The sequence below is a fragment of the Magnolia sinica genome, chromosome 19 (genome assembly GCF_029962835.1).
Source record: "Magnolia sinica isolate HGM2019 chromosome 19, MsV1, whole genome shotgun sequence".
NCBI classification, from domain to species: domain Eukaryota; kingdom Viridiplantae; phylum Streptophyta; class Magnoliopsida; order Magnoliales; family Magnoliaceae; genus Magnolia; species Magnolia sinica.
Genome location: NC_080591.1, coordinates 17,570,825 through 17,642,913, shown reverse-complemented (window position 1 = coordinate 17,642,913; position 72,089 = coordinate 17,570,825). Strand labels below are relative to the sequence as shown.

At 38.8% G+C, this 72,089-nt stretch overlaps 2 protein-coding genes across 2 annotated transcripts; one reads left to right on the top strand and one right to left on the bottom strand.

The window, feature by feature from the left end:
- Window positions 1–17,406: 17,406 nt before the first annotated feature.
- Window positions 17,407–20,624, bottom strand: LOC131234393 (patellin-3-like). Its single transcript, XM_058231232.1, has 4 exons — window positions 19,291–20,624; window positions 19,069–19,193; window positions 18,828–18,969; window positions 17,407–18,022 (listed from the first exon to the last, which is right to left on the bottom strand). Exons 1-4 carry the CDS (start codon window positions 20,551–20,553, stop codon window positions 17,762–17,764), a joined length of 1,791 nt encoding a protein of 596 aa, XP_058087215.1. The 5' UTR covers window positions 20,554–20,624; the 3' UTR covers window positions 17,407–17,761.
- An 11,065-nt stretch (window positions 20,625–31,689) lies between these two features.
- Window positions 31,690–63,982, top strand: LOC131234537 (uncharacterized). Its single transcript, XM_058231478.1, has 4 exons — window positions 31,690–31,738; window positions 33,360–33,575; window positions 34,273–34,463; window positions 63,725–63,982. Exons 1-4 carry the CDS (start codon window positions 31,690–31,692, stop codon window positions 63,980–63,982), a joined length of 714 nt encoding a protein of 237 aa, XP_058087461.1.
- The last annotated feature ends 8,107 nt before the right edge of the window (window positions 63,983–72,089 follow it).

The window sequence follows — 72,089 nt, the reverse complement described above, 5'->3', positions numbered from 1 at the left end:
GAATATAATAAGAACTGAAATAATAATAATAATAATAATAATAATAAATGCTTTCAAACTACATGCAATCGTATCTCTCTTTTGTACAATAATAATGTAATGAGAATGTTTTATGAATGTGTAATGGATAAATGGTAATAAATGAGATCCCTGGTGCAATATTTATTCAATATAAATACCCATCCAAAATCCAGATTAATAATACGTATGTATATATGTATGTATATGCTGGTGCAATATTTATTCAATATAAATACCCATCCAAAATATAGATTAATAATACATATGTATGTATGTATGTGTATGTATATGTAGGTATACGGACATACATGTGTGTGTAGAGAGAGAGAGAGAGAGAGAGAGAGAGAGAGAGATTCAAGTCCAACCCATTGGACATCAAACTACCATAATACTTTGCAATTAATTAATGTTAATCAATACTAGAAGAGAAAGAAAAGGGGTCGCCAGCTTGGGTAGAGTTTATTTAAAATCCACCCTGACAACTATGTGTGTCACCCCATCTAAAGCCCAAGACCCAAAAATCAGCCCCATCTGTGATTAAGGTGGACTGCACAATTAAAAATACTGTATAGTGCAAAGTTCACCCTCCAAACCATTTCCTTTGGTGTGACCCACCTAGCTAAATCACTAATGAGCTTAAATTTTGGGCCCTAAGACTAAGTTTTGGTGTAGTATCTAATAGTTGGAGTGGATTCAATATAATTATCATATGTACCCTGTAAAAGTCAAGGGCATATGCATCTCTCTGCCAACTGTTTTCATTTTTGTACCCTAAATCAATCACAAGAAAAATTGATTTTTTTTTCTATATTTGGGCCTAAAATGGAATCACACATCTAATGATCAGAGTGGATCTCACACACATCATGGTGGGCTCCGTAAAAATCAAGGGTGGGCATTCATCTCCCACATGTTCTTCTCTAACAACCATTCATTCTTAAATAAATAAATAAATAAAAGAGTTGGTAAGTCTACCCATTGGACCACAAGCTATGGTACACTGATATGATAACTTCCAAAATATTAAGTGTACGTGCATTCAGCCCTTCTAACAGGTTGGTCTCACCATGAGGATTGTTCACACCCCAAGTATAGGGTTGCGATGTAGTAATAATCTCAATAAGACCGAGGTCGAATCCACAAGGACTGAACCTTGTACGTAATCTGAAAGTAACCAGAACTAGAAGTAGATGAAGATGAAATCTTAATCAGGAAGAATTAAGGGAATAATTGTGAATTTAATTAACTAAAATTTATAAAATTCAAAGGTGGGAAACTAGAGATTCCAAGAATCCACTTGTAGAGATCATAGATATCTATGCTTGATTCATGAACACAACTCGAATCAAAGTCCTATCTTCATCTAATTGGAAGATATTTCATTAAAAACCAATCTGAACTTCCTTTTATCAAGTTTTCAAGAGATGAGAAGTATGAGAATTAGAATTGATTCCATTACAAAAATATGCCCATGAGACAAAGCAAACAACAGAATTAAATTAATCCACACCCAATTTGAAATATGCATGAATGTTAGAAAGGATTCCACTATCCAACCATGCCTAGGAGATGATGGTGAACAACAGGTGTTCCTAAGTTCATTACCACAATAATGAAAAGAACATGCTCAGAGCTATCGCAGATCCATTGTAATTTAAGCCACAATAAACTGTTAAAAACTAAAAGCATTCCTTATAATCAAACTAAAATCAAAGTTGGTTCAACGTATGAATCAAAACCATAGAAACTCACCCATCACGATACAAGTTTCACCTCTTAGCCCTAGCTAAGAGGTTTAATCGATTATAGACATGATTAACTAAAACCTCTTAAGGAAACTATAAAAAAAATAACTAAGAAGGGAAGTAAAGAAAAAACTCTAGACGCTGGCCCGTTCCACGCCTCCACTGCTGCTCACGTCCCCAGATATGATCCCCCCCTTCTCTTCTCTCCCTTTCTTCTCCTTTTATAAGAGTGGTGAGGTGGTGGAGAGCTTTCACGGGCAGGCAGCAGTGCGTGCTGAAGTCGGTAGAAGTATACGCAGCAACAAGCGGTTGCGCAGGCCCTGTTTACGCAGCCAAGAAAACAGCGCCGAAAACGCCCACTTTCCTTTCATTTTTTCCAAAGAAATAACATCCCATGGGGCGTTCTTGGACGGGATACACAATGGACGGTTTGGATCATCAATATGATCAAAGATAGTGGGCCACAAACGGCCGAAAAATTTGAATTTTCCGAACGTAAGGGCTGGTAAACAGAGTACGTTGTGATACTAGGTGGGCCCCACAGTGATGTTTTTAGAAGAATCCACCGAGTCCATTGGATTACTGAGGAAAAACCAGTTGGGAAGGGATAGTTTTAGTAGGTTCTGGCGTGGCCCACTGAATCAACTCAAGCTGCCGTTCATCTGAGTTTGACGGTGGAAATCGCGTGATCTCGTACATGGGCCAAAAATGAAAGCTTGGCCACCTTCCGGAGCATATGGACGGTTTAGATCATCAAACCAGATGATGAGTGGGACCCACAACTCAACTCAGCGTCCGCACTTTGCGGACGCTATGTGTACGCAAAAACCGGATCGGGTCAACGCCCGCTGGCTGATCTCAACTGTCTGGTGTGGCGCGGGAGTGCATCGGCTGTGCACTCTCATGCCCCCCGTGTGGGATCCACTGTGATGCTTATGAGAAATCCACTCTGTCCATCCCTTTCCTCATTTAAATTAAAAGTTAGAGACCAAAATTGAAGCATATCCAGGGATCACTCCAAATTGCTAATATGTGGTCTGATCCATCTGTTAGGGCACTTCCACAAGGATCAAATGGCTGAAATTTGACGTGTATGGTTAATTTATGGTTCTCAGGTCAGATATAAAGTTTTGAGCTGAATAGATGGTGGGAACCCTATGATCTTGTATTCTGGATGATTTTTAGGCCCGTTTAATATGAATGACTTGATTTTCTCGAATATCTGAACGTATAAATTCTTCGATATCAGTCCCCTAAGTTTCATCCCTCGCCTTGGTGACTTCAGATCATTAAATCTATAATTTTATTATCCTTTTCCAGTCTAGGCTCCTAATTTCACCTTGCAGCACAAACACGACTAAAATAGGGCATTAAGCGATACAGTGATCCTAAAATTAGGTAATAACTGGGATCTAATATGCAATATTTGACCCTAACAAGGATCCCCCAGTGCACGAGTCATATCTACACATCAAATGTGCCATATTGCATAAAATAATGTCTAGAGATTGGTAAATAGTGAAATACGAGTGTGGTCCATTTAATGAGTGGTTATTAAAGATGTGTTGAATTTCATTTACACATGAAAAGTTGGAAGTTAATTACCTCTGGTTGAACATTAACCATTAATATTCCAACCATTGGACCCCTCGCTTGATTCTACCCTGGGCCCATCATGATGTGTGAGATGATCTACTCTAACCATTAGATGTCTAATCCCATTTTAAGCCTAGATTGAAAAAATAGTGTCATGTGATTGAAGTGGGCCAAAAAAAAAAAAAAAACAATTAGGAGAGAGATGTCCACCCTTGATTTTTATAGGGTCCACCATGATTATTGCACTGAACCCACTATAGCCATTAAATCATGTTATGCTAAAACTTAGCCTTGGGGCTCAAAATTCAGGGCCATTAGTGATTTAGGTGGGCCACACCAAGGAAAACAGTTGGAAGGGATAGCTTTGCCACACTTTTGCTAATTGTGTGCTTCTTAATCGAGGATGAGGCTGCTTTTTATTTTATTTTATTTTCTGAGTCTTGAGCCTAACACGAGATGAACCACGTGGTGGTCAGGTGGATTTCACATAAACTCGACGGTGGAGTCCACCCTAGACGGCAACCCATTGTCCTTCTCTACCTCGTATTGATTAATATTAATCAATCATAATTTAATTTGGTGGTTTGAAGTTAATTTAATGGGTTGGCCTTGAGCGTTTCTCATGTATACGTATGTGTGATAAACAAAGGAAAAAAAAAAAAAAAAAAAGGGAAAATCGCCGTCTACCCACATAACAACGGCCTGCCCACATAAAAAGAAGAATCTTCGCTTGCTTTGGACTTACATTATCTGCATCTTTACACTCTGTGATATAATTTCGTTCCAAAAAAGATAAGGTGACATGGATTGATAAGATAGCCGGCTGCTTTTAAATGATACATGGGACAGCCAATCGATCTGAGTGTCTCTTCGTTCCATCCCACCATTGGCGACTCATGATGCAAAATTTGAAGGATTACGGAGGGTCGCTCAAAGATCACACCATTTAATGGTTAGATAACAAAGAAAAGGTTGGCTGGAAAATATTTTGGACGGCTAGAATCATCTAATCGGTGTAGGTTTAAGGATAATCCGGCACCAGAGGGCCCAACAACTTGGAAGGTGTAGATTGCAATACTTTTGTCAGCATGATCTATTTGATTCAACCCTCCTCTTCACTATTCTCCCTTTTTTTTTTAATTACTTGGATACCATTAGCATCTGTCTCAATCAATCCTCTTTCTCGTTCTTCTTTGGGAGTGGGACCCACACCCGCAAAGAAAAATGGGAAAGGAAGCTGTTCAAAACGGGCACTGATTCGGTGGATCCGTGACTGTGGGCCCACTTTGATGTATTTTCCTTACATCCACGCTGTCCATCCGTTTTGAAAGCTCATTTTAGTGTATGATTCAAATACTGAATCAGATAAAAATCTCAGGTGGGCCACACCATTGGAAACATTGGTGATTGACCATTAAAAACTTCTTGTGGGCCAGAAAAGTGTTGTATCAATATGATATTTTGGTGGTACCTTTATCCATATCTTTCTAACCTTATTAACAGGTTGGATGGAAAATAAATATTCCGATGAGCCCCCAAGAATATTTTAATGCTGGGTATTCAATCACCACTATTTCGTCTGGAATGGTCCACGTAAGATTTGGATCTGCTTGATTGTTGGAATCGTAGGATAAAATGATTTTCCAAAACTGCTGGACTGTGTGGATTTAAGTCATATACATCAAGGAGGGCCCCAGAGTCGGAGATACACCGACCTAGGTGGCCTGAGGGATCCACTGAAGCCGTGCCCGTTCAAAACGATGAAAACCATCGACCTTCCTAGCCATCCATGCAACTATTCGACGCATGTGAGAAGCTGGTAGGGCACATGTCCTTTGTCTCACACACACACACACAGAGCATGGACCCACCCAGCCATCCATATTTCATATATGAACGATCCTAATAAGCTGTCGGTAGAGAGAGAGAGCATGGACCCAGCCATCCATATTTCAGACAGAGAGAGAGAGAGAGCATGGACCCAGCCATCCATATTTCAGATATGAACGATCCTAATAAGCTGTGGACAGACCCACATGGCTAAGAGGCCTAGGGATGCATTGTATCATACATCATCTTTAATACCCTAGGTAACATCTGACTAGAAAATAGGGCATGCGATGGCCCTTTCAGCATTTGAATTCTTTCTAAAAGAAAGTATTAATGGAAGGCCCTGTCATGGCCCCACATGCACATGTAGATATCCCCGGACAGGCCCTTGCAATGATGCACATGGCCATATTAAGTCCCTCGCGTTCTTTTCCCTGACAAGGGCCCCATGAATGTTTGTGTGGACGTTTCGCTATAATGTCATTCTCACACGGGGTGAAAGTGCAATCCAACAAAAGCAGTCAGTTTATACTCAATGGAACTTGTCCTTCATCTGATTTTTGCCATTTAATATACTTAGCTTTGCTCAGTGCCCACGCCTGTCAATAAAGCTCATTTGCACGCCATGCATGTGCCAACATGGCAAGATAGGTCCAAGATCATATCCATCCATTAAAAGGTAATCACTATAACTGTTGCCCTAGCTGAAGAATGAAGTTGATCCACTGATCAGGTGGGACACAGTTTGTAAAACAGTAGCTTAGCACCATATCTAAGCCATCCACTTGTTTCCAACAATGGGGCTCTGAGTTGTTTTTTTGAGAACATGTAGAAAGTTGGACCATTGGATCTTGCACTTATGTGGCACGTGTGGGGGTGTACATGAGTTTTATTGCACAGACGTGTGTACTTATAAAAAATCATTTTAACCTTTTTTAACTTTTTCCTTTGAATTTGACAACTTAGAAGGTTTGATCCATTTGATAGTCATTAATTAGATTTTACAACTTGGATGTTTGGGATAGCTGTAGGTCACCAATGCCAGAAGTGAAGAAAGGACCAAGTCTAGTCCATATTACTAAATAAAGCCTAGCATGGAACTATAGCCCTACATTCCTCAACAAAAAGAGAATATTTTTTGAAGAGATTTTATGGTGCATGACCCTGCATCTTTGCATGTTATAAGAGGCTTTGGCGAGTGTGGCTGGTGGGGCTAGGTAATCCAAACCATCGGTTTGTAGAATTCCAATGTGGATGGGTGGTGTATCCCATTTTTTATCATCCATAAAAACAACTAATTAAGAAAGGACACGTGTCATTGCACAAGAAACATACAACACGTATAAGATTTATGAGGATACAGAGAGCACGTGTTGCAAAAATAATAGCTGGTGCTAGGTGGATAATACATGTTATCCGAAGACAGCGTGGTCAAGCAATAGAAGATGGAATGTGGTTGAGCAAAAAGTGGTGCTGAAGCGGTTACCAGTACAGGTGTCAAAGAAGAGTTTAAAAGGCCATAATGGTGCTTAAGTAGTTTTTGTAACCGAGGGAAGAAGCATTTAGATCATTATTTTAGAGAAGTCTATAAATAACAAAGGAGCTCAATGAAGCATGCAACCCTATGGCTTAGTGGTAGACTCATAAGAGTTTCAATACAAGAGATCATGGGTTCAAGCACCCATTATGTTATGAGTGCGCGAGCATATGCGGGGTGAGTTTGTGAGTGCGTGTTAAAAAAACGAGCTCAATGAAGCAAAGTATCTTATACCAAACCAATCAAACAAATCAAATCTATCAAATATCATTTATATTTCTTAACATAATCTATCTTTTACATTTCTTAGTTTAGCCAATAGCGTAATCCTTCATTAGGAGCAATAGTAATCTAGTAGATATAATCCTTAGTGGTAATCCATGTCTACGCTCATTCATTAGACAATTTTCATTGTAATACAAATAATTCTTCTGTCAAAAAGGTACTTTACAATTACTTCATGCAATTGATTTAAGTGTTCCCTTTTTGTTTGCTTTTGTATCTGAAAGTTCTTTTGTACAGAAGCTAAGGTGCAATCCATTTTCAGATGACAAACCCTACCCTACAATAATCACCTGATCATCTTAAAAAGCTTATGAGACTGAATAGGGGACCAATTTTATCATATTTTAGTCATATATAGTCAAGTCTAACGTATTTGCCTATCTTAGCACTTGGGTATTGAAAATTGGGGTCTTAATCTGTGCTGGAATGGGGGAGTTCAATTGATTGAACTCTAGTCTCAATCAATCAAGCAAATCCTGAATTTCTCAATTATCTCTTTGTATAGTTTTGGACATGTTCGGTCGATTGAACATGGAGGCTCGATCGATCGAGATAAATCTAAAATATCATGTTAGCTCTCTGGAAACTTTTGAGCATGTTCGATTGATCGAACATAGAGGCTCGACCGATTGAATGATCGTTAATCACTAGTTACATGGATGACATAAGCAGTTTTGCACAATTACATGATTTGTTTCCTAATTTGGGTGTAACTCTATATAAAAGTTTGTAACACGGGATTAGGTTATGAAGAACTTGTTCTAAGTGAGAGATATGATTTTGAGAAGGGTTTTCTATTGGGTTTTTACATTTGTAAGTTGATTTACTCTCTTGTAATTCGTGTTCATAAGGGATTACTTGTCGCTTTGTGCCATTGTTAGAGGTGTACACAAACCAAGCTAGCTCGGTTACCTCGCTCGACTCGACTCGAAAAAGCTCAATTCAACTCGGTTCGAAGCTGAGTTTAAGCCGAGTCAAGCTGATTTTTTAAGCTCGAAAATGAGTTCGAGCCAAGTTCAAGCTGGCCCCAGCTCAACTCGACTCAGATCGAACACAGATCGAATCGAACTCGGATCGAACCAGTTCGGTGACTTGGTTACTTTGATATTGATGTTGCTCACCAAGTGTTTGATGAAATGACTCAGTGAAGTGTGGCTGGTGGCAAGAAAGGTATGTATATGAAACCAATACCCTTTTTTTTCTTGATTTTTATGTTGCTTAGAAGTGTTTGATAAAATACCTGTAAACCCATTAATGTTGTCTCAAATACAGTGAGATTTTGAAGGTGCAGTCCAAGTGTTTGTGAAAATGTTGCATAGGCAAACTCAACTCAAACTCGGCTCGAACTGGCCCGAGCTGCTGACCAAACCGAGCCGAGTTGGCCAGTTTGAGCTGAGGTCAGCTAGTGGTTGAGCCGAGTCGAGCTGAGGCTAGCTCAACTCGGCTGGACTCGATGTACATCGCTAGCCATTGTTTTTTTCTCACAAGGATTTTTCCATGTAAAATCATGTCTTCTCTATGGTTGTTTTGTTTGCGTTTATTTATTGTTGTATGATTCGACTCTGAAGTTTGTTCCACGCCCCCCAACAAGTGGTATCAGAGCACATATTCGAGATTTAGTTCGAATATGAAACATGATGATTAAGGAATCGAACGTGAAGTATGAGACAGAGAAGTTCACCAAGAAGAATAACTTTGAAGCATGGAATGTGAAGATTAGAGGCCTTCTAGTTTAGCTAGGGCTACAGTACCCACTCCTTTAGAAAGCAAAGCATTCGAAATCTGTGAATGAAAAGGAATGAGAAAAACTTGATTAGATGGTGATTACCTTGATCCAATTATGTTTGGCGGATTATATCCTTTATAATGCTCTTGATCAGACGACCACCTCAGGAGTATGACCGAAGTTGGAGAGTTCATACATAACAAAATCTCTTTCAAATCTTTTATATCTAAAGAGGCAACTATATAATCTAAAGATGATGGAGGGGTCGGATCTCGATGAGTACATCAGCGGCTTCAACAAATTAATTTGGAAACTAACAAGTATGAAGGTGAATATTGATGAAGAATATAAAGTCGTTATCCAATTGATGTCCCTTCTGGATTCCTACGAGATTTTAGTGGATACTTTATGCCATGGTAGAGACACCTTGGACCTTGACACCTTTATCTCATTTCTTAAGTTAAAGAAATTGAGAAGAAATAACGATGGGAAAGGTACATCTAAGGGAGCACTAGTTACTTCGAGAAGAATATCTAAGAAAGAAAAAGGGAAATCGCGATCGAGGTCCAACAAGTCGAAAGGCAAATAGAAATTGAAGTGTTGGAATTGTGGTGACAGGGACATATGAAGAAGGATTGTTGGAATCCTAAAGTCCAAAAGGATAAGAATTTAGATAATTGTACAGAGAGGCAAATTCAACAGAATCCCGTGAAGGTTTGGATAGTTATGATGTATTATTGGTGTCCAAAATAGGTCATTTCTATTAGGAGTGGATTTTGGATTATGTACACTCTAACGTGTCGGGGTCGCCACTCGTGATTTCTAGAGGAGGATTGTCATTCTTTATAACATCCATTGACGATTTCTCTATAAATGTATGGACTTATTTTATGAAGAATGAATCCGACGTGTTTGCCACTTTCAAGTCTTGAAAGGTCATGGTTGAAAAGTAATTAAGGAAAAAATTAAGTGTTGAGAATTGAAAATGGTGGAGAATTTACTTCGAATGAATTCCATCAATTTTATAAGGACGATGGAATTATGAGGTACAATACAATCAGGCAAACACTAGATAAGAATGGTATTGCGGAACATATGAATCGGACTCTTTTAGAGAGGGCTTAAAGTATGTTGAGTAAGGGAGAACGTTGATCAAGCAACCCAAGAAGGTGCATCAATGGGGCTTAATCCGATAAGTAAGGTTGTTAATTTTCAAGTCCGTGTACACTCTCTCCTTGTGTAAGATTTGAATTGCTAAATTAGACTAGGTTCTTTTGTAGGACCTAAATCAAAATCCTTATGTAGGCCACTATACACGGGTATGTACGTGTTAGTCTCTAAGGGAGTATATATCAAGAGTAAACGTAGGTCATTGGATTAGGACCGATGTTCTTGGTTAGCCGATAGAAAACCAACTCAAGTATTTTGTGGGAGCCTCTAGCAAAAGTGTACGCTAGTGTCCTTATATAGGGCTCTAAAGGTTAGAGGTGAACTTACTTTAAAATCTTTGATGATGAAATCTGGTACAATTATGGGTTGAATGTGTCTATCAGGAGTAGAGTAGGGAAACCAAACCTACATGCTGATGTTTAGGATTGTAACACTTTTTTTGTTATTCTTATATGATGAATTGATGAATTATATGTATGCATAATTAGATGAATGTTAAAATTATATAGGAAGCACATCACACACACGATGAATGTTAAAATTATATAGGTAGCACACACACACACACATACATGTATACTATCATGTTCATAAATTAGTTGCTTGATTTCCAAATCTCTTCTATTTTATGTGATTAGACCCGCTAATGACTTGGAAGCCTTAGTGTAATTAGCACATTAGTTTAAGTTAAAAATTTGTATTTAAATAGGAATAAATTTTAATTGGTCCTAATCACCCCCTCCCCTTTAGGACATAGCCTTCATTGCTTAGCTCCGCCAAGCTTCCACACATAGTCGTGGTAAATTATTCCACACAATTTTAAACAGATGCTGAAATTGTGTGGATTGTCTACCACGGCACGCAGAATCTTAGCAAAGCTTAGACTTGTAGTTAAATCCTAAAAGGGGGTGAATATGACTACTTAAAAATTTATATTAATTAAAAATAATTAACACTTAGGCTTTCAAGCCAAGTGGATCTAATTGCATAGACTAAAAATGATGTAACAAGTTGAGCCACTAGTCTATGTGCGAGATAGATATCTAAAGTGTGCGTGTGCTAACAATCAAACACCTAGCATACAATCCATTCAAGCATTTAAATAATTCAACCAATTAAACTCATAAGCATGAACAAAAAGGTGCTTAAATCACAATCGCAAACAAAACTATATATAGTGGTTTAGCTACTTACCTACTCCACTCCCGTTGGATGCAGTCTCCTCGGGTGTGTGGGATTTCACCATTTCAGGAGTTTTCAATAGTTTCACCCCTAACCTTTACAAGTGTAAAATCTTGCTGAAGGCTCCCACAAAGACTTATATATATACACTTCCATCGAAGGCCTACACAAGGACTTAACAAACATATACTCCTGTTGGAGGCCTACACAATGACATAACATACGTAAACTCGTGTTAGAGGCCTACACAAGGACTTGTTCTAGTTTAGGTCACAAACTTTGTACTCAATCTTACAAAAGAAAATAGTATATGGACTCTAAATTGACAATCTTACTTGTCAAATTGAACCCCGTTCTGCAACTTACTTGAGATGTCTCTTCACTTCTTGAATCAGCTTCTCTTGTTCTCCCCTAAGATTTGAAGTCGATCTTCTTCCACTTCCTTAGATCGGCTACCAACAACTATCTTCTTATGAGATGCAATGTAATGGGAGTTAGGTTGAATCTCTTGTAACTAATGGTTTTAGTTAGTTCCTAGTAGGGATTCACCTATATGGATACTTTAGAGGTAAATGGACATTAGGATTTACCTATGGGATTAATGTCTACACTCTAGAGTAGGCTTTAGATCATGTTCTTCCTATAATGGAGCTTCGTAATGCTCATTGGAGTGAAGAATCACTAAGAAGATAATATAAATTTATTTGGAAAAGAGTCGAGGAGGTATGGTAGAGCTTGGGATACACTACAGTCTATAAAACACCAAAATACATCATCTTGTCAACCATATCTGGTTTCTAGATTTATAGAAAAAAGGCTCAAATGGATCTATAACGGCTAGCTTCAATTGATTGACTTCAATATACCAATCGATCGAGGTTTTTATAAAACAAGGCAGAAATATCACTAGATGAATTAGCGCACATTCGATCAATCAAGCGAAGGGCCTTCGATCGATTAAGACAAATCGAGAATTTACTCAATTGATTGAGGATCGATCAAACTTGTGTATATGATTTATCTTTCTTTTGCACATGATCTAGCCAACACATACCTAACGACTAGGGGTTTTTCTATATGGATCAAGTCATCTAGAGTACATTGTTTTGGACCTAAGAGGGTCTAGGGCTAGGAATACCAAGGTACCCCCATGATTTACCTATTGTCTTCACCCATAATACTTCAAGTCTTCGGTCTTCGATGTCTTCTTATAGAGGCTCAATCAACTCAAAATACCCTTACCTTATGTCATTGCTAAAACCGAGGCACTAACAGAGGTTACCCAGAGAATATAAGAGGAGATTGAACGACGGTTGAAGGTAGGATTCCTCAAGCCCATCAAATATGTTGAACACATCTCCAATGTGGTTTCAATCATTTTAAAAAAAAATAGTAAGCTTTGAGTATGTATCGATTTTAGAAATTCAAATCAAGTTACACTTAAAGATGAGTATCTAATACCAATGACCAATTAGTTGATCGACCGAGCAACTAGGCATCAAATGGTTTTCTTTATGGACAACCATTCAAGATATCACGAAATAAGCATAGCACTTGATGATGCGTTGAAAACGGCATTCAAATGCCCTAGCCCTTTAAGGACCTTTTGTTGGGCAATTATGCCATTTGGGCAGTTATGCCATTCAAAGGGCAATGAATGTTATCTTTCAAGACATGACTGGTCACTTCATCGAAGTATACATCGATGATGTGATAGTCAAATTGACCGTTATTTTAGAGTATTTTGTCCATTTCATTAAATCATTTGAGTGAATGAAGGTCCGCAAGCTGAAAATGAACCCCATTAAGTGTGCTTTTGGGGTCTCAAACGGTAATTTTCTTGGATTCCTTGTGCATTAACGAGGGATCAAGATAGATCAAAATAAGGCATGAGTGATTATAGATGCTCGGCCTTCGAGGAATAAAATGGACTTATAACATTTTCTCGATCGAGTTAACTTTATGTGCAGATTCATTTCTAATTGTGCATAAAAAACTAACTTCTTCTCTCTGTTGGTGACGTTGAAATAAGGAGATGAGTTCAAATAGGAAGCAGAACATCAATTGGCTTTTGATAAAATCAATAAATACCTTATGAAGCCACTGATGTTGATGCCATCAGTCAAAGGTCAACTGCTTAAGTTGTATGTCGCGACTTCTACAAAGTCAATCAAAGCCCTACTAGCACAAGATAGGGATGATCAGAATGTGTGTGCATTCTACTACCTCAGTCGGACACTACTAAATACTGAAAGAAAAATTAATACTTAAATGCTTGACAGTTTTGGAACTTCTCTAGCAATGGGTTCGATCAATTGACAATGCATGCGACTACGTAATTAAAAGTTGACTTGTGATTTTTTTAACCGGTGCGTAAAATTGCTTGCAAATCTTACACATAAGGGTTCATAAAACATGTTTAGGTATCAAATTAGGGTTTAAAAGGAAGAGATAGAATGATACAAGCTTTTTCAAGCGTCGTTCTTCTGTCGAAACCTCAGTTCTAGTTTGTTTTATGCATTCTCTTTTTCTTTTCCTTTTAAGATGTTAATTGTGCTTGGCTAATCTCTTAGTTAAGGCTAAGGGATGAAAATTTTGATAGATATTTGATATTTAATTTGTTTTCAATTAAAATTATTTGGTTTTTATGTTGAATTTTAAGATAGCATGATGCACTCGTACATGCTAGCTTGTCTCCATGTATCGCCATGTTAGTGAACTACACGATTGTACCATTTTGCCTACTCTTTAATTGATCTCAACCAAGATCGTGAAGCTTTCAAAGCACCTGTAGGATTTGGGAAATTAGATTGAAGTAATATTTTTTCATCTAGACAACCTAGGAAGAACTAATATACCATTGAATTTTCTTGATGAGTAATTTCAGGGTGGAAGGCCAGTCCAAGTGAAAGAAATATTCTATTCTTATCGACAGGGACATCAAAAATGATATCATTTCTGATCATAGGAGAAAGTGTGTCTCTCGTATGAGATCTTCTTAATGGAAGGTTGGAAGAGTAGAAGATGAAGAAGCAGTCATGGCGATGATAGATATTTTAGAGGAATAAGAGGGATAAGAAAGCAAGAGGCATAGAAAATCAAAACTGATTTGAAAATGGATGTATATTGGTTAGGAACGTACGCATTAATGAAATGATAATCATGGCTCCTCGTATGATTCAACCGTTCAAAGAGAATTGATACGCGTCACAATAATAGTGATGGGAAAAGCAAGACCATCATTCGAATTTTCATCTCTGCTGAGCAGAATCAATAGGGAGCTAATATGTGGAAGGAAAATCCGATCACATTTATTATATTTAACAACAAACCACTATCATTGATACCTTTTTTCCCAAAGGTGAAGCAACTTGGGGGGATAATGTTATACCATATTTTTTACCGTTCCTAGAAAAACCAATTAGTAAAGGACATGTGCCATTGTACGAGTAATATACAACACGCATAAGATTTACAAGGATATGCAAGCGTGTGTTATAGAAATAACAGTTGGCGCTAGTTGGATAATACATGTCATTCAAAGAAAAAGCGTGGTCGAGCAGTGAAAGACAAAATGTGGTCGAGCGAAAAGCAGTCCTAAAGTGGTTACTAGGACAGATGTCAAAGAAGAGTTTGGAATGTGGAAGTAGTGCTGAAGCGGTTGTTGTAACCAATTAAACGTGGGAAGAAGCATCTAAATAATTGTTTCAAAGAAGTCTATAAATAGAGTTCAATAAAGCAAAGTGTCTCATGCCAACCCAACCAAACAAATCAAATCTATCAATTATCAATTATGTTTCTTAGCATAATATCTTTTACGTTCCTTAGTGTAACCAGTAGCGTAATCCTACATTAGAAGTACCAGTAAACCAATAGTTATAATCCTTGATAGTAATCCAAGTTTACGCTCATACTTCGGACAATTTCCATTGTGATACAAGCAATTCTTTTGCCAAAAAGGTACTTTGGAATTACTCTGATGGTAGACTCTCGGAAGTTTCAACACCAGGTTGAGGGTTCGAGTACCCATAGGTGGTGAACTTCCACTAGCGTGAGTGTGTGGGGTGTGTGTGCGTGTTTGAAAAAAAAAAAAAAGAAGGTACTTTGGAATTACTATGGTCAACTGTAAGTGGATTTTATTTTATTTTTTTTTATAAGGTACTTTGGTAAAGAAGGCAAGGTGCAACTCATTTTTTAAGAACGAACTCTACCCTTCAATAATCATCTGATTATCTTAAGCAACATCTTCCGAGTGATTGAATAAGCAACCAATCTTCTTAGATTTCAGTTATATACAGTCAAGTATGATGAATCAGCCTATCTTGACACTTGGGGTCAAAGTTGTTAGGTTGGAAACCATCGGCACATAAGCACCCCCAACATATCACACGTGACCGAAAGGCAACATGAGGAACACCCCAAATCCTCCCAAATTAAAAGATCCCTGCAGCCAACATTAGGACATTTGTAGCTGGAATGTAAGCCATTGTTTGTATTCCACTTCAACGGCGCCGATTTGCAGCAGCACTCAGAGGAAAGGTTAAGATTGGGTTCAACCCATGACTTATGGTAGCCAAGAGTGTGTCAACATTAAAGTCATAGACTCTAGCACCCATGTGGTGAGTGTGAAAAAAGAAAAGAGGAGAAAAAAAGAGAAGTTGAGATTGGCTGTGACCGATGGTTTGAATTTTTCTCAAAGAGGCTGGTTCCCCGCAGTGTCTTCTAGGCCATCCAACCTGCCCAGTAATATTGGACAACCATGATGAGGAACAACACCTCAAAAATCAGGCTAATATAATCATCAGAATATCTGCGCCGTACAATAAATATTGGACAGCCGTCCTAAACAAATAAAAACAGCTCTACGGTTCTACAACCATATGAACAGGTTTTAGCTGTGTAATCGTGAAATCAACGAGCACTAGAATACATTGATGATTCATCTGGTACATCAATCAGTCTAGACCCCACGACATGCGGGGTCCACAGTGGATGTACCAAAACTCTGGAACTTAACCTCGTCACTGTCCATTAAATTCAGATTTTCAGCCACTATTCTTAATCTTCCATTGTATAGCTAAAAATTGGACGGTTAGGATCATTGGAGCAGTGTAATTTTCAGTCGCAAATGAGGCCCACAAATCTTGAATAATTCAAAATGGGCACATGCATAAAATCTCCGCCCTCCTTTGGCATGACGCTGTGGCACAGAGAAAGTAGCTACCCTCCCTTTTCTTAGAGAAGGAAAGTGATGTGGTGGCTATGAATTGTAACACAGCTATATGCCCCTCCCTTGTCTTAGAGAAGGAAAGTGATGTGGTGGCTATGAATTGTAACACAGCTATATGCGAGCATACGCCTTAAATCTGAATCGCCCAAATAATGGGACCCACTTCACATGGATTTTACCCCAAAATCCAGCCAATTGGTAGATAAGGTCCACTCAATTACATGCCAACGCATTGCCAGAGATACTTCTTGAGTTTAGCCGTTGGATTTGGGTCTTCCGTATTTGATAGGTCTCCTTGGAATGGTCCAAAAACAATCCAGGATTGGATATTTTACCCCTTTGATTTGGCAAAGGTTATAGTCATCGTTCATTTATAAAGCAAAAGAGCCAAATTATCAAAGGTTTAAAGTTATCCAATTGAGACCTTTACTTGTTGACCACCTTCCAGCATACGTCAGATAAACGGCTTGGATCATTGGAAAATGACCCAAATTCAAAAGCTAAAGTTCCAGCGCATCTTACTGCAATTGGGTACGATGCATTTGAGCAAATCTCTGATGTGACTTTTTTCTCTAACTCAACTTGCTTCTTTAACTCCCGAGATTAAAATTGAGTGCATGTACATTCCCAAAATGGAAAACGAGTGGGGATGCAAATCAAACACTCAACTCCCAAGTTGAAAAATGAGTGCAATGTAAACCAAACAGGTTAGAGGTAGATAATAATTCCCAACATGTGTGAAATAGTATCACGCACCACATTCGCAAGCAGAGGCTTCCATCCTTTCATTTGAGATGAAAATACAGGAGAATGAGGAGAATGAAAGCCCCCGGTCAAAATCCCAAACACCAATTTCCTTGCTTAAGATATAAAGGTGGTGGACTGAATGATTAGAAAACCAAGGATCTTTTCAACTCCCGGCAAGCACTCAAATTAAAGATGTAAAGAAACCCACCTAAAAAGAAGAAGCGGTGTGTAATCATAGGATTGAAGATGCTTTGCTTTACTGTCATGACATGTAAAAAGAAGCAAATATGGAAAGAAATACAAACACCCCAATGTCACAAATTTCAAATCAATCATAGACAGAGACAATCAAATAATAACTTATAATAATATCTCAAAAGACCCAATTCAATCCATGTACACATGAAATTTACAGGACAAAGCAGAGCTCTTGCCCCTTTCTTTCTCAAAGTCCATCTATTCCTCGATGAAAGTCCCACAAACCAACAACACCAATTCACTTAAAATAAGGAAAAACAACCCCAATAAAAAAAGAAAAATAATTAAATAACATTAAATTAAAAAAGAAAGAACTATAGAAGAACAAAAAACCAACTCAATTCCCCCCCATCTTGGCAGCAGTAGCAGTTCATGCAGATAGCAGATAGAGCTTCTAATTTCCATTAGCTTTTATTTCATTTCTCTCTTGCAACTCATATGCACTCAGAGGAGCTTTTGGTTTTGGATCTGTAGAGGAGTTTCTTCTTCTTAGAGGTGGTGTTGTCGATGGTGAGCACCACCTTGCCCGACTCGCCAATCTTGAAGCTGTTCTTCACGAACGGCTCATCAGTTGCAGTCACCTTCCTCGTCTTCTGCACGATCACCGTGTAACCATCTTCGGCGCTCGGCACAAATTCTGCGCCGTAGCTCACATCCCACCCTAGGACACGAAGCTCCCAAACAAGAAGGCAAGTCTGTAGAAAAACCACACAAATCCATGCAAAATCACTACATTGAAGTATTTGGATACAGTATAGGAAAGAATATTTGATCTAGACACAAATAATCGGTGGTCAATCATGTTAAGAGAAAAACTACTGTAAATTTATATGACCAGCAGATGACTGAATCATTGAAATTAATAGGGGAAAAGACCCACAGCAAATTCATATCCATCGAAGAATTCAGTAATGATGTAAAGAAAGAAGATTTTCGAGCCATTCAATAAGGGTAAGAAGAAATTTCTGTAATAAGGAGATGATTCAATATGACAATGGAGAGAAGACTCACTCCAAAATCATACAGAATTAGGCCATTAAAGTAGTGTACAAGGGAAAAAAAAAAAAAAAAGCCAGAATCTTATATCCAGACATTTAAAATCACCACTTGATCAAGTTAACAAGAAACTATGTAAATTTCTACAATAAATAGATGAGTGAAATTAAAAAGTTACAGAAGATACAGATCAAAACAGTGCAATACAAAACAAAATCATTGATCCAGACACAACTGATCACCACCTGATTGAGCTACAACTAGAAAACCTGTAACATTTCTATGATCAGGAGGTAATCGAATATTTAACAGAGAATAAAGACCCACCAATAATTCATTCAATCAAAATCATGCCATTGAGGTATTAGACAGCATGAAAAGAACAGAATCTTTCATTGAGACAAAGCAATCACAGTTCAAACAGGTTAATAACAAAAATACTGTAACTTTCAATGATCAAAATACCAACGGATAATTGAAAGAAAGAAGGTGGCAAAGACCCACCTCAGAAACTGGAATTTCGACTGTGTGTTTGGACGCTGGCTTAATTGTAATCTCAGTAACAGCATCAGTAGTGCTGAAATCTGTGTCATTGTCCTTGCTCAGGCCTCCAAATTGAACAGGGACTTGCTCAGGAGCTATGTATCTATGCAAAACAAACCCAACAAATTAAAAGAGAGAGAGAGAGAGAGAGAAACATCCATGACCAAAAAAAACCCAAGCAAGATGAGAAATATCTACTAACTTGAAAAGGGTCTCTGTCGATTTCGACGGCCCTGCAAAAACGAACTTGCTCTTGGTCCTTTGAGTCAGGAAAGGGCTGATCATCCGATTGAAAGCCAGATACCACCATGGAACATTGATCATTATCTGAAAAAATCCAATCCAATTCAATCAAATTCAGCACTGTCAATAACAAAAATCTAAAATATAGGAATTTTTGCCAACATCAATTACTAAAACGCACCTGTTTTGCAGCGAACTCAGGGTAATTATCTTGAAGCAATGAAACTGCCTGGTTCGTTGCCTGCCTCAGCCCTCTCTTACCAGGCCCTGGCGAATTCTTTAAATCGGTGACCTGAACGAGAGTACAGATGCCGGTCGGGCTGAAATCAAGCTGCCGGACTCCCTTCTCCAAGAACTGGATCCGCCACCGCAGGAATTTCTGCCTTTTCTCCTCGTCCGACAGAGTCTTCTGATACAACTCCTTATTCTGGAATTCCCCGTATACATTATAACAGACGGCGTGCCCTTCCTTATCGAACCCGTGCATGAAAACCACCTTCTCCAAATCATTTCCAAGATCTTCTTCAAGGAGGCCGTCGATCCCAAACTCCTTCCGCCAGCGGACTGTGTTCTTGATCATGGCAAAGGCCTCCTTTACCTTGAAATCCCTGGCCCGAAGGAATTTCAGCAGGACGACATCGCTCCGTTCATCGTCGCTCAGAAGCTGAATTCCCCAAATGGAGACCTCCTCTGGCGGCAGCTCAGGAGCTGCTACTTCCGCTGGAGCAGGCTCCGCCGCAGCAGGCTCTGCTTCTTTGGTAGGCGCGTCACATTCCGGCGGCGGTGCATGAGCGGTGACGGCGACCACGGTCTCTTCGATTGCTTCAACCGTCTTGGCACCGTCATCATCAACGGCAGGGGTAGCAGCAACGGCGGCAGCGACGATGGTTTCTTCCACCACCTCTGTTATGACGGCTTCCGGCTCTGCAACTGCCGCCGGTGGCTTTTCTTCTTCAGCCGCGGCAGGGACGGTTTCAGATTCCGGCTTCGGCGGCTCCTCAGCCGTCGTTGCCGGCTCCGGCTCGACCGCAACAGGCTCTTCCGTAGCAGGTTTTGCTTCTTCGGGTGCCGGAGGATCGGACTTCTCCTCTTTGGGAGGCGGTGGCACGTATGTAAATTCGTGCTTTTTCAGGGCCTCTTGGATAAGCTGCTTGAGCTCTTCGAGGGCTTTCCTTTCCGGGTCTGGGAGATCCGATACCCGATTGCTTTCTTCTTTGAAAGAGACGGATTGTGGGATCGCCTCTTCTTCGATCGCCGCGGGTTTCGTGTCGGCCTCTTCTGAAACAGGCGCGGTTTCGGATGTGGGTTTCGGGTCTTCAGGTTCTGGGGTTGGAGCGGGCGGCGGGTCCTTGTCTGTTGGTTTCTCAGGGGCTGGATCTGCCGCCACCACGACCTCCGTGGACGGTGGTGATGGCTGGGCGGCCGGTTGAGCTTCCTCTGCCATTGAAGAGAGAGAGAGAGAGAGAGAGAGAGAGAGAGAGATTTGAGGGGTTTAGGAAGAGTGGAGGGATGGTAGCGTGGTTGGAGCGAGGAGTTATATAATCCTCCACCCGAGGATGAGCTTACAGTCCTCGAGTCCTATGTTTGTACAAGTGGGTCCCTTTTGGTTGAGAGATCCAGACCATTTTTTTACAGCCTCGCAACGAGTGGACTGGGTCTGGGATATGTGCTTGACGAGACAATCCTATTCCTGATTTGGGTGGCAGGTGAATAGACGGTCAAGATTAGAACGGAGCAAAAGTTCCACAATCGATTGAAAGTTACTAGGGTTGAAAAGGCTAGGATCTTGCGTCCCATCATATCAACGGTCTGGATCAAATATTTATGGGCCAACTTGCATGAGCTCAGAGCCAGAGGAGAGTGCCCATGTCCTGAGGCGGAGGATGGGAAAGACCCCAGTCTGTCAAGTCAGGTAAGCCAGCTCTCCTGCTGCGGTGTGTGGTGGGGCCACCATTGCTATCTAAAGCCACGCCATTCTGGAGATTGGGCATCTTCGGTGTGGCCGTCGCCGGCCGGCACCGATGGTTAGTAATCGGTCTTGTGGTGGGGCCCACTTGCTTCTGGTGTCATTCCCATGGAAACGGATTGGCTACTCCCCCTGGCACCAGCCAATGGCCGGTGCTATGTGGACCCCACTATGATGTATGTGTTTCATCCATTCCGTCCATCTATTTTTACAGATCATTTTACGGTATGAGACCAAAAACGAGGTATATTCCAATCTCAAAGGGACCACATTGCAGGAAACAGTGTTGAATAAGCGTCGACCATCAAAAACATTTTGGGGCCATAAAAGTTTTGGATCATGCTGATTTTTGTTTTTTACCTTCATCCGGGCCTGTATGACCTAATCCACTGATTGGATGTCAAATAAACAGTACAGTAGGCCTTAGGAATATTTTAATGGTGGATATCCAATCTCTATTGTTTTCATGTGGTGTGGTCAACCTGCGATTTATATCCATCTAATTTTTGGTATCAACCATTAAAATGATCTATAAAAATGTATGAACTGAATGGATGAAATAGATACATCATGGTGGGGCCCACGGAGCACCGACCACCAGCCACGGGGCTGGTGTCAGGGGGAGTAGCCAATCCGTTTCCCATTCCCATGCGCCCACACAGCCACCGCATCTTATTTCCTTCTCCTTCATTTTGATTGTTATAAAAATGACGATTGCTTCGCTCGGTTACGTTGTCCGGACCGTGTGCTTAGAAAATGACAACCTATGCCCGCAAGGATAAAGAAAGGATCAGAATCGTCTACAAGGCCAGTTTTACTCAGCTCCACCACCTTGGGGCCCACCATTTTGTATTTATAAAATCCACTCCGTCCATCATGTTCTATTCTTAATTTTAGTGTTTAACACAAAAAATCAGCGGGATTCACCACTCAGATGGGCAGTACTACCCGGGAACAATGGAGATAGATGCCAACCACAGGTTTCTGTGAGGGGCCACATGGTGTTTATCATTCATCAATACCGTTAATCAGGTGTAACTAACCAAAATGAATTGAAAATACGAAAATCTTCGGGTCACAACTTGTGAGATTAGATGTTTTAGTAGCAGTTTTATATTGTTACCATTGGTGTGGCCCAGAGTCTTTGATCCGGTTCATCTTTTGCATTTACCGTTCAAGTAATGATTCAAACCTGATGGACGGAGCTGATTTACATCTAAAAATTGATTTTTATATACCGAGCTCGGTGTTTTATGGAAAGTAAGTGCTGTAGTTGATTATGATCCTAGGTGGAAAATGACTCCGTCCAATGCCAGCTCTTTTCTACAAGGGGTTTTATTTTTCATTTGTTTTTTTCATTGGAGAAGGGGATATACTATATATTGCGTTTGTCACATTCAATGCATACATGGTCCACGTGTACAAAAATCCTGACCGTTCAAACGATGGGCCTTTTGGTGGATGGGGCGCAGGCCTAATGAAATGCGCGCTCATCAAATTGATCGTTCTATAGGAAATGGTCCGTGTACCGGATTAAACTTGAGCAATCGGACGGTTGGGATCGTGGGATTATTTTGGTTTTTGAACGAGGTTGTATCCACAACGTTGCCCATGATTTGGACAGGTTGGATTGATATACATGAATGCCATGTGTACAGTGGAGGAGTTGCAACAATTTAGAAAGTTGCGGCGAATGCGAACTGTAGACAGTTTGAAATTGGAAAATTACATGATATCGGGCAGCAGATGTCGCTTGATACACATGCACTTAGAAATTATACACGTGGCAATAATTAACTAGATTAAACCGACTAAATTGTGAAACTCACTATTGGTGAGTCATAGTCTTAAAATCAGATCATTTGTAGGATCTTATCCTCTGATTCATAGACACTTGTTTGTTGAAATACGACCGCTGGATATTTTTAATCATAACTGTCCAACAAATATCGACCAATCTGGAAGAAAGATGAAGGCGAAATCTTTTGCGGATGATACATCTAAACTGCGTCATGGGTTGGAAAATTCAATAAATTGCTTGTATGAACGTATGCGACTTTTTACTAATTTTAAAGTGACTATCGTATCAACCATCACACTCCACCAGATTATCAAAGCTTTTTCTCTTTGAAATTTGAATATGTAAAGAGGGAACCAGCCAGCGAGTGCCACCAGAATTTGTGGCTCCACCACGCATATGGTTTTAGTCACGGTGATTGCGGGAAATGATTCCGTGGAGCCGACTCGACCAATGTTCAATTCAACGGACTAGATTTCGGTAGTAACCCTTCCACCACCAATGTCGGTGCAGGTCGTGATATGGGTCCACCATGATGCATGTGTTTTATCCTTGCCGTCCATTCATCTTGCCAGCTCATGTCAGGGCATTAGTCCAAAAATGATTCAGATCCAAATCATAGGTAGACCACATCAAGGGAGACAGTAGCGATTGAACGCCCATCCTTAAAAACTTACTAGGGCCACAAAAGTTTTGGATCAAGATTATTTTAGTGTTTTCTCTTCATCCAGTTCTGTATGACCTTAACATCATGTTAGATAGTAGATAAACATCATAGCAGGCCCGAGGAAATTTTTTTATGGTGGCCATTCAATCACCGTTGTTTCCTGTAGTGTGGCCAACCTGAGATTTGGATCTGCCTCATTTTTATGATTGTGCCCTAAAATAAATTCCAAAAATGGATGGACGGCATAGATAAAGCACATACATTATGGTTGGGGCCATAACACCGACCAGTGCTGAGATCTCGGTATTAGAGGGGTCACACTTCCGAAATGGAGTCCCCATGTAACCTACGTCCCCAATCCAGCTGGCTTGGTGGCCCACTAATCAAAAATCACATCAATCCAAGCAATGGATGAGTACTGTTATCCATTTATCCCCACTGAATGTAGACCGTCAACCATCTTTACTTTGACCAATCACTTCAAGTACAAGACAGCAGCTGTTCATCATGTAGAGAAAATTTTGAGTCCGACCAGCACGAGGCTAGTCCAGACTTTTGTGGACGGGCATAGTATGAAACACCAGTTTTGTACGGTCCTCGAAACCTCCAGGTTATACTGGAGCAAAAAATCATATGCCCTCAACATTATGACTCGGTTAAGAGACGTTAAAGAGAAAAATGGTTCAATAACTTACCAGATATCTCAGCAAAGACGGTTTTTCTGCGGATAAATGACTACCTACTAAAAATCGAATATCAAACACTACGATGGCAAAGTTCATGAGGTAAAATTGTGTTTGGTTCGTTGTCGTCAGTAACGTTTCATTATAATATGATTTTTACAATGCCATCCACCTTTCAAGCAATGCTTACTCAACCAAACACAATGTTTGGGGACGTAAGATTATAATCCATCATCTTCTTCTAGTTCTCATTCTCCAACACTTTCGAGGATAAGGATGCCATTGATGACGATTCGTTATCATCGAGCGAATGTCATTTATTTATTTGTTTCAAGTCTTGCAGTCTCCCCCTAAGAGAGAGTATCAAATTCTGGCATGAGCCCTATTACCCTAGTAAGTTCAGGTGTTAGTTTTGTTACGATCAGACCATACCAAAGAATTGTTGCGTCGTTACCTGATTGATGAGGAGCTTCGGTGCCAGTCCTTACAATTGGGAGTTCATCTAGAAACAGCTCATAATAGTGCATATAAGGTCTCGCTTCATTTTGTTAGGATATAATCACTTGGTTCAATTTTCGTATTGTTGGATGCGCTAGTGGGCTCACCGGTTCCATTTGGTTCATCATTATCATTTAGTAAACTACTCAGTTTGAATAGCCCCATTAAAGCTAATGAACTATAGACCTGAGTATGGGATTAATTATATGGTAGAAAAAGATCATGCTCATGCCCTCGGTTCACAAGTTTGTTTGAAGATTTCTCTGGAGGAACTTATTCGTCAAGTCAAACCTGCTAATACTTTGAAAGGTTGAATAGTTTATGGGATTCCTCAAGAAAAATTAAGAATATCGGGAGAGCAACATGCTGCCGCGACGACCCCTAGTCTGCAAGAAAAGGTTAATGATCCAACCCTGTAGGCACCAGCAACTGCACTCTACACCCCCACCAGAGAAACTCCGGTTAATACTAAGAGTAGGCCCGAGCCTTCAGCTACATCTCCGATGATGAGATATAAAAGACAGTTTTTATCTCCTGTTATCCATTCTCAAACGCAAGCTTATTCTCCTCCTATCGAACATAACAAACAAAATATCTACCCAACTCCTACAGAATTAAGAACATATGTAAGCAAGGCTATTTCATCTTCAAGGGTAAACAAGTTATGACTGAAGATGTAACACCCCCGTTCCCAAAACCCGAGTACACTACTCGTTTTCCAAAAGCTCGAGTGTTAAACTGTAATGATCCGAAAAATTTCGTGCTAAGACCCGAGTACTACCTCAAATTCTTTAGAAGTTAATTGTGGGTTAATTAACGCTAAACTCGATTACTTGTGAAATTAGCATCAATCACTTTAAATTTGATCTGCAGGACTCAAAACCTGTAGAATCGTTAGCGCTATGTTACTCTGAAATCTGGGATTCAATGCAAAATTCAGTTGCTCTCGGGAATATTTGGAATCTTTGGATCGAACCTGGACCGCGTGTCGAAAGTCCGATAGCGATGATCTTAGGCAGTTATGGTCACCTTATTGGACTTGATCATTACCTCAGAAATCAAGTCCAGATGATGTCCTGGGTCGATTTATTTGAGTCCGGAGTAAAGAGTGTGAGAACGGTGAGAAATTAAATATGATTTTATGAAATCTGAGTCGTGTCGCTTGCGTGACGATTTTAAGCAATCTGACCGTTGGATTCTGACCCAATTTCACCCTCGGATCAGGGAAGATGGCCCAGGCATGTCGTAGTGCTTGTGGACCTGATCGAGTTTCGGTGACCGTTGAATTGAGATTGGTCCGCCACGGCTGATCTATAAATCCGATCGGTATGAAAACTCAGTCTGACCTAGATCCATGGTCAGTGAGCTTAAGTTCGACCGCACGTGGAAAAAGGACCACCGGAAGTACTCCATTGTATCGAGAGAGGCCTGATTTGGTTATAACCTAAGTATACCTTGGCCCTGGGGCTATCTTCATCAATGTTAGGCCTATATAAAGACCTTAAAACCCTCACTCTCTATTCCATACGAATTTCCTAAACCTTAGTTAAGAGAGAGAGAAGAAAAGAGAGAGAAAGTGAGAGAGAAGTTGGTGAATCATTTGAGATTCTTTCTTATTACTCTGCATCCTTAAACCGTCACTTCTGAATCGTTATTCCGGCGATTCTAAGTCCATTCTTAGGTAAGTCAATCAAACCCTAATCTGTTTTAGAGCTTAAAATAGTCTATATATTGATGTAGCTCATTTCTATTCATGTCTTAGGTTATCTAGTCGCCGTTGATGAAGACTTATCGTCTGAATCAGATCGGTGCGCTTTTTCTGGTTTAAGGTGCGGCCTATATTCGTATAGGTTATGGTTTTCAAGGCTTTCAATGTCAGATAATGGTTTATTATTGTTGTGGGTGTAATTTCACATACCAAATGCGATGTTTATATTGCGTTCCTGATATATATGAGTTATGTTGAGATTTGTGTATTCTATGTGTATGTAGAAAGTATCGTATAAGTACGAAATACGAACATGTGTTTGTCATGATTAATTGTCGTATACTTGTGCTAGTTGTATGTGTGTCAACTCTTTGGCAAAAAGAATTGTCCAAATGCGTGTTGTCACCAACATATGTCGTATATGTTGGAATATGTAGTCTAAGTGTTTGTAGAAATATTTGAATGGTCTAATGTGTAATATATTATCCTATTTACGGGTGTTGAGAAGAGATTCTCAACTCTCCTATTGGTGTGTATAATTTCCTACATTCTCTGTTATTTAAGTTCAAGCACTACTTATGTTGAAATCCATGTTAAGTTGATATTCTTCAAATGCCCAAATACTGTATGATTTGAATTGTTGTTCCATTCCTGTTCTAAATTGTTGATATGAATATTTGTTATAATTGAATATGTTTGGGACTATGAAATAGTTCAGGAAATCGGTAACAGACCTTCAGGTCGTGGCCGAGATTGTTTTCACCATGTAAGACGTGTTTTGACAAACCCGAGTCGTATTAGGGTTGTCGGCAGTGGTTTAGCCACATGGAGTGTTTACGCACTCTATGTCGTTCAACTCAACGTGCGCTCATGCTAGTCGAGTTCGTCAAGTAACCCGATTGTCCCGGTGTATGTTCACCATGTATGGACGCTATTGTTTGAATCTAGGGTACCAAACTTACCGATGAAATTTCGTTAACCGTTGTACCTTGATCCGCTAAGACTCATGAGCCGGGCATGGTGGTATGGGACACCGTGGTCGAGCTGTCGGCCTACGCTAGGGTGACGAGCCTCCCCGTAGTGACCAGTGAGCATACCAGACTCGTGAGCCGATTATGGTGATATGGGACACTATATTCGTGCTGTTGGCCTACATTCATTGGTGACGAGCCCTTTGTAGTGACCTCGAGCATACCTTGATACTACATTAAGGCGACGAGCCTTAGAGTAGTAACTAAGGTATGATAAGCGTGCATTGATTGGTGACGAGCCCTTTGTAGCGACCTAGAACCATATGATCGTATAAGATTGCCTAGGACTGACGACCCTAGAATGGATCACTGTGTGGAAGTTGATATGAGGAAGGTACCTTAGCTTCCCAATCTTACTGTATGAAAAGGACTAATAACAAGTTGGTAATCATGTTCATGCACCGCATTGCATGTGCGTGGGAGTCGTTGGCATTGCGGGAGGTTGTCATGCGTACCATAAGATAAAGACGCTGAGGGAGTGCAGGCGAGGGCATGCATCATTTATACATACATTCTTGCATTAATAAGAGTACTTTAGACGTGTTTGATTGTATTGCCTTATCATTACTGCTTGATTGATTTGATATCATATTAACTTTTACTGTATAGTTCCACTGAGTTGATCACTCACTCCCACATTCTGGGATGGTGTTTCAACACCAACCAGACTCTGTCTTAGATGCATATGATGACGCGACTACTAAGGCAGAGCAGGAGTACGAGGATGATGAGGACGCGTTTTCTATTATGCAGTTCTCAGGTGGGTTCATGTGAGCCGTGTCCTGATCGACGGGGATTCTGGGTTTTCTTTTGGAATAAATGAATTTTATTTTGATACTTGTATTTTGAAGAAAAAACACTTGTAATTATGACCTGACAGAGCATACATATCACAGGGACTTGCACATGTACACATATATTTCTTTAAGTCTTCCGCTTGCGTTTTTCACTTATCCCTGGATTATGTTGCAATTTAGCTTAATCTATTCCATGTTTTATGCACTCATACAGACAACATAAATCCATCATTACATATGTTGCATAAGTGATGTTTTGGAACTCGGGAGCTGAGTTATGCTCGACCCCCAAATTTCAGGGCGTTACATAAACTTTAAGATATTCTAAATTTCATATGTGTGTGTGTATCAGAGTTAGTAATTTAGTGGAATAAAAACAAATCAAGTATAAGAGGGAGTCCAAACAAATATTCGAGTGGTTGCCCATAAACTTATACAAACCAATGTCTAAACTTTTTACAAAACATGACAGTACAAAGGAATAGAGAGTCACAAGATCATCTGGCTCCTCCTATTCCACATGAACACTAGCACGCACATCATTTACGGCTTCTGCACACTGAATACGGTTTGATAGCGTCAATGGCTATCCTACTGAGGTATAACCCCCAAGATTTATCGTATCATCAAATAATTAAGCATAGTTATCAGAAACAATCCATAATGAATATTTCATGCTGATCATTATAGAAATAAGATAAAGTTTACCAGATACGAATATATTGAATAAATTCCACAAACATATTCATGTTTAAATGCATGAATGCATGCACATGCTCACAGACCTAGGCATGCACATCCAGCTGGCAAAAAGGTCGCCCAAGGAGAACTAGCCATCCGGAAAAGTACTCAAAGGTACACCGAAGGAGAACTAGCCACCTAGAAGAAAACAATGCAATGAGGACACCTAAGGTAAGCTATCTTCCTAGAAGAGTATTCTATGATACGTCCAAGGAAAATTAGACGCCCGAAAAAGTCTATGCAAAAAAGACAGCCCATGGTAGTCGAATGCACGAAATGAAAACTTATAATCACGTGGTAAAATACTTTACGATACAGGCCGTAGTGACCTAAGAAAACTACGCGTCTTGTATCGACCACCTGATAAAGTTCGTATGCCATGAAGATGCATGATTAGCCCAACCATTATTATTCTAATTTCAAACAACCATTTTAAGGAAGCTCAAAGGTCACTATGGGGGGTTTGTCACCCAGCATAAGCCGACAGCTCAGGCATAGTGTCACATTGCACCATCCATGTCTCATGAGACTAATAAAGAGGATATTTAAAGGTAACTTACTCAACTAGTGGCTAATTATAGTTATACAATTGGAACTTACCATCGCAAGGTTATATGAAAACGGTTCATTAAAGCCACATAAGGCAAATATTACATCAAGCCGCATAGGGCAAACAATTCATCCTAAGGATGTGATAAAAAGAGATTATCCCAAAAGTCACTTAGGCAACAAACAATTCATAAGATGACAAGTCCACTTCAAATGTTCCATTTAATTTATTGGACAAAGTGACCATTAGTTCTAGGACCTTCAATCATTCCATTAAGTGATCATGATTGACAAATTAAATCATGTATAATATCGATATAGCACATGCATATCTAAAGCATTCATTTCAAATCAGAATAAAGGTATTCAGATCTTACTACATATTCAAATACTGAATTTAAATCTAATTTATCAATCATCATAAAGAGTCAAAATCAATAAGAGTAATAAACTACATTAAGCAATCAATAAAGTAAATGAACAAATATGAATGAGCAAGCTAATTATCAAGATATATAAAAGCTTAAAGGGTGATCCTCAGCTTTAATTTAAGTGATTGCCACATGAACACTCCAATGCACGAAAACAACTCGAACGGGTTAGATCTATGTTCCACACACCATCTACGGTTAAGATCTTTAACCTTGGGCTTTGGTCTCCAATCTACTTTTAAGGTTAGCCGTTTTTGAATTTCTAAAATCTAAGTTGCGCAACAGATGGAAATTTGTAGCAGAGGTTATAATCGATGATGATAGTAACACTAGTTAGTATAACTCTTGAATATAAATTTATAACATCAATTATAATTTTGGACAATAGTAATAAATGATACTAACCACTAACTTCAATGATATTAATAATAAAGATAATTTATGATGAATTTGATTTGTGAAAAGAATGAAAAACAACTCACCTCGTTAACTCGATTGAGTCAACACGAATCACCATCACATATTCTTTCTAGCTTCTCCCTTCTTCTTTTCTTCTCATCTTCTCCTTTCTCTTTCCTTCTTTTCTTCTTTTCTCTTCCTTCTTCTTATTTCTTTTTCTCTCTGACTGGTCCAACAGTGGATGTCATACCTGACCTGACTCAACTCAGTTTGACTCGGCAAATTTCAGTTGAGTCAACTTGGCAGTGCTCCCCCCTTTTTCTCTCTTTCTTCTTCTTCTTCTTCTTCTTCTCTCTCTCTCTCTCTCTCTCTCTCTCTCTCTACTGAAAATTTTCCTTCTTCAAAACTGAAAAACCGAACCCAAACCCTGTCTAGACAAGCCTGAATAAGCTTTACTCAACCTGGATGACTCAGTTGTCCGGGTGACTCGCTCATAGACATGGTCCGAGCCGAAATGCTGAGTCAAGTCACTAGATGTACTACACTCCCTACCGCTATCCTTCTTTTATTTCCTCTCTCTTTCCCTCTTGCTTCTTCCTATTTTCTCCTTCTCCCTTGGCTTCTTCCTTTTTGTCTTTCTTCACCTTGTGGCCATACGTGGCATTGGATTAAGCCCAATTAAACAAGCCAGTAAGTCTAACTCAATCAAAAGGGTTCACAAAACCGAACTAGTGGGCACCACTAGTTCCACGACAACAAACTCAAACACATCCTTCAATGCTCTCCTTGTCTCCACTGGAATTTTGACATCACTCAGACCAAAACCAAACCTAGACCCGACCCACGATTCGACTGTAATTCGGATCAGTGAGTTGCGAACTCGGCTCAGTGTGGCTTCGAGTGGTGGACTCACCCCCCCTCTCTCTCTCTACCCAAACCCTCTTTTCTTCTCCTTTCCTTCTTTCCTTCTTCTTCTGCTTCTCCTCTTCTTTCTTTCTTTCTGTTAGAAGAACCTAAGGCACGGGACTCGACCCAATCCTGCAGCGACTTAGACCGAGTCAGCTCAACTCAGTGCAGTGGCGTCTCTCTCTCTCTCTCTCTCTCTCTCTCTCTCTCTCTCTCTCTCTTATGCTTTCTATTTTTAGAAAGGGTTGCCCTAAAAGGCAGCCTTAAATAGGCTTTATTAATCTTTTTCTGAAAAATTCAGACGCTAACTAATCCAGGATTAGTTATTGGGTTTAATCGTTCTATCGAGTGTATTTAAGTTGGTTGAGTAACATTCTATTCACATGAAAATATTTTGACATTATACATGGGTTCTAGGCACTATGGGTCACTGAATGGACATCTCAGATCAGGAGGTAAGGTCCATTTAAGGTGATGGGTTTCTTAAGCTAAGCGGAGAAGATAATCTAGCTGTTAATGGAGGATTTCAATTTGATGGTTATTCTTTCATTCTGATTTGCATGGATGGTGTGGATAGGTCCTATGTCATGGTGAGGCCCATCATTGGGATAGTCGAGATGAAAATCTCGATGGTTAATGAGATTTCGAGTTGCGGCAGCTTTCTCACGATATCGAGTTCTCTCATGAGAACTTGTGATCACCACTCACGAGGCTATAAGAAGCCCTAAAATCGACGCTTGTGATGGACTGGAAAGGTTCTAGGAGCTAGGGAGCGGTTGGGATAGTGCCAGCACCAGAAAAACAGAAAAGATTCCTTTCGTATCCCTCCTTTGGCTGCGGAAAGGAAACCCTACAATAGAGGGTTAGGATCGTTCTAAGATACACGGGTGACTAGGATTGACAGACAAATCGAATGCCAAATTGCCAACTCAACCATAAAGATATTTTCTACTTTCAAAAGTTACACGAGTGCAGGTTGGTTTTGCGCCTGATCTCGTGCACACTCAAGCGAGATAGACCGTGTGAATCTCTGGGATTTTAATCAAGTTTGGACGCCCTACCAGATAGACAGATTAGATCTTGTTGAGGAGTCATGAGGGTGGACCACGTCAACTTGAAACAAATGGCGTCCATTTAAACGGAAGCCTGGTGGGAAACGTGGGAGAAAAGAGAGAGTTTTCTCTTTTTCGAGAGTCATTGGGTCAGCCCTTGTTGACTGAGCTCCCAGGTCCGGTGCACAGCGAGTGTACATAGAATTTGTGAACACACTAATCTAAAGTGGGGTCCATTGATATTCTTAGTGAAATCCGTTCCAACCATTTGTCTTGAATAGGATTTTCGGGCCATCCCACCAAAGATGAGGTGGATCCAACGTTCAGGTGGGCCATACTTCCAAAGTTTTAGCTCCAATTGTAGATTTCTACTAGTCTGATGGTCGGATCATTCCGAAATTGAACATCAACGGTACAAATGACCACTTTAACTAGAAATCAATGGATGAATTTTGGATCGAATGGCCTAATATACATTTATGATATTAAATACTATTTTTACAATATTTATTATTATTATTATTATTATTATTATTATTATTATTATTATTTATTTTATTTTTTTCTCTAAGTTGTTTAGTGGGTTGCATCCCGATCCGCGCCATTTATTCATTCACTCAGCCCCGTATAGGGCTTGTATCAAAAAGATTAGATTATCTTAATTTGTAAGTGTGCCATGATACATGATTATCGATATATTTAAATTAACTGTTGGATATGAAATTTTGATATCTATTGAAATTTAGTGGTGGTTTGTGACTTACCAAAGGATGGTGGATAACGTAGGTTATTTGTATCATCACACAAACATGTTAATTTATATTATAATAGTAACACTCGAGTACTAAAAAGTACAGAGTGTTACAATCTACCCCCCTTAAAGGGAATTTCGTCCCTAAAATTCAACGCTTCTACCATAAATGGGAAACGAGGAAATCCATTTTATAACATTTCTAGTCATTCATTACTTTCCCTGTGAGGCATATTTGTGTGCACTAATTATCAAAATTTGGGGTTGTTATAGAAGAACTTGCCCAAGAGGAGTCTTCTGAAGAAAGAGAAGACGAAAAATCAATTGCGAGTAGTAGCTCCTCGGAGGATGATAAAACAGAAGATGAGGGTGAGGTCAATATTGATGAAGATGATATTGTAGCTGAAGATGTTAGAGTTGCCCAAGAAAACTCACAAGACGTAGCAACTCCAATTGGTGCAGCTAGCAAACACTCCTGTGGAAGAATAGGTATTGGATTATGGGGAATTTAACTACTCGTCGGTGGCCAACATTACCATGATTTTCAGCGTTAATTATTCCTCGTTGCCAACATTATGGGGAATAATTGCCATGATTTTGAGCGCCAATTATTCCTCGTTGCCTCATGAAAAACCAACTATTTCGTTGATTAATATTCTTCTCATTGACCCCAAATACTTCCAATGATTATGGAGGTTTCTTCGTCGTGGGAGGTAGAGCTTTCTGTACCGACATAGAATATAGCAAAGGCATTGATATCTCTAAATAAGCCTTTTTCAACTCTATAAAGCGTGGAGGTCGATTAAAACATAATGACCACTTGAGCAATTACGGAAGTAGGTAGAACTAATACTGAACATGCCCGAACAGATGATAACACAATTGCGTCTTCCAATATTATGTCCGTGATTGTCCATCCTGCTATCCTTATGTTGGAGCTCATTGTTATAACAACTCTAACAACTTTAGATTAAAGTATTGTGGCTAAGAAACCTACTTTCAACATTATTCTTACAGCAATCATTCCTGAATCATTAAATGCTCCTATTGTTGACCTTTAACTTCATCTACTCATTCATTCACAATTCTACCAACAAGTATATTTTTTAAAATTTAATATTCCTTCTTTTAGTAGAATTATTTTTCTCTTTCTCATTGTATGTTATGTTTTTTGCTCTTCTTATAGCTGCAGCAGTTCTGAGCTTTTCTGCAAGCTCAAATTCAATGACAATCACATCTGATGTACTTTCATTAGATAATGTTTTCCCTTACAAGTTCATCCTTGTCAAAAATGCGCTTTTGGCAATTGCTTGTATATTTAAAGATATAGAGCAGTGGCCCCTCCTTGGTAATGCCTTTATGATTTTAGATAATACTGTGAATCTTACCAAGATCATAGTTTTTAGCCTTAATAACTCCTTGTCTCAGTTATGTGACTCTCTTTAGCAATTAGAATCTTCTTAGAGCATTAAAATTACACCAGAGGCATTGAATCACTAAGAAGAATTGTCACTTAATGATGACATCTAGACGATCTTTACTTATATCTAGATACTAAAGAGAACGTGATTCCCTTTAAGAGCAAGCAAAAGCTTTTGAGCAAATATTGGCATCACTATCATCTTCTTCCCTTGAGATGTAAATTCCCCCCTTTTCCTTAGACTGAGTCGACTTGGAATGTGACACAGGGATGAACGTGATGAGGATAACTACTCCGAATCCACGGAGCTTCTCTGGACTCCTCACAGAGACTTCTCGAATCCACGAGGAAAGAAAGCAGAAAATAGAAATAAATTCTAATAAATTCGAAATTGATTAATTGATGAATAAAAACGAGTTCACAACCCTTTAAATAGGGGTACCAAGCAATGGGAAAGAAATCAAAATCAAACTACAACTCAAACTCTTAGAATCCGCAACTTACTATAAATAGTAAACTTACTAGACGGTCGTGATGTCTACTAGTGCACAAGGTTTTCAGCTAAAATAGTAAGTGTCCTATTTGGCTTTACCAAACCGTTTTTCGAATTATTCTAAGCTCTTTTCACATTGGGCACAACTCCTAAAGCCCAACGGATGAAGAGTTATAATCAAACTAAAACTTACTATTTATAGTAAAAACAAAATTAAAATAGGGAAACGACTGTCGATCCAGGGGTTTTTCACGATTTCGGGCTACGCAACCCTGCATGGCAGAGTTGGTTGGCTAAAGTAGCTCGTTCTACCCCAAAATCATATATTTTACGTCAGGCAACTCATTCCGAATTGTGAGATACATCCGATCTAAGGTCCGACGGTCCGAATCACTTCTGTCGCCGACCAGGCCTTTTCTGATCCATCTTAGCCATGAAACTGTCCGCGACCCACTCTACATCAGAATGGGTCGGATTGGCTGAAGTATACTAGGATTGCACATTTTCAACTAACATATCAAAATATTCTCATGTGTCATCCGAATCCTTATTCATGAACTCCCCATTGCACATCATCTTTACAAATTGACGCATGGGTGAAGTCAATCCATTTTAGAAAAATATTATGACTCACCAAATTTTATAGCAATGATGCGCAAGCACTTAGAAGATCTTTAAACATCTCCCAACATTAGAAGAATGTTTCTACCTCTTTTGTGAAAAGTTCATGATGGCCCTTCTAATAGTGTTAGTCTAATGAACCAAGAAGAACTTTTTAATGAACTCCTAGATCATCTTAACGCATGTCCCAATCGATCTCAACCTTAGAGTGAAGCTATGACTTGGCATTCTCCTTCAATGAAAAAAGGGAACAATTTTAGTCTTAGGGTGTCATTCGATAAATTGTTAAAGTGTAGGGTAGGTACAATCTCATCAAACTTCTTAATATGTAGATATGGACTTTCAAAATCAAGTCCATAGAATTTCAAAAGTAGTTGGATCACTCCCAGTTTAAAATCCATGTTTCTTTTATTATGTAGAAAAATCACGTAGGAATGGGTGCTTGTACTATCTAGTTAGAAATAATCATGTAAGGTTCGTGTTGGAGGACCATTATGCACGTCATTCTCATTTTGTAGTTCTTCGACACGTTGATGAGGTTGATTCTCAGCCATGTTATTGGCCAATTCAGACGATCTCAGGTGTTTTCTAATATGACGATGGATGAAAAGTCCTTCAACTAGTGCTCATTCACTTAAGAGATGAAAAGTATTGTCACGAACCCACTTGGGCATGAACCACTCAAAACCTAAATCTAAACATAAACCTACTTCTACAAAAATAGAAAATTCTGAAATAAACTAAAGTAATAGGGATCGAAGGATAATACTTGATTAATGATTCTAGGATAGATTCTAAGAAATAAACAAACAATGTTAGTAAATGAAATTCTAAGAAAACCCTAATATAAAAACGTAGAGAAAATTAATCTTAATGCTACATAAATTCTAACCCTATAGTATTTCAAAAAAGCGTCGCCAAAGTCCTCGGAATAATTAACACCAAAAAGTTTATTTATCCAAAAGGACGACAACCTCAAGTGCAGGGCTGTAATGTAGTTTTAACTCGGTGTGACCAATATTGAATCACCAAGGACTTATATTTGTGCGTTTCTTAAAACACTTTAGACTAATTAGAACTAAAACTAACTATGAAATTAGATTATAAGAAGTAATGATTGAAAATTGAATAATATAATGAGAAAATAAATAAAGCAAAACACCAGAGCACCAAGGTTCCACTTCTAGCTAATCTTAATGTTTAATTCATTTTATTCAATTATATAACTCAACTGGAATTGAAGTCATTTCCTATCCAATTGGATAATGGAGCAGTTAATTCATCATTCATAAATGAAAATAAATTATGAACTTCAATTAATCTGGTTCTCACATAAAGCACCAAAGTATTGATCGCATGGAATTCAAAACATATATCATTCCCTTAGTCTACAATAGATCAATGGATTTATAAATCAATCCCTTGCAAACTAGATAAGCCATCAATCTTAGCCTTCCTAAGCATACAAAGTGTTCAAAGTGGACAATATATTAGACTAAACTAAAACTAAAACTTTATTCAAACCAAACTAAAACAATTGTTCAATAGTCAAACTAATAACTTGAATAAAAGTAAACTAGAACGTTAAAAACCACTATAAACTTCACCTCTTAGCCCTAGCTAAGAGATTTAGCCAACTATCATCATGATTGAATTAACCACTAAGAAAAACATAAATTTAATAAATATAAATATATATATATATATATATAATAAATAACAACAACAACTTAGAATCGAAAGATTAGAGAGAAAGAACAACTTCGTAGATACTCCACAAGTCCTTGCTCTCTCCAAAACCCTAAATTGATACCTAAACATATTTTAGGAACTCTTATTTATAAGATTTACAAGTCATCTTATGCACTCCTCAAGAAAATCACAAATTAACATTAAATTTACGTAGTCGCTTACACTGTTGATGGGTCTTCGATGACATAGAAGATCTCCTTAAGGGATCGAGTAGGAATACAAAAAATGTCCAGCAATGGTTTTTCAAAATTCAGAATCTATCGATGGCATCGAGTAGAAACATAATTTTTTGTCCAGCAAGCTTCTAGAATTCCTCAATTTATGCTAGATAGCATCGACTTCCCATTGAAGTCCACTCGATGGCATTAACTCCCATCGATGGGATCAAGTGTCTTTGAACTTCTTCAACTTGCAACTTCACTTTAAATCTTCAATTTTCATCCTTCCTCACTTGGTTTCATTGGATCTTTGGCACTTGAATTCTTCAATATTGATCTCTATAGATCCAACCCTTCATTTGGTCATTCTTTGAGCATTAAATCACCGCTTTAATCGTCCTTTTCATCTTAGCTCTCCAAATCACCTCGCATAGCAAAACACATATAATTAGATCAATTAAGCACACCTATGCTTATAAAACCAATGCACAATAAGGGAGAAATGTGCAATATTTCACACTTAACAACGAGGTCATAGATCTTCTAACCTTTTCCTCCCTCCTAGCCCCACAGCTGCCTATTCCCTTTTCTTGTCTTCCTAATTCAGTTGCGCAATCGTGCAACACATCCCTATTATGTGAGTGTGAAGCTGATTTTGTATCTCAATATGATTCAAATACTAAGTGAGATGCACCATATAAAACAATGAGCATAATAGTACCCCACTGTTGGAACCTTTCTAGGGCCTACCATTATGTTTACTTGCCCTTTAATTGTTTTGGAACCACCAAATAGTGGGACCCATTGTGATGTTCTTATGTAATTAAACTCCACCATGAACCCCATTTAGGCACGTATGGGATCCAACTTAATGTATGTATTGTATCCATGTTGTGGAGCATTACGTTGATTTATGTGTTGCATCCAGCCACCCTATACAAGGCCTTCTTTGATGTATATGTTGTATCCATGCCACCCTACCTTGGGGGCCTATATTTGATGAATGTATTTTATTCCCTCCAATCCATTCCTTGGACTACAAGTGAGGCTTGTTATTCGAGTCCCACACCACACATGTTTGAGCTCATCTAGGTCCATCCTTGATTGTGGACCACCTTGTTGGGCCTTGCTTGGTGACATTTGTAGGACTCATTCGATGTCCTTTTAAGGCCTATCATGATCGCTTGTAGACCCTACTTATAATACCTCGTATATTTCACCATACTCGATCCCAACAAATACGTAGGTGTTATCATTAAAGAACAGTACAAAGTAGATTAGGTACACTTAAGAACCTAATGAATATGTCCGATCACCTAAATCTTGGGCCTAATCATGTGATCTATTAATTGAGGGCAAAGATCTAGGTTGCCCACTGTTAATTAATTAAAATAATCATAGTTTAATAAAGTTCAACTTAAAATCGAGATAACTAATGGATCAGATCTTGATTATCCTATACACAAACTAAATTGATCTCAATACTCCAATGGCCTCCATATCAAAGGTACAAATTAATCATAGTCAAATCACCATTTTCACTAATCTAATAAAGACCAAACAATAAAGTTAAACATCCAAATACATCATACATATAAAAAAAAAAAAAAACCCCTACATCTCAATTCACCATATAAACGGTCGGATTAACCAACAAGCATTAGATAATCCGTTGGTAGGCCATCGACCTCGAAGATATAGGAAAACATTTGTCTAAGCGGTATTGATAGCCCATATGGATTGGATTATTAAGACCATGTGTTGAATAGTTCAACTTGAAGCTACGAGTACTTAAAATTCGTGAAGAACCTCTAGTAGAAAAAGAAAGTTATCTGGATATTTTCTAAAATGGCATATAACATCATGGTGGGGCCCTCAACCGACCCCACAGTGACCCTTAAACTGATTCAATTACAAATAAGCATTCTAGTGGGGTCCAAAAGGGGCCCACTCGCTGATTAAAGGTGGGCCCACATGCTGGATAGAGTTCAGAAAAGTGCGGGCCACCTAGATTTGATCTGCTGTGATTAGGACCATCTAAAATGAGTTGTCCTAGCTGGATGGACGATGGATATAGAATGCATCGAACAAGGTGGGTCCATATTAGGCCCCACATGCTGGAGGATTGAGCAGCCCACACCACAACGGACCTTAAAAAGTTTTAACAGTGGACGTTCATTCCCCACTGATTCATATGACGTGGTCCACCTAAGATTAGGATCTGTTTCATTTAGGGCCCCATGCCCCAGTGGGTGGGTCTCACTGATGCGGTGGGGCCATCCCCAAATGAGCTAAAAGAATAGATGGACGGTGTGGAATTAAAGCATATACATCATGTTGGGTCTCACACCAGGGACAAGTTGTTGTCCCTTGGCATATATATTATTATTACTATTTTTTTTTTCAAATCAACATGGTGGGTCTACCCACTGTCCCAGGTGGTAGAACCGACCCCTTAAGGATTTAGCAAAATGGGTGGACGGCATTTATCTAACACAATGTGGGTTCCAAAGTGGGCCCCACAATCTGGACGATTTAGATGGAAAATAAATATTATAGTAGGACCTAGGAAGCTTTTTAATGGGAGGCATTCAATCACCATTGTTTCATGTGGTGGGGTCCACAAAAGACTTAAATCTACTTCAAATTTGGGCTCGTACCCTAAAATGACAAGGCAAGGTGGATGAACGGTATGTGTAAACAACATATGCATTCTGGGGGGAGAATGTTACCAATTACACCCTCATCCACTACGCCAAAACAATGAAAAAAGGACGGCTGAAAACTGTATCAAATCATAATAAAGGACAGTTTTGAACCGTCGCATGGGCCATCCTATTTTGCGGCGTCGTATTACTTAAAGGACAGTCATGAACCGTCGTATTACTTAAAGGACATTTAAAGGATGGTTATGGACCGTTTGTAAAGAAGGACGGTCATGGACCATCCTTAAAAAGGACTGTTATGAGCAGTCTCTAATGAACCTTAAAAGGATGGTCATGGACCGTCCTTAAAAAGGACTGTTATGAGCAGTCTCTAATGAACCTTAAAAGGACGATTATGGACCGTCTCAGATTTGAATATTTTAGAAAAATATGGATGACTTATAGCCATCAGAAAATTTCTTAAAAAAGAAAAAAATCAGCAACAATTTTCTTTTTGTGTCTTTCATCTAATAAAAAAATATTCAACCAAAAAAACATTATAATTCAGAATTATGAAAAATTACAGATTTTCCAAAAAAGTGGGCACACTTTTTTAAAATAAAACTGATCATTAAAATAAAACTAATGCAAAAAAGTGTTTCAATTCAAGTTAATAGAAACAACAATAAAAATTAAAGCTTTGTGAAAAAAGGGGGCATGTGTTAAAGGGATACATCCTTGATTCTCGTGCATGAGAGTCTAATGATGATGAGAACAAGAATCACAACACAAGGGCCCGTAAATACGGCAATGTTATCCTACAAAGGAATAGGATAGTATTAGATGTTAATGCACTTGATCAAATTGCACATAAAGTTTCGATTAAAGTTATAGTTTAGTAAAGGTTTACAGTGCCATGCATGGATGATAAGGAAGCTTAAAAGAACTCAAAAACTAAGCCCTTTTCTTTTCCTTTGCAACAGATTATGTACAATCTTATTGAAACTAAGCAATGAATTAAAAGAGGGTTTAAACAAATATAGAAACAACAATAAATTAAGGTTAGGTTTAGGTTATAGGTTATAAGTTTAGGTTATAGGTTATAGGTTAAAGGTTTAGGTTATAGGTTTTGGTTTAGGTTAAGGTTATAGGTTTAGGTTTAGGTTATAAGTTATAACTTTCGGGAATTAAGAATAGGTTAAGGTTTAGGTTTAGGAAATCAAGTTCGGGTTCGGGATCGGGTTTAGGTTTGGATTTTCAAGTTTAGGTTTAAGTTTAGGTTAAGGAGTTAAGATTAGGATTAGGTGTAGGTTTAGGTTTAGGGATTTGAGAATACATTTAGGTTTTAGATTTAGGTTTAGGTTTAGGTTATAGGTTTAGGTTGTAGGTTTAGGTTTAGGTTATAAGTGTAGGTTATAGGTTTAGGTTTATGTTAGTTTATAGGTTAAGGTTTAGGGAATTGAGTTTAGGTTATAGCTTATAGGTTTAGGTTATACGTTGTAGGTTTAGGTTTAGGTTTAGGTTTAGGGATTTGAGAATAGGTTTAGGTTAATGTTGTAGGTTATAGGTTTAGGTTATAAGTTTATGTTAATGTTGTAGGTTATCAGTTTAGGTTATAGGTTTAGGTTTAAGTTTAGGGATTTGAGAATACATTTAGGTTTTAGGTTTATATTTAGGTTTTACGTTTAGGTTTTAGGTTTAGGTTTAGGTTATAAGTGTAGGTTATAGGTTTAGGTTTAGGTTAGGTTATAGGTTAAGGTTTAGGGAATTGAGAACAGATTAAGGTTTAGGTTTAGGAAATCAGATTCCGGTTCGGGGTTAGGTTTGGGTTTTCAAGTTTAGGTTTAGGTTAAGGAGTTGTGATTAGGATTAGGTGTAGGTTTAGGTTTAAGGATTTGAGAATACATTTAGGTTTTAGGTTTAGGTTTTAGGTTTAGGTTAAGATTATAGGTTTAGGTTTAGGTTTAAGTTATAAGTTATAGCTTTAGGGAATTGAGAATAGTTTTAGGTTTAGGTTTAGGAAATTGGGTTCAGGTTTAGGATCGGGTTTAAGTTTGGGTTTAGGTTTTAGGTTTTAGGTTTTAAGTTTAGGTTATAGGTTTAGGTTTAGGTTTAGGTTTAGGTTAAGGTTATAGGTTTAGGTTTGGGTTTAGGTTATAGGTTATAGGTTTAGGTTATAGGTTAAAGGTTTAGGTTTAGGTTATAGGTTTAGGGATTTGAGAATAGGTTTAGGTTTAGGTTATAGGTTTAGGGATTTGAGAATAGGTTTAGGTTATAGGTTTAGGTTTAGGTTTAGGTTTAGGTTTAGGTTAGGTTATAGGTTATAGGTTTAGTTTAAGGTTATAGGTTATAGGTTTAGGTTTAGGTTTAGGAATTCAGGTTCAGGTTCGGGTTCGGGTTATATGTTTGGGTTAGGTGTAGGTTTAAGTTAAGTGAATTAAGTTTAGGTTATAGGTTTAGGTTTAGGCTACGGGTTTAGGGCTTCAGATTCGGGTTCGGAATCAGGTTTAGGTTTGGGTTTTCAAGTTTAGGTTTAGGTTTAGGTTAAGGAGTTGAGATTAGGATTAGGTGTAAGTTTAGGTTTAGGGATTTGAGATTAGGATTAAGTGTAGGTTTAGATTTAGGGATTTGAAAATATGTTTAGGTTTTAGGTTTAGGTTTAGGTTTTAGGTTTTAGGTTTTAGGTTATAAGTTTAGGTTTTAGGTTTAGGTTAAGGTTTAGGTTTAGGTTTGGGTTTAGGTTATAGGTTAAAGGTTTAGGTTTAGGTTATAGATTTAGGGATTTGAGAATAGGTTTAGGTTATAGGTTATAGGTTTAGGTTTAGGTTTAAGTTATAGGTTTAGGGATTTGAGAATATGTTTATGTTATAGGTTTAGGTTTAGGTTTAGGTTAAGTTGTAGGTTATAGATTTAGGTTAAGGTTATAGCTTAAGGTTAAGGTTATAGGTTTAGGTTTAGGTTAGGTTATAAGTGATAGGTTTAGGTTTAGGTTTAGGAATTCAGGTTCAGGTTCAGGTTCGGGTTCGGGTTATATGTTTGGGTTAAGGTGTAGGTTTAAGTTAAGTGAATTAAGTTTAGGTTATAGGTTATAGGTTTAGGTTTAAGTTTAGGCTAAGGGTTTAGGGATTCAGATTTGGGTTTGGGATTGGGTTTAGGTTTGGGTTTTCAAGTTTAGGTTTAGGTTAAGGAGTTGAGATTAGGATTAGGTGTAGGTTTAGGTTTAAGGATTTGAGAATACGTTTAGGTTTAGGTTTTAGGTTATAAGTTATAGGTTAAAGTTTAGGTTTAGGTTTAAGTTATAGGTTTATGTTTAGGTTTAAGTTATAGGTTATAGGTTTATGTTATATGTTAAAGGTTATAGGTTTGACCAGAATATAGGTTTGAGTTATATGTTTGGATTTAGGTGTAAGTTTAAGTTAAGTGAATTAAGTTTAAGTTATAGGTTTAGGTTTAGATTTAGGTTATAGGTTTAGGTTTAGGCTAAGGGTTTAGGGATTCAGATTCGGGTTCGGGTTCGGGATCGGGTTTAGGTTTGGGTTTTCAAGTTTAGGTTTAGATTAGGGAGTTAAGATTAGGATTAGGTGTACCAGGTTTAGGTTTAGGGATTTGAGAATACATTTAGGTTTTAGGTTTATGTTTTAGATTTAGGTTAAGGTTATAGGTTTAGGTTATAGGTTAAGATTTAGGTTTAGGTTATAGGTTCAGGTTTAGGTTTAGGTTTAGGTTATAGATTTAGGGAATTTAGAATAGGTTAAGGTTTAGGTTTAGGAAATCGGGTTCGGGTTTGGGATTGGGTTTAGGTTTAGATTTTCAAGTTTAGGTTTAGGATAAGGAGTTGAGATTAGGATTAGGTGTAGGTTTAGGTTTAAGGATTTGAGAATACATTTAGATTATACGTTTAGGTTAAGGTTATAGGTTTAGGTTAGGTTTAGGTTATAGGTTATAGGTTATAGGTTATAGCTTTAGGGAATTGAAAATAGGTTAAGGTTTAGGTTTAAGAAATCGGGCTTAGGTTTGGGATTGGGTTTAGGTTTGGGTTTTCAAGTTTAGGTTTAGGTTTAGATTATGGAGTTGAGATTAGGATTAGGTGTAGGTTTAGGTTTAGGGATTTGAGAATACGTTTAGGTTTAGGTTTAGGAAATCGGGTTAAGTTTTGGGATCAGGTTTACGTTTGGGTTTTAGGCTTAGGTTTTAGTTTTAGATTATAATTAGGTTATAAGTGTAGGTTATAGGTTTAAGTTTAGGTTAGGTTATGGGTTAAGGTTTAGGGAATTGAGTTTAGGTTATAGGTTATAGGTTATAGGTTATAGGTTAAAGTTTAGGGAATTGAGTTTAGATTATAGGTTATAGGTTTAGGTTATAGGTTATAGGTTATAGGTTAAGGTTTAGGGAATTGAGTTTAGGTTATAGGTTATAGGTTATAGGTTTGGGTTATAGGTTATAGGTTATAGGTTATGGTTTAGGGAATTGAGTTTAGGTTATAGGTATAGGTTATCGGTTATAGGTTAGGTTATAGGTTAAGTTTTAAGTTTAGGTTATAGGTTTTGGGATTTGAGAATAGGTTTAGGTTTAGGTTAAGGTTAGAAGTTTAAGTTAAGGTTATAAGTATAAGTTTAGGTTATAGGTTAAGGTTTAGGTTTAGGTTATAAGTATAGGTTTTGGGATTTGAGAATAGGTTTAGGTTAAGGTTATAAGTATAGGTTTAGGTTATAGGTTAAGGTTTAGGTTTAGGTTATAAGTATAGGTTTTGGGATTTAATAATAGGTTTAGGTTAAGGTTATAAGTTTAGGTTATAGGTTAAGGTTTAGGTTTAGGTTTAGGTTACAGGTTATAAGTTAAGGTTTATGTTAGGTTTTAAGTTTAGGTTAATGTTATAGGTTTAGGTTATAAGTGTAGGTTATAGGTTTAGGTTTAGGTTAGGTTAAAGGTTAAGGTTTAGGGATTTGAGAATAGGTGTAGGTATAGGTTTAGGAAATTGGGTTCGGGTTTAGGTTATAGGTTTTGGGATTTGAGAATAGGTTTAGGTTATAAGTATAGGTTTAGGTTGGGGTGTAGGTTAAGGTTTAGGGAATTGAGTTTAGGTTATAGGTTTAGGTTATAAGTTATAGGTTTAGGTTAAGGTTTAGGTTGTAGTTATAGGTTTTGGGATTTGAGAATAGGTTTAGGTTATAAGTATAGGTTTAGGTTTAAGAATTTGGGTTCAGGTTCGGGTTTATGTTCGGGTTTAGGTTATACGTTTCATTTTAGGTTATAGCTTAGAGGTTTAGGTTAAGGTTTAGGTTGTAGTGATAGGTTTTGAGATTTGAGAATAGGTTTAGATTATAAGTATAGGTTTAGGTTAGGTTGTAGGTTAGAGTTTAGGGAATTGAGTTTAGGTTATAGGTTATAGGTTTAGGTTAAGGTTTAGGAAGTAGTTATAGGTTTTGGGATTTGAGAATAGGTTTAGGTTATAAGTATAGGTTTAGGTTAGGTTGTAGGTTAGAGTTTAGGGAATTGAGTTTAGGTTATAGGTTTAGGTTATAGGCTATAGGTTTAGGTTAAGGTTTAGGTTGTAGTTATAGGTTTTGGAATTTGAGAATAGATTTAGGTTATAAGTATAGGTTTAGGTTGGGGTGTAGGTTAAGGTTTAGGGAATTGAGTTTAGGTTATAGGTTTAGGTTATAGGTTATAGGTTTAGGTTAAGGTTTAGGTTGTAGTTATAGGTTTTGGGGTTTGAGAATAGGTTTAGGTTATAAGTATAGGTTTAGGTTTAGGAATTCAGGTTCGGATTCAGGTATATGTTCGGGTTTATGTACAATCGTGTCCTAATATGTTCGGGTTTATGTACAATCGTGTCCTAATATCCACAGCATCCATTTGGTGAGCCCCATTATAAATAGGCCATGCCTCGAAAATCTCCTCCATTACAATCAAATGGCCGAAAATCTCATCCATTACAACAGGCCATTTGGTGGATTTTTCTTTTACCAGCTAGCCAATTGTAGACCACTAATCAGATGGGGGAGAAGTTTGCCAATCCCAATCCCAAATGAAAAACCCTAATTCCAATCCCAATCCCAAAAGAAATACCCTAATTCCAATCCAAATCCCAATCATAAACGAAAAACCAAATTCCAATCCCAAAAGGAAAAACCCTAATTCTAATCCCAAATCAAAAACACTAATTCCAATCCCCACTACAAGCATATAAACAAGATGAAGAAAAAAAAATTACCTTCCAGGGTAGAAACCCTATTCGTTAGATACTGAGGTATGGTCGGATCTCCATCACGATGCGGCTGATGCGCCGCTGGGTTGTGGTAGAACGCCGCTGGCCGATGTAAGGAGGGGAAGAGGGAGAGAGATCGATCTGAGAGAGAAGGGGAGAGTCGATCAAGAGAAAGAGGGTTTGGGGGTTTTCGGATTAGGTGATGACCCCAACACCACCCAGCTAGCTAGTGGAAAAGGGGAGTTCAGACGCAAGAGGGAGAGCAAGCAAATAGGGAGAGGGTGAGGTAGAGAGAGAGAGAGGGCAGACGTCGGAAGGAAGGCGACGCACGGCCTCCGGGCTAGGGGTGTCTGGGACTGGGAGAGAGAGAGAGAGAGAGAGAGAGAGAGAGAGAGAGAGAGGAGGGCAGGGGTGAGAGAGAGAGAGAGGGCAGAGGGAGGGCGGTGAGTGAGAGAATGGGGGGAGATTGGGCACAGCTCTATTTTGAGCACGCGCCCAATTTTGGGCAAGACCATGGACGGTGCTCTGTGGGCCCTACCATGATGTATGTGTTTCATCCATTCCGTTCATCCATTTTTTAAAGATCATTTTAGGGCTTTATGCCAAAAATTAGAGGGATATAAATCTCAGGTGGTCCACACCACATGAGAACAATAGTGATTGGATATCCACCATTAAAATCCTCTTAAGGCCCACTGTACTGTTTATTTGACATCCAATCTGTTGATTTGGTCATAAAGGACCAGATGAAGGGAAAAAACAAAAATCAGCTTGATCCAAAACTTTTATGGCTACCAAAATGTTTTTAATGGTGGACGCTCACTCAACACTGTTTCCTGTAATGTGGTCCACTTGAGATTTGGATATATCTCATTTTTTGTCTCATTTTGTAAAATTATCTGTAAAAATATATGGACGGCATGGATGAAACACATACATCATGGTGGGGGCGACAAAGCACCAACCACCAGCCATTGGTTGGGGTCAGGAGGAGTAACCAATACGTTCCCAAGCGTACTGAGTAAATCCTGTGGGGTCCACCATGATTTATTCATTTTATCCACTCCATCCATCCATTTTAACATATAATTTTATTACATAAGCTCAAAAATGAAGCCTATAAAAATTTGAACTGGACCACATCATATGAAATAGTATAAACTAAACGTCTACTATTGAAAAAAATTTGGAGGCCACTGAAGTTTTGGATTAAGTTGATATTTTAGTTTTCCCTTCATCCATGTATTTGTGATCTATTGAACAGGTTGGATGACAAATAAAAATCACTATAGGCCATAGGAAGATTTCAACGGTGGAAATCATTATTCCCACTGTTTCCTGTGGTATGGTCCACTTGAGCTTTGGATATGCTTTAATTATGGGCTCAACCACTAAAATGATCTGGAAAAATGGATTGACAGTGTGGATAAACCAAATACACTCACTGTGTCATTACTAACTGGATATGGCAGGGAGGATGCGATGTGCGTTGAAACCCTTTCGGGGTCATAAAAGTTTCGAATCAATATGAAATTTGTTTTTCCTATTCATCCAAGTATTTGGACCACACCAGATGAAATGGTGTTGATTGAACATCCAACATTAAAAACTTCTTGTGATTGAGCCAAAGTATGAGGCAGATTCAAAGTTCGAGTGGACCCCATCACAAAAAACAGTGGCGATTGAATGCCTACCATTAAAACCTTACTTTGGGCCGTAGAAGTTTTCAACCAATCTAATATATATGTTTTCCCTTATTCCATGTCTATATTAACTTATAAACAGGTTGGATCTCAAATAAACATTGCGGCAGGCCCTAAGAAGGTTTCAATAGTGGGTGTCACTATCCCACTCTTTTCTATGGTGGGTCCACTTGAACTTTAGATCTGCCCCGTCAGTCAGATGCACCATTCCATGGTGGGCCACGACCTTAAAAATAAAGTCAATCCACGACTTGGGTGGGCCACACCACATACTATAGTTGAGAGGGTTACCCTCCCATTAAAACATTCATAATCATTTATTGGGCCCACCTAGATGTGGTTCATAGATCCAGCTCATTCATTGTGTGTCCCACTTGGATGAGGAGTCAGACTAAGTTTCATACACATCCAAAACTCATGTGGGCCCTACCAAATGCTTTTATATGTTTTAGGGATGTCTTCACATAGTTTTAGATGCTTTGGCCCACCTGAGTTTCGTATATGACTGATTTTTGGACTTAAAGGGGACACATCAAATGCATGGTGTTAATGTTCTACACACATCATGGTGGGGCCCACACAGATTAACCTCATGGGAATTAGTTCCCATGAGGTGACCTTATAGTAAATTTCACTATTTAGGTAACTCCTTCATGGGTGTTACTCTAATTGTGTAGGGTCCACCTTGATATATTTTATGTATATTGACACCATCCATATATTTTTCCATCATATTTTAGGATGTGATTTCAAATCATAAGAACTCAATAATCTCAGGTGGGCCATACCAATCAAAACAATGATGAATAACCATTAAAAACCTTTTGAAGGCCACAAAAGTTTTGGATCAATTTGATCTTTGTAGTTTACCTTCATCTAGATCTTCTTTACATTATTAACAAGTTGGATTGCAAATAAACATTACTAAAACCTTACGATGGGCTTTTTATAATTTTTAATGGTGAGGTACTATATTATCATCCTTTCCAGTGGTGTGGTCCACTTAAGATTTAAATCTACACAATTTGTTATACCCGGCCCAAAAATGGGTTGGAGAAAGATATGGGCGGTAAGGATACACAACACATCATCAAAATCTCACTTTTGTTATCTTACTTTTCAATTTTTCTTGTCAAAATACAAAATCTAGTTTTCTTTTTTAAAATATATTTTTTTTTTCAAATTTGTCAATTTTTTCAAAATTTTGTTTAATTTTTTAAATTTTCTTTTTCAAAATATCATTTTTTTTATCAAAATCTTTTTTTTTTCAAAATTATCAACATTATTCAAAGTTCTTAATTTATTTTTTTCAAAATCTAGATTTTTATAAAATCATAGTTTTTTTTTTTTCAAAATCTAAATTTTTCTTAAACATTGTTAATTATTTTTCTAAGCTTCTCAACTATTTTTTTTTTCGAAATTCATAATTTTTTTGAACTTCACAATTTTTGACCTGGATACATAATACATACATGAAGGTGGCCTCCACAGTAACCCCACATTAAAGCATGCTCCAATGTGTGATGGTAATGGAAGGGTAAGACAGTTTAGGACCGTCTCTAATGTAAATGGTCTTTGACAGTCTCAAATGATTGCTATGAGACAGCTAAGGACTGTCTCTAATGTAGACAGTCTTTGAAAGTCTCAAAAGACTGCTATAAGACAGGTAAGGACCGTCTCTAACGCAGACAGTCTTTGACAGTCTCAGATTACCAGTAAAAGACAGCCAATGACCGTCTCTAAGGCAGACGGTCTTTGACTGTCTTGGATGACTGCCTATAAGACAACTAAGGACCGTCTCTAATATAGACAGTCATTGACAGTCTCAAATAACCGCTATAAGACTGCTAATGACCGTCTTAGATTAGTGCATACAATACAGTTAAAGACCATCTTTTATTCCAGACGGTCGATAGCCGTCTTTTCTCTGCAGTTAACGACGGATTCTGATCGTCTTAACTGAAAAGACAATTTTCCTTCATATTAAGGATGGTCAAGAGCTGTCTGAAATTTTAGAGATGGTTTACGGCCATCTCTAAACCATCTTTAAACCAAGAAATTTTGCAGATGGTCCACAACCGTCTCAAAATTCGTCCTTTTTTTTTTTCCACTTTTCACGTAGTGATCTACATAAGAGGGCCTACTATGATACTGATTAGATAGAATTTTTAAGTGATCATCACTCAAGTTTCATCAGTCAACTTTAGAAATTTGATCCTTCATTGGTATAAGAGCTTTTCAAATAAGAGCTATTATAATAAGCTCTTTTTTTAAATAATCTCGTTTGGTAAAGTAAGGTTTTCAAAAAAAAAAAAAAAATCTTATACAAAATAAATACTTTTAGTAAAACATTCAAATAAAAACTTTTTCTAAGGATTATTGATGTCATTTTTAAAGATCATAATAACTATATTATAAGAGCAATCCAGAATGTTGTTTTGGTGGATCTCATCATAGATTAACCATGTTCCGAATGGAAAAAGAATGGATGGCTACGACCTTCATTTTTTAAGACATTTGGGTCGTCCATTATATCAAACGTTGGATGTGGATCCTCCATCATATGGAGCTCATGTTTAACATGGATCATCCATGGTCTGAGCCAAACCTTCAAAATGGGTCATCCATCACAGAGGCTTGTCTTGGATGTAGACGATTCATCATTAAGGGTTGACCTTTGACTTGGACGATCCATTATGTGGGGACCACCTTGATATAAGTCATTTGTCATGTGGGGCCCACCATTAATGCTAATTGTCCTTTATGTGGGGCCCTTCAATGTCCACTGCTCACCATGTGGAATCCACATTTGATGTGTCCATCGTGTGGGCTCCACCTTTGAAGAGGGTTGTCCATCATGTGTGGCCCGCTTTTGATGTCCACCATCCATCGTGTGGGGAGCACTTTCTATGTAGATCATCCATCATGTAGGACCACTTTGGATATGAGTCGTCCATCATGCAAGGCATTGGATATGAATCTCTCATTAGGTGGGGCACATTTAATGTTGACTATCCATCATGAGGGGCCATACTTTGATGTGGGCCATCCATCATCAGTGGCCCACTCCGTCCATTATGTCGGCCACCTTGATGTGGACCATTCATTATGTGGGCCTCCTTTAATACAGATCATTCATCACATGGGCCTACCTTTAATGTCAACCGTCCATCACGTGGGTCCACCTTTGATGTCCACCATCCATTATGTGGGTCCCACCTTTGCCGTTCATCAAGTGGGGCCCACTTAATGTGGATGGTCCATCATTCTGGGCCACACTTTTATGTGGGTCATCCATCATGTGGGGCCCATCTTTGATGTGAACCATGCATTATGTGGGCCCACCTTGATGTGGACCATTCATCATATGGGGGGCACCTTCAATATGGGTCATTTATCATGCGGGCCCACCCTTGATATCCACCATCCATCATGTGGGTCCTACCTTTGATGTTCACCATCCATCATGTATAGAGTTGGGCATCGAGTCGAGTCGGATTGAGTTAGGGCTAACCCAACTTGACCCGATTTTGAAATAGACCTGACCCGAACTCGACCTGACTCATACTGAGTCCAGCATGCCTAACCCAATCTGAGTCCGAGTCTGCCCCCGGACTAATCCAGACCGAGTCGGGTCGAGGCAGCACCGAGTCTGGTCGGGTGTAGCAGGTATCTGCGGGCTGAAATCATAACTTAAAAACCTAAGTGCACCTGTCGGAATTGCAACCTCTTCATCAGCTACACGTTATCTCAAATCTGAAACATCAAATCTGGGTTTTTTTAAAATATATTTACAAGTTAGGTTTCGGATTGAGTCAAGTCAGTACCGAGTTGGATTTCAGATCGAGTCGAGTTACTAGGTGACCCGAACTCGACTCGATTTGAATTTGGATTGGACAAAGTCTACTCGATTTGGATCGACTCACCCACTCGGTTCAAGTCGAGTCAGATCTTAACGAGTTGAACGAGTCAAGTCTGCCAAGTCGAGTTGTACCATGCCTAGCTCTAATCATGTAGGTCCCACCATTGTGTTGGTGTACTGATTTATGCACCTTGTTTATCAATCATGTGTCTGGGTGTCAAGTAATTGGTTGAGCCCTTGGAAGATGAAGACCGAAACAGAAGAGGATATAGAGCATCAAGGAGCAAAGAACAGGTAAATGAAGTACCTTTGTGACCCTAACTTTAGACCCAAAATAATCATGGCCTCTAGATGATCCTAACTTTTATTGGTAAACTTTGTTTGAACATCCCTTAGCCTTAGGAGTTCAATTGGAACATGATAAATAAGGCTATAGGAGGTGCTAAGCTGTTGTAAATCGTATGCCCAAAAACAGTAGTTTTCAAGTGGATCTCAATCTTATTAACAAGCTATCGATAAGACTAGATGGGATCGAAGTCTAACTCGATGGCATCGAGTGGGAAGTTCAAAACTGTCCAATAACATTTCAGTTTGAAATTCGTATTGCTCAATCTCATTGAAGACCATCTCGAACCTATCGAAGGACCTTCGATCCAATAGACATAACCATTAACTAGTCATTTTATAATGTTGGAACACAATTTCTTACAAAAGGGCATTCAGTTTCTGAGCATTTAGATGAATTTTTTATGCAATTAGAGTTTAAGTGATTTCCTGCTCATGTCCCTCATCATATGACTTTAAACCTATGAGATTTGATTTATCTTCTTGAGCTTTGCCACTCTAATGAGGATTTCAACCTTCATGTCAAAGATGAATTCAATTTCTACCTTTTTTAGAGATTAAACACTAAGCTTCTTAGTATATCTTTGTATAAATCCATTAAGAGACTTATCTAGGTAAATCCTTGGGGAAATCAACTATCCATTATTTATAGGAGATTCCACCACTTCTCTTACCTTGGTCACCTCATTAGTACATCACATGTAGGGTGAACAATTGTGGGAGCTAAAGCATCGGTGTCATCAATTAGGGGAGCATAATGAGAGCTAATTGAAGCATAAAAGAGCATCAATCAAGTAACCCAAGCAAGGCACATCAACATGGCTCAATCCGACAAGTAAGTTTTTAAGTGTGAGTCCATACGCTCATTGTGTAGGATTGAGTGTAAGAGTTTGTGGCCCAAACTCGATAGGTTCTTGTGTAGGACCTAGGCTCCTTTGTAGGGCCAAATTCATCGACACAGTTGTGTACATAGTCCACTAACACAGATGCATACGTATCAGTATCCGTGGGAGCCTCTGGCGAGAGTGAACATAGGTCCTTAGATTAGAACCACTGGCGGTTGTTAGTTAACTGATAGAAAATCAACTAAAGTCTCTTACGAGAGCGACCGATATGGGTGAAAACGTGTGCCACTGATACGAGAGTGTGCATGTAAGTTAGTTGTTAGCCTAGGAGAAACATGTAAAGGTTATATCAGGTGAACATGATTTAAAACCTCCGATAGTGAATACCGACACACTCAAGGAGAATGCATTCATCGGAAGTGGAGTAGGGAAATCGTACCACTATATATACATGCTTGTGTTTTCGATTGTGAATGTTTGAAATTCTAATTCATGCTTATGTGTTCGATTAGTTAAATTATATGAATGCTTGAATTTAATTGTATAATAAGCACTTAACTTATAGGCACACATAAGTTCACTATCCTTTATAGACTAGTTGCTTAATTAGTGTATCTTTATGTTTTATATGATTGTACCCACTTTACATTGGAAGCCTTAGTGTTAATTTGTCTTGAATATTTTAATTGATAAATTAGTTTATATTAGGCAAGTAAGTTTAATTTGGTCCTAGTCACTCCCCTTTGGGACTTAACTATAATTTTATAACTCCGTCAAACTTTTGTGTGCCGTGTTAGACAATTCATGCAATTTCACTTTGCCATGAACCATCCATCATGTGGGGCCCAACCATCAATATGGGTCACTCATCATGTGGGCCTACCTTTGATTTCAACCTTATATTAAGTGGTCCCACCTGCAACGTCCACCATCCATCATGTGGGTCCCACCTTTAATGAGGGTCGTCCATCTTTGGTGCTACACTTTAATGTGTGGCATCCATCATGTGGGGCCCACATTTGATGTGATTGTGCATTATGTGAGCTCACCTTGATGTGGACCATTCATCATGTGGAGTCCCACCTTCAATATGAGTTGCTCATCATGTGAGGCCACCTTAGAGAGATCGTAAAGAGAAGAGATGAGTAGGGGTTTACACGAACCGAGATAGCTCGTTAGCTCGCTCGACTCGACTTGAAAAAGCTCGATTCAACTCAGTTCAAAGCTGAGTTCAAGCTAAGTCGAGCTGATTTTTTGAGCTCGAAAATGAGTTACAACCAAGTTCAAGCTGGCCCTAGCTTAACTCGACTCGGATCAAATCCAGCTCGAATCGAACTCGGATCGAACCAGTTCAGTGACTTGGTTACTTTGATATTGATCTTGCTCACCAAGTGTTTGATGAAACGACTCAACAAAGTGTGGCAGGTGGCGTGGCTGGTGGCAAGGAAGGTATGTACATGAAATAAATACCATTTTTTCTTGGTTTTTATGTTGCTTAGAAAGTGTTCGATAAAATACTTTGAAAACCACTGCTGTTATTTCCCATACAGTGGGATTTTGAAGGTGCAGTCCAAGTGTTTGTGGAAATGTTGCACAGGCAAATGCAACTCGATCTTATCTCGAACTCGGCTCAAACTGGTCCAAGCTGCTGACCGAACCGAGCTGAGCTAGCCAGTTAGGCTCGAGGACCGACCTAAGCCGAGTTCAAGCTAGGGTCAGCTAGTGGCCGAGCCAAGTCGAGTTGAGGCCAGTTCGACTCCGTTTGACTCGATGTACACCCTTAGAGATGAGGGAAAGATGGGAATTACTTAAAAAGTTGAAGGACAAACTTGTTCAAAAATTAATCAAAAATGTCTACCGACTTAAGCCAAATAAGCTCCAAAAGAAAAGTTGACTTGCTCATCGCTTATTTTTTAAGATCTTTTTTGCTAGTTTCTAAAAGAATACACTCTAAAATTAGAGCTTTACTAAATATTCTATGTCAAAAATACAAGTTTATTTATTTATATTAGAATAAGCAGATAAGCTCTTATTAGTAAAAATACCAAACGGCCCCTAGTGTGAAATTTTGAGTGTTTGGTCACTTCTTATAGACCTCGGTGGTCTCTTCTACTCTGATTTCTCTTTTCATAATAATTAACCTGCTATTTCCATTGCCTCCAATCATATATTTTATGAGCGCAGTAAACATAGTAGACTCTCATTTTGTGCGAGAGAAGATTACTACAACACATATTTCTCCAATTCACGTGTCTTGGGAGGGATCAATTAGCTAATGTTCTCACAAAAGCAATGTCTTCATCTCATTTGTCGGGTGTTGTGTTCAAGCCGAGCATGCATGTCACTATACTCCAGCTTGGAGGAAAGTGTTAATAGAGATGTAATGCCTTGTGCCCACTTTTTCTTTTAGGCCCTGGGCCAATCATTCATTTCTATAAATATAGGCTGGAGATATTTCTTTAAACCCTAATTTCTTCTCCATCACCATGAGGTTTCATACTCTTGTGACCCCCACTCATTCTCAAGAAATTTAGCATTGTCAGTATCAAGTATCTTAGTGTCGTAAAATGGGCAACAAAAGTGATAGCCATTGGATATCATAGTATCATATAATATGACAGTTGATGGTCCTAGGTTCTAATTTTCCTAATGAGAGTTTTACACTCTTTCTTTTATTGGACGACCTCACTCACGTACGTATGTACCTGAAATTAAGTTTTCAACTAGTCCACAGCTCAAAGGAGTCTTTGGAATTTCCTTACATGGAACTTTATTAAGAATATGATAGTTATTCCCAGAGCACACCCATGGACATTCTAGCAAGATAGAGAGAGATCACGCCCCTCACCATCCCCTTGAGAGTGTGGTTACCATTCTCTACAACACAAATTGTGCTCAAGCGTTTGATCGTGCAGTAGCTGGGTTTCCACCAGTCTCATCATATCTACTATAATATTCTCTAGCATGATTAGATTTAACTATGATTTTCTACTTTTTCTTTGTAGATCTTTAAAAAAAAATAAGAACTTTAGTCTCTCACAAATTAGGTATACCTGACTGTATTTGAAAAAATCATCCATAAAAGTAATAAAATATCATTCATCATTCATGTAGGAATAGAAATGGTCCGTATATAAATATGAATGATTTCTAAAAGCCATGTACTTTTCGTAGAACCCTTCTTTCTATTCTTGATGAGCCATTAATGTAATTAATAAAAATTCCAATATGAAAAGTTCAACGGTCAAAAAGCTCCCTCACTTAAGAAAATATTTATCCTCTCTTCAAGTATGACTTAGTCACACCTTTTCCACAATTTAACAGAAGTTTCATATTCACCAAATTCCGTGTGGCACCAACCACTTGCATACTAGAATAATAATGACTTAACAAAGGATGGATTATGATTTAGTTTATATAGCTCATGAATGAGAGAACTAGTAACACAAATAACATAATTAACCACAGTATAAAGAAAAGCATCCATTCTATAACCATAATAACATCCACCCAACTTAGAAAAATAAAATAATAAATCATGCCTAATGGGTAGGCACAACAAAGCACCAACCAAACCTAAATTATATCCAGATCTCAACTCTATATGTCCCTATAGCCTTTACCTCACCTTCCACACCACTTCCCATATATATCCTCTTTTCGACATTATGGAATTATTTATAAGTTGTGTCATCAGTATCTATCCACCAGGAATTTATTAAACCATCAATCGAATTACTCTCAAGATACACTAGCTAAAACCTTGGATAGTTTCGCTTGCCATGGACCATTATTCTTACAGCTGTAGCACCCGATCGTAGCTTCGACATCCGTTATGTACCCTTGTGAAGTTCCAGGTGGTCACCCTGATTGGACCTACCTTTTGCACGGATGTGCTTGAATGTTAGTAAATTCACGAGGCATCCGAGGACCTATTTACAGTGTATTTCGGAACTACGATATTTGGTTTTGGGGTCATGTTTTAATGTCTCAAACCATTCATCTGATTGCCATCAAGGTGGATTTGGGCTATATTTAAAGGAAAAAATAAAACTCTTTAGATTGGATATTGCAATTCTTCAATCATTCAACTATTTTTGTTTTACTGTGAATTTTTTTCTTAATCTTATTTTATGAGCAATGGATGAAAAGTTTCTGGTCTTTCACTCTAAAAAATACTCGACATAGCAACCGTTAATATTCTCATCAGATGATTCGGATCAATGGTTTGGATAATTGCAAATGACTACTAGTGTGAGGAGATCGAGAGGGCTTTACATTGTGGTATGCATGAAATAGACAAATGTTTTTACCTTACATTCCATGCGAATCATTCTCAGTGACAGCAACTTGTTACTATATATTAAAAAAGAGCTTTGGTAAGTTCACATGGCTGTGAAAGTCCAGTAACGCACGACGCCACCACATATGTCAATGTGACAAACAAGAAATATCCAAGCCATCATCAGGTGGACCACACCAGATAGATGTTATTGCCGAAAGATAAAGGTGGTCATTAAGTGTGCCATGATACTAGAAATAAGTTGATAAAAGTGGTCCATTGAGTAGGTGTGCCATGATACTAGAAATAAGTTGATAGCTCTGAATTTTTTCACAATTGTACATTTGTGCTGTTGATTACGGCCAACCTGAGGAGTGGACCAATCTCATCTTTTGGGCGGGAATCTACATAGTAATACCCTTCTAATGGATGGCTTGGATATTGTCTGTTTGCCAGGACCGGCTGCAGGATGTGGTGGCATGTGCATGAGCTAATTTGTACACGCGTGTGAACTTGCAAATCTCTTTTTTTTTTTTAAAGAAGGAGAAGAAGAAGAGAAGAAGGGGGAGAATAAAAAAGAAAAAAGAAAAAGAAAAAGAAAAACAGAGAAAGTAGATAAGAAAAGAAGAGAGGGCAGGAGAGGGAGATGACGCATGCAGGTCCATGTCCAAAATCACTTTAATTTGGATGGATTAGATTAGATTCATGATATTAAATACCATGAATTTTCCTACTTGGAGTATGCTTGACAATTATGTCTAGAAATCACGACTTTTGATCTGATTGGGCCACCACGTAGATGAATTATTAACTAAAAATTAACTTGGACCGATCAGACGACTTCGACTATTCAATTTTATTTTTAATTTTTGTTGAATGTAAACCACTGTTGTAACTCTCCCCTTTCATCTCACTGATCGGATCACTAATACAATGAAATCCCACTTTGGTTTTTGATGTAGAGTGGGTTGTGCACAATTTCATGGCGAAGATGGACCAGAAGAGGCCCCATCACAGGCGGAAGTGATCTGAATCGTTAGAACCTTAAATCGGACATAGCTTGCACACTGGAATGACTTATTCAATGTACCATATGTAATTTTGGGGTAGGAATATCTACTTTAGCCAACCAACCACTGTGCCAGGTTTCCCACGCTAAATTTATGAAATTCCATCAGATTGACCGTTGAAAGTCATTTTTATTTCCATTTTTACAGTAAGTTTTAGTTCGATCATAACTTTTGATCCACTGAGTTTTAGGAGTTGTGTCCAACATAAATAGTGCTTAGAAAATTTAGAAGAATAACATGGTTAAGCCAAATAGGACACTAATTATTTTTGGCCGAAAACCATGAGGTCTAGTGGAAGTTATGACCGTCTATAAAATAGTAAGTTTACTATTTATAGTAAGTCACGATTTTAGGGAGTTGGAGTTGTAGTTTGATTCTGAAACTTTTTCATAGGTTCATGTCACAATTTAAAGGATTATAAACTCATTTTTTTTATCATCAATCAATTTATTTCTATTTTATTTAGAATTTATTTTTATTTTTTATCTCTTCTCGTGGATTTGAGGAATCTCTGTGATGAGTTTGGAGAAGCTCTATGGATTCGGAGTAATTATCCCTTGAGGAAGAAGGTGCTCGACCTCATCACGCCCATCCACGCATGAATTTTCAAGCTAGGAGGTGGATTCTTCAACCAATCCATGTAGAAGTTATTTCTATGAGCACTGAGTGTGGGGCCAGTTATTCCTGTCCACGGCATCCGACTTGTCCAGTAAAATCTACACATAGTGAAAATTGCACATCCTCAAAATCAAGCTAATCCAACCATCATGTGGCCACCGTGTGAATTTTAATGTGTTTGGATGGTTGTACATCAACCTAGAATTTGTTAAAATTAGCTTCAAGTTAGACACAGATTTGGAGGATCCAAGTAGAGGTGGGCATCGATTCGAGTTGGACCGAGTTAGGTCCAACTCGACTCGACCCAGTATTGTGAAACCCTTGACTCGAACTCAATCTAACTCGGGATAGAATCCAGCGGGCCTGACTCGTACTACAAGAAATTGCTCTTTTACCAACGACACAATTCGTCGTTATTTTATCATTTTTCGTCGGTAATGATGATTACCGACAAAATATGTCATCGCTAAGATCGTCGTAATAAGACCGTGGCTAAAGGTTTTTCCCGACGAAATATGACTTTGTTGGCAATGATAAAACAAATACCGACGACTAAAATCGTCGGCCAAACATGTTACTTTTGGTATAAAAAAAAATAATATATTTCGTTGGTAAACACAACTTATACTGACGAATATCTTCGTTGATAAAATTGTGGATAGACGACATTACCGACGAGTACGTTCGCCGGTAAAACAATAATACCGATGAGTATGTTCGTTGGCATAAGCCCAAATAAACAACATTACCGACGAGTATGTTCGTCGGCATAAGCCTGAATAAATGACATTACCGACGAGTATGTTCGTCGATAAAACAATAATATTGACGAGTATATTCATCGGCATAAGCCCATGGGCCTGATGGGCCAGTCCTATCCAAAATTTTGATTTTGGCGGGCTCAAACACGGCCCATTGATAGTAATTTTATCCCTAAAGCATTTGTCAAACAGATTATGAGAGATGCTACAGTGCTTTTAGATCACTATAAGTTTCAGTACTCTGAGTTGCATTGGTACACTTCAACAGTCTATCTGTCTAGATTTTCAAGTAGGTCCAACACACATTTCAAGTACTTAGAAATTTCATTGGCTACATATAAGTAGTTCAAATCAAATAGTCCAGTTTAGATGGATCATTCTATCTAGGAAATTAATGTTTAATGCTGAAAAATTACTTACAAATTGCATATACAGCATACAAGTAGTTCAAATCAAATAGTCCAGTTTAGATGGATCATTCTATCTAGGGAATTAGTGTTTAATAATGAGAAATTACTATAAAATTGCATATGCAACATACAAGTAGTTCAAATCAAACAGTGTAATTTAGATGGATCGTTCTATCTAGGGAATTGATGTTTATGCACACTCTCATTGATTTACATACACCCATTTTAAATTTACAGATTGTCACATCTGACACAAAAAAAAGGGTGCATGCAAATGGATGACATTAATTCCCTAACAGAAGGATCCATTTAAACTGGACTGTTTGATTGGAACTTTCTATGCCCATATATCATCCACCACACCCTGTCAGCTCTTCCTTGAATACTCCCATAGTCCCATACTGAGAAGAAAAATCACTAAAAGTGCAGCTCAAAATTCCTTCTAATATAAGTATCATCTAAGAAAAATGTTCCAATGCTCTCATAGTACTACAAGTTATGATGCTCGTAGTTTCATTTGGACACTTAGACAATCTAATAAAAAAAATCTAGCCTATCCACTGGATCCAACATATGTCATACAATATGATGCATATACCACCCCAATCTAGAAACTGTAACAATCTGATCATTAGCATTTAATATGGATTATGGACAGTAGACCCAGCATGGCACTTGTTGTTTCACTGTTCATATAAGATTATAATATGTAATGGCATGCCAACTTTTCTAATAGTGTTGTTACTGAAGACTTTTTTTAGACATTTTAATATTTCTCTTATTTTTAAAAAAAAAGCATCCAAATTCCAATGCTACATACTAATATCTAAGTTTGTTGTCAAGCACTCAATCTCTGTCTGCTAGCATACATGAGATCCAGACTGTTCATATATTGTACCCAAGCATGGATGGAGCATATGCCAAAATCACACTAATCAGATGATCCTAACCACTGGTCCGAGGATTTTGTAATCCTCGAGAGCCTGCTAATAGTTAAAATCACTTGAGTAATGTGATTTTTTGGGGTAGGCCATATGGACTATGGATAGTAGACCTAATAGATGAAAGGTTTGGATCATTAGAAATAACCCCGGATATAAAGGCCAGATTCTAGACATATACCGTTAAAATACACCCAAGTATTCTGGCAAACATCTACGTGCAACAAAGCATAAGGGGATTTTTCCTTATTTTAAAGGCAGAACAAGGCATGGATCATTTTTGACAATGGCTGCTAAGCAGATTGTTATATTGAGCTGTGAAATAACAAAAAAGAAATGTGATGAGCTAACCATGATGTTTATATGCCATCCATGATGTGGGGTCCACCGTGATATTTATATGCCATCCGGCCCATTCACAAGGTGATTTCCCCTAGGATGAAGGGAAAACGAGATATCAGCAAGATCCAAAACTTCTGCCAGCCCCAAGCATTTAATATCTGTTGTTTCTTGTGGTGGGGCCCACCTGAGTTTTAGATCTGCCCCGTGCATGGGATAAATGTGAGCTGAAGAGACCGATGGATGGAATGGATGTTATAAGGACATTGTGATGGGCCCAACCAAGCATTGTGTTACATGGGCTCCTGAAAACCCCTTCCAGTTACTCCATCCCTATTCAACAGAGGCCAAAAATCCGTCTAACACCAAACATGGGAGGGGATGCCACTAATGTGTGTGTATCCCTAGGCACACATATATATACCAAAATACTCTCCTAAGATGGGAATTTCGTAAAAACTTTTGACATGTGTTGTGGGTACAGCATTTACTCTCATTTCATTTACAGGCAAAAAGGTCAGATTTCATTTACAGGCTCTCCAAATGGAAAAATTGGCTCTCCATTTACAAGACTTAAAACATTTACAAGTTAGCCAAAGACAGACAATTATTTACACCTTGCAGCCAAAACAGGACACGCTGTAAATGATTGATTACCACTTAAACCATTTACGAGCATCCAAACGAAAATTGAGTTACCCCCATTTCAAAAAGATTGGAATCATAAGAATGAAATAAAATACCATCCGAGCCCTAGAATCTTCCATCGATCATCAAATCGAAAGACAAAAACAGGAAAATGCACAATAGATATCCATCCAATGATTGTAATCTATACAAAATAGATCGAATCAGTAGAAAGTAGATTTAGAAAAAAAAAAAAAGTGAAAGATAAGAAATCGATGAGAGAAAAATATACAGATTACCTGTTCGACCAACGTAAGAGAGATTTGAGACGAGAGAAACGGAGAGGGAGACAATCGGGCGTCCGGTAGGCAACAGCGAGTTAGGGTTTAGGGTGGCCGGAATAGGGGCATCGGGCAAGTAGCAACGCTCGTTCGGGCGGGAGAGGGGGGGTAGGGTAAGAAGAGGGAAGGGTAAAAAATATTTTTGACTTAAAACATAACATTATTATCGATGAAAATTTTCGTCAGTGATAGTTTTCACAATTCGTCAGTAAAAGGATTCAAAAATATTTTTAAATATACTTATTAGCTACACCAAAAACAAAAATTACAACTAAACATCCGTGATCAATCACACAAAGGGAAATAATATGTCCACCGTTCATTTTGTCCGACGATGTATCTATTTCCTTGGTAAAAAGCTCATTTACAGACGATTTTTTTCGTCGGTAAAAAGTTCCTTTACTAATGATATTGTTTAACGTTGGTAAAAATAGCATCTCCGTCATCGGAAAGGACACCAAGAGATCTTTTGGCGACGAACTATTTGGTTCGTCAGGAAAAATTACATTTACCGACGAAATAATCGTCAGGAAAATAGTTTTCATCGACGATACAAAATATTGTCGGGAAAAGTTTCTAGGTTGTCGTTATAAATGGTGGCAGGAACATATTTAGTCGTAGCGGGAATCTTTTGCCAACGAAATATGATTTCGTCGGGAAAAGTCATGTTTATCGATGAAATTGATTTCATCTAAAATAAGTTCATCGATAAAAGGCCAATTTCTTGTAATGTCGATCCGAATCAGATCTTGGCTAGGTTGATCCAAACCGAGTCTGACTCGATCAGATATATTGAGTTGAATTGAGTTGACTACGGTTCGGATCAAGTAAAAAGCTCAACTAGATTGGGTCAGGGCCGGTCGCACCACAGAGCAAACCCAGGCCGATCCTGAGTCGGCCTGGATGAACCACAGCCAGGTCGATCAATCACAATAGGCTAGGCCATTCAATTAAAATAAAAATAAAAATAAATTACTTGTATGTTAATGTCGTTGTGCAGGCGAGTGGCCGAACCAGGGCTGCTGCCTGTGCAAACGGGTGGCCAGACTTGGGCTGCTGCCTGTGTGGATGGGTGGCCGAACTTGGGCTCATGTCTGTGTGGACGGGTGGAGGAGAGAGAGAGAGAGAGAGAGAGAGAGAGAGGAGGAGGAGGAGGAGGAGAAGGAGGAAGAGCCGGACAAAAGGGTGCCGGAGGAGGAAGAGGAGGAGGAGGAGCCAGACGAAAGGGTGCCGGAGGAGGATGAAAATAAGGAGGAACCGGATGAAAGCGTACCGGAGGAGGATGAGGAGGAGCCGAACGGAAGGGTGCCGAAGGAGGATGAGGATAAGGGGGAGCCGGATGAAAGCGTGTCGGAGGAGGATGAGGAGGAGCCGAAAGGAAGGGTGCCGGAGGAGGATGAGGAGGAACCAGACTCCAAGATCGGGTTGGGTGTGGCGTACGGCTTCTATGGTTAGGGACAGGTAGGTTTAGGATTTTTTTTTTCCTTTTGAATATATACTACCCGATTACCGATCTGAGTCGGATTTCGGATCGGATTTTGGTTCGAGTCAGGTCAGGTTACTGTGTAACCCGAACTCGACTCAGTCAAAATTTGGATCCGCGTGGGTCTACTCGATCTGATTCAAAACCGGCATTCAGTTCGGGTTGAGTCGGTCGAGTTGGATCCGCCAAGTCGAGTCAGGTCCTGCCCAGCTCTAGATCCAGGGACCAGTGAGCTCGATGGGTTGTGACTATGGGAACCATTGTTTTTTTATATATATATCCACATCATCCATTTGTTTTCAGCTCAGTTTAGGGCATGATCTAAAAAATGAAGCAGATTCAAATGTTAGGTAGACCACACCATAGGAAACACTAGTGATTGGACACCCATCGTGAAGAAGTTCCCCAAGGCCACAAAAGTTTTGGGTCAAGTTGATATTTGTGTTTTCTCTCCATCAAAGTATGTGTAACCTTATTACCAGGTTGGATTGCAAGCAGACGTGGCTGCGGGCTCTAGAGTATTTTCAACTGTGGGTATTCAATCACGACTATTTCTTGTGGTGTGGTCAACCGAAGATTTAGATATGCTTCATTTTTGGGCTCATGAAATAAAAAGATTTGAAAAAAAATAAAAATGGATCGCATAGGAATAAAACAAATACATTCCAATGGGCCCCATAGTCTAAGAACCACTAAAGGCGCAATGTAGATCATTTTATAGTAAATATATATTAATTATCTTGTCAAAGGCACGAAGATTGCTAAGCCACGAGCAGGTAAATGAGAGCATTAATTACTTGCTGAACATGGAGTTGTACATGAGCTTAACTGCGTTGATACCCCAACCCGAACTTGGCTTCACTTCCTCCTTGAGCTTAATTTGGCCAGCTCAGCTCACTTAGTAGCTTAAGCTGGCTTGAGCTAAGTTCAAGCCAAGCCAAGCATAAACCCGGAAAAATTCTGAGCTGAGTTGAGTGAAGCTCAGTCTAGTTCGAACTCGGCTCAAAACTTTTCCAAGCTTAAAAACATCCGTTCAACTCACTTGGAGCTGAGTTGAGTCGAGCCAGTTAACCAATCCAACTCAGTTCATGTACAACTCTAGCTACACGTGTTAATATAGCACATCTGCGTGACACCTCATCCAATTCATTAGGTAGCTAGGTTTAATCATTTAAATGCCTTGTTCAACTCGAAGCATAGATCCGGGTCCACGTCTTCTAGAAAAAGACCCTTCTAATACCCAGACCACGTATAACTCCCAATTAGCCCAGTTATGGATATAACTGGCCCCGGACGCACAGCTTACCTGTCAACAACCCAACCAACATGGGAGCGGATTAGCTGTTAGTAACACTTTAGTAGGCGTTAATCTAACCATGTGGGGCCATCTTGATGTATTTGTTGTATATCCATGCTGTCCATCTGTTTTTCCATTTTATTTTAAGACATGATCCGAAATTATAAGAAGATCCAACTCTCAAGTGAATCATACCAAAAGAAACAATGATCAATAATCATTAAAAACTATTTATTGGCCACAAAAGTTTTAGATCAATTTGATATTTCTATTTTCCCTTCGTCTAGATCTTCTTGACATTATCAACAAGTTAGATTGAAAACCTACATTATGAAACCTTAAGATGGACCCTAATGGTGAGGCACTCAATCACCACTATTTCTATTTTCAATCACCACTGTTTCCTGTGGTGTGGTCCATATGAGATATGGATCTCCATATTTTTTGGACCTCGTCATAAAATATGCCGTAGAAATATATGGATAGTATGGATTTACAAACATAATCAAGGTGGGTCCCATGGTAGGGGTAACACCTAGGCCGCTCCCAACAGCATATGCCTACCGTTGCAATGTTACATTTTTTTGGTTTTGTTTTTTCTCGACTTGGACCATCCGTTATTTTTATGTTATCTGTCTATGTCGTGATGGATCGACCTACGTTTGCCACGTCTACGGTGGCTGTATCCATGCGTTTAGATAGTCACTTGTCAATGACACTTCTCGTATCTAAGACCCTTATAAAACGGGAAGCGGATTGCGTACTGAGTAACTCAGTACGCTTAGCGTACTGAGTAAACCCTGTGGGGCCTACTATTATTCATACATTTCATCCGTTCCATCCATCCATTTTACCAGATAATCTTAGAGATTCATCCTAAAAATGGATGATATCAAAAAGTCAATCGGAACACACCACATGAAACAGTGTGAATTGAACATCTACCGTTGAAAAGTTATTGGGGGCCGCGGAAGTTTTAAATCAAGCTTGTATTTGTTTTTTCCTTTCATCCATGTCTATATAATCTTATTAACTGGTTGGATGACAAATAAACACCACTGTAGGCCTTAGGAATGTTTCAATGGTGGAAATCAATAGTTCCACTTTTTCCCATGGTATGATCCACTTGAGCTTTTGATGTATTTAAATTTTGGTCTCAACCCCTGAAATAATGATCTGGAAAAATAGATGGAAGGCATGGATAAACTATATTCATTCACGGTGGGCCGAACAAAGTTTACTCAGTACGATAAGAGCCTACTGAGTAACTCGGTACGCAATCCGATTCCTATAAAACGAGGGTAGAGCTGTTGACATGGAAATCGGATTGCATACTTAGTTATTCAGTACGGTCTCATCATACTGAGTAAACTCTGTTGGGCCCACTGTGAATTTATGTGGTTTATCCACACCGTCCATCTATTTTTCAAGATCATTTTAAGGGTTGAGCCCAAAATTGAAGTATATCAAAATCTAAATTAGAGCATACCACAGGAAACATTGGAGTTTGAAACCTTTCCAAGCCCCCCAATGATGCTTATTTGTCATCCAAACTGTTCATAAAAATACACAAACATGGATGAAGAGAAAATACAAATATCAGCTTTATCTAAAACTTCTGTAGCCTTGAAGAACTTTTCAACAGTAGACTTCAATTCACATTGTTTCTGGTAGTGTGGTCCACTTGAGCTTTGAATATGCTTAATCTTTGGGTTAAAACCATAAATTTATATGCATGATAAAACGGATGGATAGAGTTGATACAATGCATGAATGATGTTGGGCTCCACAGAGTTTACACAGTACGCAATCCGCTTGCATCAACAAGACCCAAAGAACCAACGGCAGTGCAGCTTTGGCCATTTGCTTCGTCGTATTTTAAGAATGGAAGCGGATTGCGTACTGAGTAACTCAGTACAGTATGCATACTGAGTAAACTCTATGGGGTCCACCGTGATTTATGTATTTTATCTACTCTGTTCATCCATTTTACCAGATAATTATATGACTTGATCCCAAAAATGAGATATATCCAAATCTCAAGTAGACCCCACCACAGGAAATAGTGTGAACTGAAATTCTACTGTTGAAAATTTCTTGGGGCCCACAAAAGTTTTGGATCAAGTTGATATTTGTGTTTTCCTTTCATGCATGTCTTTGTAATCTTATGAGCAGGTTGGATGACAAATAAATAAAACTGTAGGCCCTAGCAAGGTTTCAACAGTGGAAGTCGTTATTCGCATTGTTTCATTCAGTGTGGTCCACTTAAGCTTTGAAAATATTTTATTTTAGACTGAACCACTAAAATGATATGGAAAAACGGATGGACGGCGTGGATAACTCACTTACATTTGTAGTAGGCCCAATTGAGTTTACTCGGTACGATAAAAGCGTACTAAGTAACTTAGTACCCAATCTTATTCCTTTAGGGCCTGTTTGGCTGGCGAATTCCATGGGATTAGGAGGGATGAAATAGATTTTAAGGTAATGATGGTGGTGTTCGTTGATTGGTTTAAGATTCATGGGATTGCTATATCCGGGGACAAGTTCATTTATCTCGGGATTTTACCTTCCAATCCGTCCAACCAAAGGATAGGATCAATTTTAAGGTAATGATGATGATGTCAAAGCATTGTTTTAAGATCCATGGGATTGCTTATATCCCCGGACAAGTTCAACGGGTCTGTTGGGCTCGTCATGCATATCCCGAAAATTTTCGGGATCCCATCCCTCCTAATACTGTAGGATCGGTCCGGCCAAACAGGCCCTTAAGAGCATACGGTGGGACCCGAAAAAGAATGCCGGCTCGTGATTCTTGCATTCGATGCAGGAAAGTAGATACTGCGTTGAGAACTCGGTTTGGGTCGTGTAGCACACAGCACTGACCTGGTTCTGTGTGCTACTGGAAAAAACTCCATGGCCCACCACAATGTATGTATTTTATCCACTCCGTCCATCCAGTTTTCTAGATCCGTTTAGGACATGAACCCAAAATTTAGGTAGATCCAAAACTCAGGTAGACCATACCATGGAAAACGGTGGTTATTGAACGTCCATCAGTAAGAACTTATTGGGGCTACAAAAGTTTTGAATCAAGCTGATATTTATGTTTTTCCTTCATCCAGGTGCATGTGATATAATCAACCGGTTGGATGGAAAAGAAATATTACAGTGAGCCCTAGGAAGCTTTTAATGATAGGCATTCAATCACCACTATTTGTATATCGTGGTCCACTTGAGATTCGAATCTACCTTATATTTGGCCTAATTCCTTGAAGTGATCAGTCAAAATGAATAGATGACGTGGATAAAATACATACATCATCGCGGCCTGCGTCGGTGCTGCAGTAGCAGAAAATCCCAGGCCTGCGTCGGTGCTGCGTGCTACTTTAGGCAAATGCAATCCGAGTCCGGCGTAGATATGATACCATGCCCGAGCACGGAATATCAAATGTACGCACGCATCTCAACTCCATCTGTCTAAACTGTAAAGCATGGCCCCAACAATGAATTAGACAGAAGCCAAGATAATCATACAGATTCTCCGATCCTAACCACCCAATTTATGGGCTTTTTCTTGCTAAATTTGAACCGTTGACTAATTTGTTTTGGTGAATCTGTCTATTTAGTCGCTGCTAAGTAGATAGTTAGGTTCCTCTGTTCATTTCGATTTTCTACATGGGCCCATACAAGGTGGGACCCAAGATACATCGGCTTTCGTTGTACGTGTATGATCACAAATGCAGAGTTCACTAGTGGCCTTTTTTGGGGCGCAACTCCCACACATTCCATTAGGGAAGGAGTATGTGAAATCCACTCCGTTCATCAGGTGCGCTCCTTAGATGCAAGCCCATGGGTAAAAAATCAGAAAGAAACATACTCAGATGGGCCACACCACAGGGAACCATGAGGATGGAGCGTCGACTATGTTTGTTTGTCGGGTCACAATGATATATAGCTTTCATCAAACCCGTTCATCAAGCTGACAAACCGGGATGAAGACTTAATTTTACATTATTATCATTGTGTGGCCCATATGAGTGTTTTTATAGAATGATCTTTTGTATGTACGGTGAAAATAAGAGCTATCTGCTAATGTGCGGAGTGGATTTCACGTATAGAACATGGTACGCCAAAGAGATTGAGTTGCGTGAAACACGTGTTGTAGAAGATTCCGTTCCGTTCATAACGTGGAGGAAATCCCTCTGCGTGCCCCGCAATACCCTAATTTCCCGCTTACACGCAATGCCTCCGGAAGCAAGGCATTTTCGTGCCTCCTTATCATGAACCTACACGTGGCACATGTGTAAGATGATCTGAACTAGGAATCAATTGTAATCTAACTGTTAGTTGTCCACTAACAAAAAACAGTACCTGATCGGACTATCCTAGCCATCTGATAATTGAAGCCGTTGTAGAAGCCGTTGTTGGCATTTGTCTTTTATTGTATATTTAGATACACGGATTAAATGATCATGATTCTCCCATCAGTATGAATTCTCTTTTGTGGCCCATTAGCTATTTTAAACATAAAATGAACGGCCTAGATCTACTGTACGTGTACGTTTCTGGGGAAATGATACGGATCCGGAGCACCTCCTAATCCACTCCTTAAGAGGCACCGGATCAAATTTCCTAATTCTTAGCGTAGATTCCCGCGATGCGGATTGGTGCTACCCAGCTGTACGTAACAAGGAACGGACAGGGGCTACGACGGACCACCATGACGTATGTTTTTATCCATGCCGTCCATCCATTTTTCAATATCATTTTATTATATAATCACAAAAATGAGACAGCTCCATTTCTTAAGTAGATCATAAAGTGGATATTAAATACTTACCGTTGAAAAATTTTGTGGGCCACAGAAGCATTTGATCATTCTGATATTTGTATTTACCGTTCATTAAGGTCTATTTGATCTTATGAACAGTTTGGATTTAAATTAAAATTTACGGTGGACTTTAGGAAGGTTTCAACGGTGAATGTCACTATCACTACTAATTACTGTGGTGTAGTCCGTATGCTCCTTAAATCTGCCTCTTTTTTTTTGCATACAAAAATGATGTTTCAAAATGGATGGACGGTGTGGATGAAACTATTACATCATGTAGCCCCTCAGAACTCATGTCCGCTCCTAACTAGGGACGGGCGGGGGTACCACAAATCCGCGTTCATCTGACAGACAACCGACGCGATTGACGCACCTAATTGAGGACAACTAATTGCAAACGCACGACTGTACTTTTAAAGTGCACTTACCTTACAACTCCAATTGACCACACATACGAAAAATCAGAACCGTTCTTCGCACATCCCCAACATTTTAAAACGTATATTTAGAAACTAAATCCTAAAATTCTATAACATTGGCTATAACTGTACAAAATAAATGAACCTTAGGAGCATTGACCATTATTTAAAAGTGAAAATGTGTGGCCCACAAATTGATTTTAAGCTCTGTGATTTTAGAGTCAGGTAACATATAGAGTAGCGATTACCTGACGAGTAGGTCCGATCTTACACACGTGTGGATCGTATTCACGTGTGAGAGAGTTCACACGAACGATTCAATTGAAATTTCCTGCTGATGTATTTGTATTTGTGGAGGTAATGATTAGAGCGGTTTAAAGAAAGAGGGGCCGTTGATTGGAGGTATCGCTGGCTGACGGTTTCCAGCTGTCAGTATCTTATTATTAGAATCCAAATCTAATATTTTTTTATATTTTTAAATGGCAATTGATGTGTAAATCCTATCTTTTAAGACTTCCATACATATCTTTTTGAATTGGGAATCAAAGTAGTAAAAATGTGTACTAATCTATGATTCATTATTTAAGAAATGAGGAAACGTGGACCTAATTTTCAAAATATGATGAAGACTATTTTTAAGCTAATGGAAACCCACCCAATGAAGGCATTCATGTCCAAGTCCAGCGATTTCTTGCGGTTTGTGGACCCCACGACAGCAACCATCCGACTCAAGCATAGCTACGGATATTCGCGCATGACAGTTGAAGATGCATCGCACTACCAAATGTTTATACGTATGAAAGATCTGGACTATTCATCTGGTCGGGCTCGTCATGTGATGTTCCCTGATTAAAAATGTATCTGGTCCACTAATGGGGAGGGCCACGCGAGTATTGTCGATTGGTGCCTTCTATCCATATTATGGCCGTGTATTCCGCATGACGAGTGGACTGGATGGATTTCTGGGAAGGGCATGTTCACACTCTCCCCCACCAGATGAATGGCAGGATCTTTCACACACGTACCGCGTCCGCGATTCTCCTATTACTGTCTTATTGCGCGAATCGCATCAGCGCGTCTCGTTTGCGTAACGTTTTCAGCAAAAGCGGCTCTAGCCTGGAACGGACGCCCACCCACATTTTATAAAATCTTTGGGAATAGGGATTGAATACTGATCTTCACACGATCACACGTGGTAAGGATGCACCCGTATGAAACATCAGAACCGCTTATAAGACGATCCCAACAATTTAAATGACATGTCTAAAAATCCGACCCGGTATGATAATCAGGTGAGCCGCACGTATTGTTTCAAACATTGTGAAATTGTTTGGCTCACTTGACGATCACAGTCAGCTGAGAGTAGATAGCATGGAAATCGAAGGGTGAGGATTATCCACGCGGTGAATGCATGTGGTTTATCCTGCGCTGGGATCCTAGGTGGGACCCACCATGATGTTTCTGAAAAATCGACCCCGTCCATCCGTTTTTCCGTATCATTTTAAGGACATTATACCAAAAATAAAACT

What these genes read in the sequence shown, in the direction of transcription:
- LOC131234537 (XM_058231478.1), top strand. Translation starts at nt 31,690, where the DNA reads ATGGGTTCTAGGCACTATGGGTCACTGAATGGACATCTCAGATCAGGA. An exon ending in ACACTCCTGTGGAAGAATAG is followed by an intron (nt 33,576 to 34,272) that starts GTATTGGATTAT and finishes CTCTTCTTATAG; the next exon opens with CTGCAGCAGTTCTGAGCTTT. An exon ending in TTATGATTTTAGATAATACT is followed by an intron (nt 34,464 to 63,724) that starts GTGAATCTTACC and finishes GTGCCGGAGGAG; the next exon opens with GAAGAGGAGGAGGAGGAGCC.
- LOC131234393 (XM_058231232.1), bottom strand. Translation starts at nt 20,553, where the DNA reads ATGGCAGAGGAAGCTCAACCGGCCGCCCAGCCATCACCACCGTCCACG. An exon ending in CTGAGTTCGCTGCAAAACAG is followed by an intron (nt 19,194 to 19,290) that starts GTGCGTTTTAGT and finishes GGATTTTTTCAG; the next exon opens with ATAATGATCAATGTTCCATG. An exon ending in TCGACAGAGACCCTTTTCAA is followed by an intron (nt 18,970 to 19,068) that starts GTTAGTAGATAT and finishes TGTTTTGCATAG; the next exon opens with ATACATAGCTCCTGAGCAAG.